This window comes from Ahaetulla prasina, chromosome 5, assembly GCF_028640845.1.
Source record: "Ahaetulla prasina isolate Xishuangbanna chromosome 5, ASM2864084v1, whole genome shotgun sequence".
NCBI classification, from domain to species: Eukaryota; Metazoa; Chordata; class Lepidosauria; order Squamata; family Colubridae; genus Ahaetulla; species Ahaetulla prasina.
In genome coordinates, this window is record NC_080543.1 from 27668143 (window position 1) to 27740231 (window position 72089).

Genomic DNA, 72089 nt, shown 5'->3' on the forward strand with positions numbered 1-72089 from the left:
GCCTTGGTATGCTGGACTCCAGTTAAGCAATCAAGACAAGGAATTTTAATTTACAACTTATTTGAAACCTTTCAATTAAAAAGGATTTCTTTAGAGCAGGGTTGTCAAACTCATGTCCCATGGACTGGATGCCCCCCCCCCCCGGGTTTAGCGAAGGGGGAAAAAGTCACAACACATCATGTGATGACAACATGATGCCGCGAGTTTGACACTCCTGCCTTAGAGGAAGAAAGACTTACCTTTACTTTTATAGTTTGCACAACACACAAACGTCAAAATGAAAGTTCATCGGATTAGGAAAAATAATCTGCCCAGTTACATCATGAAAGATGAGACATCCAATAATATGTATGCATAAGGATTGAAAAAAACATCATATTCTGAATATAAGTAAAAGAAACATTTGCAAGGGAAAAACGTTAAGATATATTCACTGCGGCTATCCCAGAGCTGGGCCGGATTGCTTGCTTTGTTTGTGGATGCTTTAATCTATATTTATTTATTTATTTATTTATTTTTCGTATTTGTATACCGCCCTATCTCCCTAAGGACTCAGGGAGGTTCACAGCCAGATAAAAATATACATATAAATACAACATAAAACATCCCTTAAAAAACTTATTACAAATGGCCGAATAATTAAAAATGACAATATAAATAATAAAATCCCCATTAAAACCAATTCGAATTTAAAATCTAGTCCAGTCCTGCGCAAATAAATAGATGTGTCTTAAGCTCGCGGCGAAAGGTTCGAAGGTCAGGAAGTTGGCGGAGTCCAATATTGTATCAAGCACTTGGTGTAATGGGGCTAGAGAGGAACACATTTAGGACCCAATGGGTGGGAAGCAGGCCCAAGGCTGGGGTGGGAGGATGGGGGGACAAAGATAAACTGTAGGAGTACCCTTACAGTGTTGGTCATAAGGGAGGGCAGATTGCCAAGTACCTGAATTTTGTTCACGTGACTGCGGGACCACTGTAATTGCCATAACTTTGAGAAGGGTTTGTAAGTCTCTTCATTCAGCATCATTGTAATTTCAAATAGTTGTTGAATGAACGGTCATAAGTTGAGAACTACTTATACTAAGAGCCATGGTGGTGCAGTGGTTAGAATGCAGTACTGCAGGCTGCTGCTGTTGACTGCCGGCTGCCTACAATTTGGCAGTTTGAATCTGAAAAGCTCAAGGTTGACTCATCCTTCCATCCTTCCAAGGTGGGTAAAATGAGGACCCAGATTGTTGGGGGCAATATGCTAACTCTATAAACCCCTTGGAGAAGGCTATAAAAGCACTGTAAAGCGGTATATAAGTCTAAGTGCTATTGCTATTGCTATTGCTATTTCTGTTACTTTGAAATGAACCATGATCTAAAATGTCCACCCTATACTTGAATGTTGCAGGTTGTATACCACCAAATAAAAAATAAAAAAATCTAACAAATCTCCTTATTCCCATTCTATCCAGAATGAAAAGAAGGAAAAGGCAACAGAAAACCTGTTCAGTCCTATAAAATTGCTTTCTTCATGATCCCAGAAGTCTTAACTGCACTAATAACGATGATGCAGAAGCCTCATGTGAAAGTGCCCAGTGCACAGATAACATGAGAATAGGACAGTTATGACATGAGGAAGACATAAAAGGATGAATCCTCAAGTTCTATTATTAGAATGGGGGGTGAAATTGCATTGAAAACATCTCTTCAAATCTGTTTATGTATTTGCATGGAGGTAGCGGTTCCTTTTTCCTCTTGGGAAGAAAAATCCTTACAAAGTGCCACAACACAGAGAAATCTTTGAGAAAGAAGTGTTTACCACATCTTCACTGTTTATCAAAGCTTTTACAGATGCATCACTTACGCAAAGCCATGAGTCACCAGCAGTACAGTGTATAAAATCGCTGGCACAGTAAATGATTTTTTTTCCTGCATGACAAGAAGGTCAGTAGTTTGCCTGTACTACATTAGATCACTGAATGCACTGCTTTACTAATATGACTATAAAAATATGACTACAATTAACTAGAGGAACAAAGAAGGGAAGGAGAGGAGAGCCAAGGAGGATGAGATCAGCAGACCGTAACCTGAATCTATTTATTACAATTTCTATCACTACAATCACTACATTTCCACCCTTCCCTTATATGGTTACACATCATCTCTCAGTTCAAAATGGGAAATACTATTTAGCTAACCGATAACCTTCAGGCCAATCTGAAGTCAGATTGCTCTGACCTGGAAGGAATGTCTGCGAAATGTGCACACTAAGCCTGAGATGTGCATAACAATAAAATAACAAAATAAATCATTATTTCCCAACACTGATGAATCTTGAAGCTTGAATTGAAGGAGACAGCAGCACAAGTGCGTTGTTATTCTCTTCCAACCCAACCCACAAATCAGGTTTACTGTTGTGGGAAAAATAGGAGGAGGAAGGAGGATTTCATACGTTTGCTGCCTTGAATTATTTATAAAGCAATAGAGGCAGGATAAAAATCTAATAAGTAATAAATAATAATCAGCTCTTCAAGGGCGGCAGCAGAAATTACTCTTAGTTTCATGTTAGAGACTAAACCTGAGCAGTTTTTAAATAATACAGCATCCACATTGGCTGTATAATGTAACACAGACTATGATATGATGCATTAATTTCAGTTTAATCTAGTTGGGCTGTTTCCATGGCCCAATGCAAAGGCACCTGAAAGGGAGTTTTTAGAATTATAGGGTTGGAAGGGAAGTTGGAAGTCCTTGTTCGAGCAGGAGATCCTATATCATTCTAGACAAAGGGCTGTCCAGTCTGTTCTTGAAAACCTACAGTGATGGGGCACCTACAACTTCTTGAGGTAAGCCATTCCATTGATTAATTGTTCTCACTGTCGGGAAATTTCTCCTTAGTTATAGGTTGGATCTTTCTTTAATTCTGTAGAGATTCTAAGTCATCCAGATCATGGTTTTTCCCAAAGGTGCTTTTTCAGGAGGCAATGGGACTTTCTTGTTTTTTCTTTGAAGACGTTTCGCTTCTCATCCAAAAAGCTTCTGCAACTCTGACAGGATAGTGGTGAATGGAAGGATTTATATTTCTTGCAGACAGCTGGTCATTTGCATCCTCTTAGAGGGTCATTGAAGTGCTTCAATGTCCAATTGCCAAGTCCAATTGAAAGTCCAGATGCCTCCAGAAAAAGCACCTTTGGGACAATCTTTCTTTAATGATCTTCCACCCATTATTTTTGTCCTGCTCTCAGGTGCTTTGGAGCAGGAGTCTCCAACCTTGGTCCCTTTAAGACTTGTGGACTTCAACTCCCAGAGCAAAGTTAACTGAGGAACTCTGGGAGTTGAAGTACACAAGTCTTAAAGGGACCAAGGTTGGAGACCCCTGCTTTGGAGAATAGGTTGACCCCTCTTCTCCATGACAGCCACTCAAACTGGAAGACTGCTATTATACTATCCCTAGTCCTTCTCTTTGTTAGACTAGACATACTTAGTTCCCTCAATTGTTCATTGTATGGTTTAACCTACAGACCCCTTATCATCTTCATTGATCTTCTCTGCACATACAGTGTGAGATATGACTAAAAATTTGGGCTATGCAAAATTCTTAAATCAGTGCTTCACAATAATGAACAAATCACCTCTTCAAAGGATTACATCATCTGCATTCTTTGCAAAAATGGCTTGAAAATTATCCATCCATGGCCACTTCTGCATACAAATACCAGCACAGGCACTTTGCTTCATCCGTGGTCCCAGTGAAAGTATCGCCTATGTAGGCATACACATACTTAAATGCCCAGCAACAGCTTTCAAAGCCAACTGACTTGGTGGAGCATTTCTTTTAGACATTTTGCATAGTTCTAATAATTAGTGTAGCATTCTGTAATACAGCAATTGAACAGAGGCATTACAGAAGAAGATTTTTCTTCTGGCCTCATGCAAGAGCTTCTGGTATTTCAGCAGGCTCACAAAATTTTAATGAAGGAGACAGATGCCCAGACAGTGAATGAGGTAACATTGCAAAATCACGTTAAGGCACAGGAAGAAGTTGCTGACTATTGCCTTAATTCATGTTTTCCTTCACTTATTTCCCAGAAAATGTCTTTCCCTTTAAAAAGGGATTTTATTGTTGTTGTTTTGCCATATACTCAGAATAGTTACAACAGGGGTCCTCAAACTACGGCCCACAGGCTGGATACGGCCCACTGAAGCCATTACTCCAGGCCGTGTGGGACCACGAGGCTGCCCCGCCCAAATCGCCCCACCTACCTGCCGCCCAATGGTGGGTTTCAAATTTTTTTACTACCGGATCTGTGGGTGTGGCTTAGTGGGCGTGGCATGGCTTGGTGGGCATGGCTTAGTGGGTGTGGCAGGGGAACAATACTGTAAAATCTCCATTCCCTCCCCACTCCAGGGGAAGGTTACTGCAAAATCCCCATTTCCTCCCGATCAGCTGGGACTCGGGAGGCAGAGAATAAACCGGGGTGGGGCCAGTCAGAAGTGGTATTTACTGGTTCTCCAAACGACTCAAAATTTCCGCTACCGGTTCTCCAGAACTGGTCAGAACCTGTTGTAACCCATCTCCGCTGCCGCCCAACTCCCCCCACCTTCTGGAGGCAGAGGAGGCCAAAAGCAGAATGCACGCCGGCCAAGGAGGCCAAAAATGGGTCGTGAGGAGGTTGAGGCCAAAAACAGGACATGCGGAGGCCGAGGAGGCCAAAAATGGGCCCACTTTTGGCCTCCCCAGCCTCCAGAGAGAGAGTGGGGAAGGGAGGGAGGGAAGGAGGGAGAGAGAGAAAGAAACGCACAAACAAACAGAAGTCCCTCACACACACCCCAAGGCAGCCGCATCCCTTCATTAACCTGCTTTCCACCCCCAGGAGCATAACAAATGAAAGTTTAATTTATGTGTATTGTTTAATGGACTGCTAAATTGGCCATGCCCACCCAGTCACATGACCACCTAGCCATGCTCACCCAATTACATGACCACCTAGCCACTCCCACCCAGCCAATCCAGCCCCCCAACAGTCTGAGGGACTGTGAATTGGCCCCCTGTTTAAAAAGTTAGAATCTCCGTTTATGACTGCAAAATGGCAGAAAGTAGCAATTTTTGTCTTGCCTCTTATCTCTTTTTCCATCTCTCTAGAGCAGTGATGGCTAACTTTTTCTGGACTGAGTGTCCAAAGCACGTGCATCCGAACCCCCAAAATGCAATGTGTGTGCGGGTCCAGTGCGTGCATGTGGCTCCCTGCATGTTCCCCCGTGCATGCCCGTGCGCCCTGCACATGCCCCCCACATGCATGCAGAGGTCCCCCCAAGCACACACACACCCATGCACACACCCTACCTCCCACGCATGCGTGTCAGAGACCCGAAGACCAGCTGGCTGGTGGGAGGCACATGCACATGCACATGCACAGGGGAGCTGAACTGGGGTGATAGCTTGTGTGCCATCAGAGAGGGCGCTGTGTACAATCTCGGGCACACGTGCCATAGGTTCGCCATCACAGTTCTAGAGCCTTCTGGATAGAACACATACACACACTCACAAACACATCAGAGATAGGTCACATGCACACACTCATCAATCACTTCAGATCACGTTTTCCTACTGCTTTAAAAATAACAAAGGAAATGGACAGGGAATGTTAAAATTTCTTCCTCTTTGGGAAAAAGAAAAAGTAAGAATTTCCCATTCAATGTGAAGCAAAATTATTTTTAAAATGCTGAAAATTGCTAATGCTTTAGCCCAGATGTGGCTGGGGAATTCTGGGAGGCGAAGTCCACAAGTTTAAAAGTTGCCAAGGTTGGACATTGCCGATTTGGGGCATAAAGCAATAATAGTACTTGTCAGACTTCTCTTTTTGCTGGCCAAAGTCAACCAGATGCTTGATAAGACTCGGTGAAGAAATGTTTACTGCATACTGGAGTAAAAGCTATTGATTTGCCTCTGAAAAAATGTAGGTGTAGCTCTCTCTCATATTCCCACAGTGCTTTTTTAAACCATCCTTTCCATGCTTTAAAGCAGGGGTCTCCAACCTTGTCAACTTTAAGACTTGTGGATTTGCTGGCTGAGGAACTCTGGGAGTTGAAGTCCACAAGTCTTAAAGTTGTCAAGGTTGGAGACCCCTGCTTTAAAGTACAAAGTATGCAGAACCCAGAATAATAGAATTGAAATGGACTTTGGAGATCTTCTAATCCAAACCCTGCTTTAGCAGGAGACCCTAAACCATTTCAGGTAAATGGTTGTCCAGTCTCTTTTTGACAGTCTCCAGTGATGGAGCACCCACAACTTCTGAAGGCAAACTGTTCCTCTGGTTAATTGTTCTCTTTAGTTCTAAGTTGCTTCTCTCCTTGGTTAGTTTCCACCCATTGTTTCTTGTCTTGCCTTTTGGTGCTTTGGAAAATAGTTTGACCTTCTTGTCTTTGTAGGAGCCCATAAAATATTTGAACACTGTATCATGTCTCTCCTAGTCCTTCTTTTCATTAGACTAGACATATTCACTTCCTGTAACCATTCTTTCTCCTCCAGCCCCTTAATCATTCTTGTTGCACTTCTCTGCACTCTTTCCAGAGTTTCAACATCTTTTTTTTTATACTGTAGTGACCAGAACTGGATGTGGTATTCCAAGTATGGTCAACATCTCGTTTGGTCTCTCTAATAGTGTGGAGAAGCTATTGGTATTAACACATTTTGCATTTCTGCCTTGAGAAACTTTAGCTCCCAACATAACTCAATCAAAATTGACCTGTTTCATGATAATGCCATAAGAATGACTGAAAAACTTCAAAAACTAAAATGGATTACAGGAATGCAATGGGTTATTTATAAAGCAGAAGGAAAAACTGATCATTCACTGTTTGTGCACAATAATTATAACATAAACATTCTCTAGCAACTTCCTTTTCTAAAGCACAATATATCACTATATATGCATGTACCCTGAGATCAACTTGAGTGCAAGAATGAAAAATCAGAGCAGAAATTTGTGAATTTATGAACAACTGTGGGAATAGAAGCCAGAAATGGATGCACAAAACCCTTTCATGACAATCCTAAACCCCAGCAAGAGTTTTTTTTTCTTGTGACAAATGATGCAATAATATTTTTTTTAAAAAAACCCTACAATATGCCCATATTTCTTAAGAAATATTCTCTTTTGCTTTTTTCACTTGCATAAATAAATAAAAATAGAGGCAATGAGAACACAAGACACATGAGAACACAAGAGCACATTTCAATTTCATGCAGAATATGAACAAGCCTACTTCTAGGAAAACTCCTGGGTTTTATAAAAAATATTTGATCTATTTGATAAATTTAAACTGTGGCCGGGGACTAAAAATAATACTTTTCATATCATGTTCATGCTTGGCATAGACTATTTATAAGGCTGTCCACAGGTATGGTTTAAAAGAAAAATCAGAATAAAGCCATGGCACTGCGATTGATGTTTTGTCTGTTTTTTGTTTATACTGCACATAACTCATGAACAGAGCTTCAATTCTACAGTCATGGCTACCATCTTGATTTTTTTAACCATATCCTGGAGATCAGTGGTGGGTTTCAAATTTTTTTACTACCGATTCTGTGGGTGTTGCTTGGTGGAATGACACAGCTTGGTGGGTGTGCTTGGTGGGTGTGGCAGGGGAAGGATACTGTAAAATCTCCATTCCCTCCCGATCAGCTGGGACTTGGGAGGCAGAGAATAGATGGGGGTGGGGTCAGTCAGAATTTTTACTACCAGTTCTCCAAACTACTCAAAATTTCCGCTAGAGGTGAAGCCCACCTCTGCTGCAGATACTTCTGGGGCCTTTTTTGTCTTTTTTTCTGGTTATGTTGCTTTCAGATTGTCCTTCTGCTTGCCTGTTTTTTTTACTGTGGAAGAAAGCAGCCACTGGTTTCAGTATCAGTATTCCTCCCATTAAAAGTAGCAGGGGCAGGATGGCTATTTATTTGTACTGTAAGGCAAAGTCTTCTCATTGCCAGCCAGCATAACCAATGACTTTACTGCCCATGGGTGATGCCAATTATATGATACCCTACCATATTCTGAAGGCACTTGTGCTAAGGAAGATTGTCACAAAAAATGATTGCAGGAATACTACTATCTAACAGTAATATCTGTACTCCATAAGGCAGAGCTGTCAAACTCCTGCCCCATGGGGCAAATGCATCACATACTAGCCACGCTCACTCCCGATTTAGCGAACGGGGGGAAAGTCCCAATATGTCACATGACGTAAGGGGTCTGAAACTTCAGTAGGCATCTAAGAAATGATGAGCGATTGCTTTTGGCCTTGAGTTTTGGCATAGGCCGCAGGCTTTTTAAAGTGGCTGTCTGTGTTCCAAAATCAAATGAAGATATATCACCTTGAACTTGGTCCCAGTCTACAGGAGTTCTAAGTCCCTGCTGTGGTTTTTCCATAGCATTTATTGTGAGGAAAAAAAGTCACTAATAGCCAAATTGAATGACTGGAACTGAAAAACAGAGGCAGATCTTTCAGAAAAGATACCTAAGTAGAGCTGGCAAGTATCTTGTATTTTGCTTGTGTCTCTTTTGGGCAATAAATCTATTTTATTTTATTTTAATAAAGGTCATATAAACAAAGAATGTGAGTCTGCACTGTCTCATTTTCCAGAAGGACTTATTCACACAGGTCAACGGAGCTTCTGAAAGCCATGCAAATAAACTGAGTTCACTTTTCTTTTATCTCAGAAGAGTGACTGAGTATATCTTTTACTGTATATATAATAATATTTCTGAGGTTTTGGCTGGGATGCCATTGCTTAATAATTAAAAAAAAACACAGACAAAAGGGAAATAGCAAACATCTTTGTGAGTTCAGTAAGAACATTGAAATGAGGAATGTGCCTAAAAATGACCACAGAAAGTGAACGGATTAATTCAAGCTAAAGTGCAAAAAGAAATTGGAAAGAATGTGACTGGAACAAATACTGAATTAAGATTTGGCTTCAATGTTATTCTCAAAGTGCTTAAGAATTTGGGTTTTATTTTTTGAGCTTCCTTAATTATCAAAGATGATGGAAGGTGCTATGGTACTGCTGTTTTCTGTTACACATTATTTTACACTCTTCCCATTTCAAAAGCCCAACGGGAGAAGATGTCTCATGGTGCCTCTCCTTGGGATTTAATTGACGTGTGTGAGAAGCTGGGGAGGCGGCAGGATTATGCAAGGAAAGACATTCACACCCACGGACACACACATTTCTCTGGACCATCTTGCAGTTAAATTAGTGTAAGAATCCTACATTTCACCCAAAAGCAGGGAATATAGAAGTCCCCCCCCCTCCAAATCATCTTCCTTGACGCAAATCCTGAAAGCAAATCTGCTTTCATTCCATAGAAACAGAACTGGTAGGAAAATGCAGATGTTCTCCTTTCTAACCTATCTAAAAGCTGAACAAGATGGGAGCAAATGTTCTTTTTGGGGCAGGGGGCATGAAAAGAATGATGTAGTTCAGAGGTCTCCAACCTTGGCAGCTTTAAGACTTGTGGACTTCAACTCCCAGAATTCCTCAGCCAGCAAAGCTCTGGAAGTTGAAGTCCACAAGTCTTAAAGTTGCCAAGGTTGGAGATCCCTGATGTAGTTGGCACCTAGGCCAAATGGGGGCTCAAGAGAAAAAAATATATCCCCAATTTCGCTCAATGGATCCCTATGTACAGACAAGTGGATAATGGCTTGGAATGTTCAAGATTCCTCCATTCTAAGCCCATCCCCATTCTTGTCATATGATCTAATGCAGACCATATGCAGATGGCTTCTTCTTCTTCTTCTTCTTCTTCTTCTTCTTCTTCTTCTTCTTCTTCTTCTTCTTCTTCTTCTTCTTCTTCTTCTTCTTCTTCTTCTTCTTCTCCTCCTCCTCCTCCTCCTCCTCCTCCTCCTCCTCCTCCTCCTCCTCCTCCTCCCAGGGCTCAGCTACCCATGAACACAGGTCCGCTGCTGTAGAAGCATCCTCTGTGGCAATTCCCACTCTTTGGAATCTCTCTCCTGGAAGTGCAACTGCCCTAATCCTCTTTGTATTTCACAAGCAAATCAGCCCTACTTCATGGTGTCTTGGGCCAGAGTTTCACTAGGAAGGTGAGTGTTCTACATGCTACCATACCATTCTCATAACATAACATAGCATAATAACAGAGTTGGAAGGGACCTTGGAGGTCTTCTAGTCCAAGCCCCTGCCCAGGCAGGAAACTCTACACCATTTCAGACAAATGGCTATCCAACATTTTCTTAAAAACTTCCAGTGTTGGTGCATTCACAATTTCTGCAGGCAAGTTGTTCCACTTATTGATTGTTCTAACTGTCAGGAAATTTCTCCTTAGTTCTAAGTTGCTTCTCTCCTTGATTAGTGTCCACCCATTGCTTCTTGTCCTGCCTTCAGGTGCTTTGGAGAATAGCTTGACTCCCTCTTCTTTGTGGCAGCCCCTGACATATTGGAACACTGCTATCATGTCTCCCCTAGTCCTTCTTTTCATTAAACTAGACATACCCAGTTCCTGCAACCATTCAGGTTCTCGGAAATTTTGTTTCTGTAGTTTTTATTTTTCGGTTGTTCATGATCCAAAGCAGGTTTTACATGCTGATAGTAAACAACTTGTGAAATAAACAAAGAAATTGGGAAGAATTCCAGAAGCCATGCAATCCTTGACCGCACTATATTAGCTTTAACTTTAAATACTGCCTGTTGTGGCATGTTATTGCGAGCTAGAATTCAAGTAGTGTTTCTCAGACTTGGCAACTTTAAAATGAACTTCAACTCCCAGAATTCCCTAGCCAGCATGCCTGGTTGGAGAGACAATGTTCAGGAACACTGTTTTAAAAGATGTTTGAAAATTGTGATTTAAAATATTTCTTTCTCTCTCTCTCTCTCTCTCTCTCTCTCTCTCTCTGTGTGTGTGTGTGTGTGTGTGTGAGAGAGAGAGAGGGGGGGGAGAGAGAGAGAGAGAGAGAAATGGGGGGAGAGGGAGAGGGAGAGGGAGAGGGAGAGGGAGAAGGAAGGAGAGAGAGATGCTTATACTAAACCTGTCAGCCTGAAAAGAGAAAATACATTTTTATAGTTATTTTCCTCTGGCCTGATAGGAATCGCTTTCATCCAAGGAATGCTTACTCACAGAGCATCATGACCAATAATTCTATGGATTTATACTGTTCTCCTCTGATTTAGTCCTTTAAAAATGCTTGTAGTGAATACTGAATAAATGCAGAAATGGGTGGCTAGAACTATTTTATATTAGCTCTGGTTCTTCCTGACTGTGTAGTATTTAATATAATACTTAATTTACAGAGCTGCATTGGCTTCCTCTGAGTTTGTAAGTACAATGCAAAGTGTTACTTTTAACTTAGAAAACCATAAGGGAAAAACACTCAGGAGTTCTACTCTGTGTTTCTCCAGTCTACTCGAGATGTTCTAGAATCTAGACTAGGGGGTAACCAATGCAATGGGCCAAATCCAATGCTTTTCCCTTGCTGTCCCACCCTCTAGCATAGCTGTTATTTCTTAGATGTGATAGAATATGTTCCTTTGAGATCTCGCTGGCTCTCCCCTGCCATCTTTGAAAAAGCAATGAAAACATTAAAAAGACTTTGGAGACTAAACTTAAGAGTTATTATAAAATTTATGGTTTTGACTGTTTTGCTTTGTACACCGAGCAGAGATGTGTCATTATAAAATTGGAAATAAATATATATGTAATAAAACAGCCTCCGAGTACTTTGCATGCTGTGTTTCAGAATGTTGGCTGACTACCACTGTGGGCCTTGTAGGGTATGAGAGATGTAAACACTTCATAGCAGCTTCTTTGAGACAAAGATTAAAGCAATTTGTTTAAGAAAAATAGTGTGTGCTATAATAAGAGAAGATGAGAATAAATTGCACGGAAATTAATTTTGCTAAATTAGCCAGCATGTTTGAAGAAGCAAAGATAATTGCCTTTACTGCAACTGGATTGAAAGCAAAAAAAAAAATACATTGTCTCCCCTCCCCCTCCCTCCCTCTCCCTCTCTCTCTCTCATGTTTGTCCAAATATTATGGTCAATTGCTAGTCTCTCAAGCTACGTATGAAATGAAAGAACCAAATTTTTGGATGTGGGAACTTCTGATCAAAGGATAAATAGGTCAACATTCAAGATGGCTTGTTTACAAAATATTGGATTGTAATGTATCAGTGGTGAAATCCAGTTTGTTTTACTACCGCTTCTGTGGGCATGGTGTGGCTTGGTGAGCGTGGCAGGGGAAGCATACTGCAAAATCCCCATTCCCACCCCACTCCAGGGGAAGGATACTAGAAAATCCCCATTCCCACCCCACTCCAGGGAAAGGATATTAGAAAATCCCCATTCCCACCCCACTCCAGGGAAAGGATATTAGAAAATCCCCATTCCCTCCCCACTCCTGGGGGAAAAATATTGCAAAATCTCCATTCCCATCCCACTCTGGGGCCAACCAGAGGTGGTATTTGCCGGTTCTCTGAACTACTCAAAATTTCCGCTGCCGGTTCTCCAAACTGCTCAAAATGTCTGCTACCGGTTCTCCAGAATCTGTCAGAACCTGCTGGATTTCACCCCTGTACTATATTCTCTAAACAATCCAGACTATTTGGTCATTTTTTATTCATTTCAAAAACTCTGTTAATTCAGTAATCTATAATGAGCCATTCTTTACTCACTGAATGACTTTGGAGTGTCTTTTTGCCTTCCTAAATAATTACTGTAATTCTATTACTTATGCACAGGAACCAAAATTTGTGCGACATGAATATATCATGAATATACAAATATACCCTTTTATATCCAGCTGCTCCAAACATTATTGTAGAAGTTAGCCACTAAATTATAAAGAACAAATATCTGATGAGCCTATTCCCATTAGCCTGCGAAGTGTGCTATCTGTTGGGATAGAGATCAGGTCTGTGGCCAAATAAAATCCACTGACAATTATTCCTTTTATGACTTAATTTAAGGTAAAGGTAAAAGTTCCCCTCGCACATATGTGCTAGTCGTTCCCGACTGTAGGGAGCAGTGCTCAACTCTGTTTCAAATCTGAAGAGCCAGTGCTATCCAAAGATGTCTCCGTGGTCATGTGGCTGGCATGACTAAATGCCAAAGGTGCAAGGAATGCTGTTACCTTTCCATCAAAGGTAATCCCTATTTTTCTACTTGGTTTCGAACTGCTAGGTTGGCAGAAGCTGGGACAAGTAACGGGAGCTCACCCCGTTACACGGCATAGGGATTCGAACCCCTGAACTGCCAACCTTTTGATTGACAAGCTCAGCATCTTGGCCACTGAGCCACCGTGTCCCTATGTATGGCTTAATTTACACAGAGGCAAATGTTACTGCTTAAAGTAACTATAACTGTATCACCATGGTGAAAGATCTAGTAGTGTTTTCATCCATTCTTCTAGTCCACAGGTATCAAACTCATGGCATCACATTGCCATCATGTGACATTTTGCGATGTTTTTTTCCCTTCATGGAGCTGGGGTGGGCATGGCCTGCACGTGACACATCCGGCCCTGTGGGCCACCAGTTTGACACCCCTGTGAATCTAGTCCATAAATTAGGGCAAAAGCCTGAAAAGATCACACTAGCACTTAAACTTATATATCACTTCATAGTGCTTTAGAGCCTTCTCTAAGCAGTTTACAGAGTCAGCATATTGCCCCCAACGATTTGGGTCCTCATTTTACTGACCTCAAAAGGATGGAAGGCTGAATCAACTCTGAGCTGGTCAGGCAGTGGAAATGTAGGGTTAACCAGCAATCCTGCATTCTAACCACTGTGCCACCATGGCTCATAGTGCAAGTGAAAGACATATTTCAGAAATTATACTGGGAAAGAGATTTGAAACCATCTGGGTGATGAACTGCTGGGATGAGTTGAGATGCACATTATAAGGACTGGTAAATATATATTTTGCAGAAGCATGATGAGCTTGATCAAGCTTTCATTTGAATACTATGGGAGTTGAAGAAGAAAACTCTGAATTAAGGACTATAATGTACTGTACACTGCAGGTCTGTGCAAATTAACTCTAATCTGATTCAAATGGCAGAATTGTGAAAAATGTTTTGGGCATTTATTAAAATAATGCCTATTTTCTTGAGACTTCAGGCAAACGAATTTTATACAAAGTTTTTGGAGCAATAGTTGCTTCTGGTCATTGAAATCTACCATTCTGTTGACCCTCTGTTCTAGGGATATTACAACAATACATGTCCTCAAATATGCTCAATGTTGATATTGTGTTTCCTATTCCTAATATCCTGCCCCTTTTTCTTTCTGCCTGTCATGTAAATACAGTGACATATGGGCCTGTGAACAGCCATTAGTGAGGCTTAATAAAATAGTACTAAATACAACTCGATTTGATTGTATAGTAATAGAACACCTTCATCATCATTGTCATCTTCATCACTGTTGTTTTATAACAGATAACAGAATAACAGAGTTGGAAGGGACCTTATAGGTCATCTGCTCAAGTAGGAGACCCTACACCATTTCTGGCAAATGGAAGTCCAACCTTTTCTTGAAAGTCTCAAGTAATGAAGAAACTCCCACAACTCCCGAAGACAAGCTGTTCCTTTGGTTGATTGTTCTCATTGTTTTAATTTTTATTTAAATCAAATACCAAGTTTTGCCAAGGTTGATCATTTTAAAATGGAGAGAAAATTGGCTGAGGGAGGGAGGGAGAGAGGAAAGAAGTTAAAAATTTAGGCCATCCTCCTGCAATTAATTCTATTCATTTTGTCAACAATTTAAAATAAAATATATAGCATAGTCCCTTTGCGCCCTCTTGTGGCTTTTAAATAATTTCATTTACCAAATTTGATCCTGAACAAATGGAATAGATTATATGATGCAAAAGTACATTAGTGATTCCATTAGCAAACCACATAAATTTGTCCTTGTAGAATCACCACTTAAGACAATTTTTTAGCCAGCACTAATTTCCAGTGCTCACAGTCTAACTTGGATTATCTTGGATCCTATGTTGTTCTTCATTTTGTGCATTATAATACTGTACAGGTAGTCACTGACTTACAACCACAATTGAGCTCAAAATTGATGTTACTAAGTGAGACATTTTGTTAAGTGAGTTTTGCCCCATTTTACAACCTTTCTTGCCACCGTTGTTCAGTGAATCATTGCAATTAGTAAGTTGGCTGTTAAGGGACTCTGGCTTCCCCATTGAGTTTGCTTGTCAGAAGTTCGCAAAAGTTGATCACAAGATTCTGGGACACCACAAATGTCATAAATATGAACATGCCATGCATGTGAATTTTGATCACATGACTATGGAGATGATGCAATGATCGTAAGTGTGAAAAAGTCACTTTTTTCAGTATAGTTGTAACTTTGAACAGTCACTAAACAAATTGTTGCAAGTGAAGGACTACCTGTGCTATACTGCTACTATCATCCTAATGTTAGGAACAGGTTTTCAAGAATGCAGAGAGTTTGCAAAGAGAAGATGGGGACCATCACTTGATAAACACAATCTCTTTCCCATTCACAAAAGTTAAGATAAATCATTATCTTTGTGGCCCTATAAGTCAGGGTAGAAGTAACACAATTAGGATCCTGCAAAAAATTCCTTCTACATATATTTTTAAGATTTCATTCAATTTGTTGTAATACAATTGAGGACAATTTTGTGTAATTCTGATGAGTAGAATGGGGTGCACTTGCAGTGAGTTGGTTATGAGAGAGTCAAGGTGAATATCCTCTTTTCATTAAATGGTTATTTTTCCAGCCGTCTGCAGCTTCCTTGTTTTATACATTTCAATTATATCCTAAGGGAGTTAATGAGGGAATTTCTTCCTGTTTTATTTTTCCAGATTGAGATTATGATGTTAGCTAGAATTGATGGTGGTAACTGAACCCACAATTGCAGAGACATAATACTATTAACCAGTAGGTGTCGCTGTTATGCAATATATAAAACATAAAATTGTTAACCGGCTATATGTTAAATCTAAAACTCACTTATTTCAAACATTGTGGAGATAATTGATTACATCGAGAGTTATTCACTTTCTGAGTAAAGCCACAGTAGTGTGATTTTTTTAAATAAATAACATTGTTTTGATGTCAATGAGCCGACTCATTCTTTTTTTGCCCACCACTGGATGTCCAAAAATTCATTTCCACTGCAGACACAATAAATGAATTTTTGTTACAATTATAGTGTTGGTACATAAATTCTCAGAAGTAACTTTCCACCATTGATTGATAATAAGGTCACCAATCGTCCTCCTTTAGGGAGTACAGTCCTTCTTTTGTAAGTTCTGTCCTCTCTCGAAAAGTGTCCTCCTACATGTCCTCCTTTTCGATATTTGAGGACTAATCTGTAAATCTCCGTATTCGATCGATGTCAAGCTGATCTGTTGCGTGTGATGTGACGTATTTGTATTTGACATGACGATTCATCAAGGCTCAGTACAGTGCGGTAAGACGCAATTATGAGACGCATGTGCTCTACACAGGAAAATTGTTTTGAGAGAGCGCGCCACGCGCAAGTGGCTTTGTTTACATCTTAACAAAACACGATAGGGCACACACGCATGCATTAGACTCACTTCTTTCTCAGTGAATATTCAATCATACACAAGTGAGCACAATAATTCATATTTTATTAATATGTATCATTTTATTTACAAGTTTATTCGCTTATGTTATTGTTTCAGTTTTAAAATTCAATATGAAGGATATTTCTTATTCAGATATTTCCAATATATTATTAGATGATACATGGACAAAAAATATTTATTCAATGGAAAAGTACTCATTTAAATAATAATTAATAGGCATGTAAGCATAATTGCAATATAAAATGTTATAGTTACAAATGTTTTTTATTATGCATTTATCATATTATAGTGTATTCTGTATTATTGTTGCAATGAATAAAATGTTTCTTTTATTTACGATTTTTTTTCTTCAATTTATTTGTGTCCTCCTTCTCATTGTAAAAAAGTTGGTCACCTTATTGATAACTCTAATTTTAACCCATTTTGCAGGGAAAAGATGTAAGACAGCCAAAATCATCATTTCACATCACAATGGTGTGTGAAAATCAATGGCAGCAAAAACTTTTTGGCAGGCAAAAAAGAGATAAGAATCAGGGATGGGCTGCTGGGGGTGCGCAGGGGTTTGGGAGAAGATTCTGTGCAGTTCAGAGAACCCCCAAATCCCACTCCTGGCTGGCCCCGCCCACTCCTCCCATCCCAGGAGTCCTCACATGGCCCATTTTGGATGCAGGTAAGTGCAGGATGCAGGTGGAGGCTTGGGGAGGGCAAAAAACGGGCCTATCGGAAGTTCTGGAAGGCTAGAAACAGGCCCATTTCTGGCCTCCAGAGGGCCTCTAGAGCCTGAGAAGGCCGTTTTCGCCCTCCCAAAGGCTCGAGGAAAGCCTATGGAGCCTAGTTGGCCATCTGCACCATGGTGGGTGGGGGGGCACTTTTGCCCTCCCCACCCACCATGGTGCAGATGGCCAACTAGGCCACGCCCACCATGGCCACTCCCACCCAGGAACCGGACAGAGAACTCCTTGCTAAATTTTTTGAAGCCTTCTCGTGATAAGAACCAATTAGTTATTCACTATGACTCTCAGCACCGACCCAAAATGTTGCATTTTTATCTCATTAATTAAATGTGGCTTAAACTTTTGTGAAGTAAATCTAGGTAAATATTTTCAAAATGGTATCAGCAATACATGGCCAAAAAGAGAGGGAGGGTTATACCCAATCTGGTTTTAAAGGGAATTGCTTTTCCTTTTAGTACTTTAATGATACCAGCCTAAAACCCAGAGTCAGTGAATATTTCACTGTACAGTTCACATATTTATATATAATATAATAATAATATAACAACAGAGTTGGAAGGGACCTTGGAGATTATCTAGTCCAACCCCTTGCCCAGGCAGGAAACCCTATACCATCTCAATCAGATGGTTATCCAACATTTTCTTAAAAATTTCCAGTGTTGGAGCATTCACAACTTCTGCAGGCAAGTCGTTCCACTTATTAATTGTTCTAACTGTCAGGAAATTTCTCCTTAGTTCTAAGTTTCCACCCATTACTTCTTGTTCTACCCTCAGGTGCTTTGGAGAACAGCCCGACTCCCTCTTCTTTGTGGCAACCCCTGAGGTATTGGAACACTGCTATCATGTCTCCCCTAGTCCTTCTTTTTATTAAACTAGACATACCGAGTTCTTTTTTCTCTAAGTCTATGTTATCGTAATTATCATCAAAATTATTTTATTTTCTATGGAAATGCATAAAATTTATGAATGCCCAAAGGTGCTGGATGGCTTTCATTGTTGCTCCATTGAGCTTCACAAAAATGTGTACACATAATAAACTAAATAATGTTTTACTTAATTAATTATAAATGCTTTACTTAATAAATAGCCTGTGAGAATTGATGATACATTGTGGTAGGATATAAGTATGATAGATAGATGACAGATGATAGAGCAATAGAGAGATAGATAGAGTTGAGAGAAAGAGAAGAGAGAGAGAGAGAGATGATAGACAATTGCTGGTTTTGAACAGCATACTGAACTACATTACATTACATTGTTATATTGCCTGGGTTTGCGCTACCTAGCCAACTTCATTTTAGTTTGTTTTAGATTAACATAACATAACAACAGAGTTGGAAGGGACCTTGGAGGCCTTCTAGTCCAACCCCCTGCCCAGGCAGGAAACCCTACACCATCTCAGTCAGATGGTTATCCAACATTTTCTTAAGAATTTCCAGTGTTGGAGCATTCACAACTTCTGCAGGCAAGTCGTTCCACTTATTAATTATTCTAACTGTCAGGAAATTTCTCCTTAGTTCTAAGTTGCTTCTTTCTTTGATCAGTTTCCACCCATTGCTTCTTGTTCTACCCTCAGGTGCTTTGGAGAACAGCCCGACTCCCTCTTCTTTGTGGCAAATGAGATTGTTTAATCTCATTTTTTCTGCAGATGATATTTAGAATAACAGAGTTGGGAAGGACCTTGGAGATCTTCTAGTCCAACCCCCTGCATAGGCAAGAAATCCTATACCATTTCAGACAAATGGTTGTTCAATCTCTTCTTAAAAACTTCCAGTGTTGGAGAATTCACAACTTCCAGAGGCAAGTTGTTCCACTGATTAATTGTTCTAACTGTCAGGAAATAATTTATACAACTATGAATCAGGGTGAAATCCAGCAGATTCTGGAGGACCAGTAGCGGAAATTTTGAGCAGTTCGGAGAACCGGTAGCAGAAATTTTGAGAATTTCGGAGAACCGGCAAATACCACCTCTGGCTGGCCCCAGAATGGGGTGGGAATGGAGTTTTTGCACTAGCCTTCCCCCAGGAGTGGGGAGTGAATGGAGATTTTGCAGTATCCTTCCCCTGCCATGCCCACCAAGCCACACCACGCCCACCAAGCCATGCCCACAGAACCCGTAGAAAAAAAAATTGGATTTCACCACTGCTATGGATACAGTTAGGAAGTTGCATCATCCCATCCAAGTTCAAATTAATCCATAGGATACTTATTGCAAGAAATTGTAGAAGTTGAAGCCAAATCCCGTGCAAGATACTAAATTGGCAAAGGACAATGGGAAAGAGGAGCATCTGCTCCAATCCCTTTCTTTGCTGTGTCCAAAAGCATTTCTATGGTCTTTGCCCTAACATTTGAGCATCCCTGCATAAAAATGACAGCATAAATTCCTACTCTTAGCTATCTCCCAAATGCAATACCAACAATAACAGTAACCACCGCGTTGGCTCAGAAGTGTCCTGTCTGATGTCTCAAGGCTGCATTTGTTCTCTGCAATTTCCGAAATGGTTAGGAAATTGTATTTTTTTGACATGGACGGAGAAAAGATTTAATACATGCCTGGAAGGGTTAAGGTTTCAAGCTAAATTGCAAGTGAGAATGTGTGAAGAACTGGACATTGATAGAATTATTAGAGTATAAATTGTATGCAACAGAAAATAAGAGAAACAGGTCTAGACTTAAGAAAGATAGCCTTAACCTAATATTCTCCCCAGGTGTTAGACATTACAATTTCCCAGATTTCTGCATCAACGCGGCAAAAGGCTGGCTTTCATATTTTGCATTAGATGTGGTTGGCCAATATTGATGTAATTCATTCACTTTCTGGTCCTCGAGTCCAAATTCAGGCCAAATTCTGAGACTTAGATAATAGAAATACAGCCTTCGTTTCCAAACCTGCTGCTTTCAGATGTGATAGACCTCAGCTCCCATCATTCTTCAGTTGGTGTAAAGTCCACCATATCTAGCTTGTAGACTGCAAGGCGGCCAAATGTGTATTTTTTTTCTACCATGTCTGTTGCACATGAGCAAGTGCAAGTCCACATTATTCGACATACATCAGAGAGGAGACAGATAAAAGCGATAGCAGATTCCTTCTTACCTCACTAGAAGTGCTACATGTCTCAGATGCTGCCTGGTCAAAATATATATACAGTATCTTGCACACATGAAATATTGCTATTTTTCCTTGAAAAGAAAAGAAACTACCCTCAAAATCAATTGAAAGCTATTAAGCTTAATTATTAATGGCTGCAGGGCTGAGTAATCATGTTTGCACAGTCTTTCTGTAAACAGGTTGAACACAAAACACCGTGTAGTCCAGGCCCTGAGTGTCTAACATTGATTCTCCGTATCGACACACCTTTTGGCTCTTATCACTCAATGCAACAAGTTTAGAGAAGATAGCCAAGATTAGTCCGAGCTCCATTTATCAAGACAAAGAACCTCAATTCAGCAAAATGTAAGGATGTCACCGTTTGAACACTATTGGCATTGAAAAATCACCATTAGTCAATTGCAAAAGGCAGCTTTGCTTGGAATGGCTTATATCCCACAACAGTACCTTTAATACCACCAAACAACAACTTCTGCTTATCCTAGGCCTTTGGGAAGGATTTGATAAATGCCAAGTCCAATTTAAACATCTGGCTGACTATGCAACAGGGGTGGGTTCTACTTACCTTTACTGCTGGTTCGCATTGTGCCCGCGCAGAAGAGTTTTGATGAAGTTTGGGTCAGTGGGTGGAGCTTCCCGTCAGTTTTACTACTGGTTCTATAGAACCCGTCCGAACCAGGGGCAACCCACCACTGCTATGCAACCAACCATAAAACCATTCTAGATTTCTGGTTGAAAATCCCTTTGATTTTTGTTGTTTCTGAAATGGCATTTTTGCGCTGTAAATGGATTTTTGCCATCCATAAATAACAACACTGGGATCACAAAGATAGGTTATATTTCCAAGCCTAAATTACAACAGAATACATTCAACAGCAATATTGCCCAAATGCTGGAAGTTAATGTCATCTAGATGAGCTCTAGCAGAAGCTTCACATCTGTAACTCTCAGAATTCCAAATCAATACAACCCAGTCTGGCTTTTGGACTAGATAAAGCGTGGTTGCCTTAAAAATATCCTTTTATTTTATTGCCATTTAATTGTTTGCCATTAATGTTTTTATTTTGTCACATTTTCAGTTAGTTTATAAGTTGTCTGCCCATTGGAGTGTAACTTATGAGATAGCAAATGAATAATGTGGAATTATACGTGGATCAGAAAATGGATATAAAGTACTTGGGAACTGTGATCTAAGAAAATATCTTTTCTTACGCCGAGATATGAGCATCCCTGTCTCATTTCTCATCTTCAAGTCGTGCTAACGTCCCATTAATTGTGTTTTCTTTTCTCCGAGCTGCAGCACTTGTAACAGTATTTGCTTGAATTAGAGACACGTTTGCTCTGCAAATGACATTCACCTTTGCCAGATGGGAACAGCTATTCCCTCCATGTTCTCACAGGGCTTCTTGTTTGCATAGACTTTTGTTAGCAAATATCCCACCTTAAACAAGGCGACTGAGCCCGCCTTGGTTTCCAGAGCTGATAGGAGAGTGGTGAGTGGTGTCAAAGGACACCTTCCACCTTGTCTTTTCCTTTCATTAACAGATGCCCCCTCCAAGACGGCGCCACCACATAGTTTACTTCCTTCATTAATCATTTGGGTAGGAGCCTGCTATAAACATAAGATAGAAAGGAACCGTTTTGACAGATTGCTTTGGGGAAACATCTCAATTTGCAAGCTGACAACTTTTTAGCCTGATTGGTTGCTGGCACTTTCTCACTTACCTGTTCTTAACACATCCACAAAATGAGGACAAGATCAAGATTCAAGGATAATTTCCAAAAAAAACCCCTGACATGCCATATTATAGCTTTCCTTAATCAGACCCATTCAGATAAAGTAGGCTTATGTTTCTGGAAATTGAAGCTCAGCACATTAGGAGACACTAAGATGATGAAAGCTGGGCACTGATTACTTGAATTTGAAGCAAGAGTAAATCTGGCCTTTAATCAAAATGCCAATTTGGTCTAATGGTTAAGGTGCTGGCCTTGAAAGCAGCAGACTATCAGTTCAAATCCTACCTTAGCCATGAAAGCTAGTTGCATGACCTTGGGCCCGTTGATTTCTTTTAGTCCAACCTACCTCACAGGGTTTTGTTGTTGTGGGAAAAATAGGAGGAAGGTGTGTTACATAAGTAAAGATAAAGGTTCCCCTCGCACATATGTGCTAGTCCCATGAGGGCCCGCAGCCCTCTCTGTGGGCATATGAGCCGTCGCCCCAGTTCAGTTCTGCTGCGCATGCATGTGTGGTTCCTGCCAGCCAGCTGGTCTTTGAGTCTCTGCTGCACATGCATGGGGGCGGGGTGTGTGTGGGGGGAGTGCATGTGCATGCACAGGGGGTGCAGCACGTGCGGGAGGTGCAGGTACATGTGTGGGGGGTGGGGAGCATGCACAGGGACTGTGCGTGCATTGCATTTTGGGGGTTCGGGCGTGCATGCGCACATTAGCATGCGCACACATGGGCCTTGGGCACTTGGTCCGGAAAAGGTTAGCCATCACTGTGCTAGTCATTCCTGACTCTAGGGTGCAGTGTTCATCTCCGTTTCAAAGCCAAAGAGCCATGGTCATGTGGCCGGCATGACTCAATGCCAAAGGCGCACGGAACGCTGTTACCTTCCCACCAAAGGGGTCCCTATTTTTCTACTTGCATTTTTTAAATGCTTTCGAACTGCTAGGTTGGCAGAAGCTGGGGCAAGTAATGGGAGCTCACCCCATTATGCAGCACTATGGATTAGAACTGCTGAACTGCCAACCTTTCGATCGACAAGCTCAGCGTCTTACCCACTGAGCCACCGCATCCCTGTGTTACATATGTTCACTGTATTAAGTTAATTGTAAAAAAAATAATGATGGGAAATAAATAAAATGCCAAAGTTATTAATTAAAATTTAGTCTGATTGTTCTTATACATTGTCCCAAGGTACATCAGAATAGAGTAGTGTAATTGTTTCAAAAACACAATAATGAGAGTAAAGCAAAGGTGGAGTATTGGGCTTGCAAAAATTAAAACTTATTATGAACTCTGAAGGGGGAAACCAGCATAAGATGGGTTGAATTAGATCACTAAAGCTATAGAAAATATAGTTGAGCATCCTTCCTTTACATATCCTGTGATTCAATTAACCAACCACTATGGTGTGGTTAAGTGTTGGGACTAATTCCAGGTAATCTGGTCTTTTATGAAATATATGGTACACTCTCAAGCCAATCTTCTTTAAACAAATGTTTTTCACTGATTGTTTATCTTTTGTGCTATTGTAGTTTCTATGCACGGCAAAGGGTGCAAGATTTCAAATCTGTGCTACTATGAAAACTGTGGCATGCACATAAGAAGAGAGAATCAAGTTGGGAATTAAACAGTGTCTGCACTGTGAAACTGAGTTATTGGAGAAGACTCTGCTAGAAAAACAACAGACTGGAGAACAGCATTAGTGCAGGAGATCTGTGAGAAGGAAAAGGATATCTGATCTCTGCTTCAGCTAATGAACTGATACAGAAGAAAGAAGGAATGATTATTTAAACTTATGCAAATTTTTGAAGAAAACTGAACCAATGAAGCAAGAATCACAGCTGAATCGATGAAATTTCTAGCAATTTCTGGTACCGCCTGATTCTTCTACAGTTATAAGAAGTGGGCTTTATGCTCATGTTTGAAATGCAAATAATATCACATTGCATAATTTATGACACACCTCTGAACAATTACTGCATTTCAACAAACTGAAATATGGGACAAGAAGTGTCTTTTGTTTGATTCTACTTTGGAGTGTTGGGCATGCAAGGGAGAAAAGGAGCTGTCCAATAAACCAGGAGTCTCCAACCTTGGCAACTTTGAGCCTGGTGGACTTCATAACATAACATAACATAACAACAGAGTTGGAAGGGACATTGGAGGCCTTCTAGTCCAACCCCCTGCCCAGGCAGGAAACCCAACACCATCTCAGTCAGATGGTTATCCAACATTTTCTTTAAAATTTCCAGTGTTGGAGCATTCCCAACTTCTGAAGGCAAGTCGTTCCACTTATTAATTGTTCTAACTGTCAGGAAATTTCTCCTTAGTTCTAAGTTGCTTCTTTCTTTGATCAGTTTCCACCCATTGCTTCTTGTTCTACCCTCAGGTGCTTTGGAGAACAGCCCGACTCCCTCTTCTTTGTGGCAGCCCCTGAGATATTGGAACACAGCTATCATGTCTCCCCTAGTCCTTCTTTTTGTTAAACTAGACATACCCAGTTCCTGCAACCGTTCTTCATATGTTTTATTCTCCAGTCCCCTAATCATCTTTGTTGCTCTTCTCTGCACTCTTTCTAGAGTCTCAACATCTTTTTTACATCGTGGCGACCAAAACTGGATGCAATATTCCAAGTGTGGCCTTACCAAGGCATTATAAAGTGGTACTAACACTTCACGTGATCTTGATTCTATCCCTCTGTTTATGCAGCCCAGAACTGTGTTGGCTTTTTTAACAGCTGCTGCACACTGCTGGCTCATATCTAAATGGTTATCCACTAGGACTCCAAGATCCCTCTCACAGGTTGAGCAAGGTACCACATATACGGTACTGGTGCATTTTGTTTTTTTGGCCTAAATGTAGAACCTTACTTTTTTCACTGTTGAATTTCATTTTGTTAGATAGCGCCCAATGTTCAAGTCTGTCAAGATCTTTCTGTAACTTGAGCCTTTGCTTTGCTGGCTGAGGAATTCTGGGAGTTGAAGTCCACCAGGCTCAAAGTTGCCAAGGTTGGAGATCCCTGCACTAAAGCAGAAAGCTGGAATAGAGACAAGCCAGGAAACAACTGTAGAATAGCAGAACTGTCCACATGGGAGCTGGACTTTACTTTAAATAGCATCACTTACTTTAAATGGTAACTTCTGTCTTGCTTTACCTTTAGTAGATGTCAATAGGAGACTGACTTTCCTGGGCCATAAAGGCTAGATGATGATGATGATGGTGATGATGATGATGATTTATTTATTTATTTATTTTAACCATTTTATTTTTATCCTGCCTTTATTATCTTTCACAAATAACTCAGTGCTGCAAACATATCCAACACACCGTCCTCACCCTATTTTTACCACCACAACAATCCTGTGAGGTGAGTTGGGCTGAGAGAGAGTGAGTGACTGGCCCAAGATCACCTAGTTGGCTTTCATGGCTAAGATGGGACTAGAACTCACAGTCTCCCAGTTTCTAGCCTGGTGCCTTAACCATTAGACCAAATTGACTCTGCATGTACAGATGCTATTAGTGTTGTGGTCCATCAGCAGCCTACGGAGCTGGCAATGGAGTCGGACAGCGATGAGGCTGAGGTGAGGCCAGGGCCATCGGGAAGTGAGGTGCAGACTCCAGAGCCTCCAGAACCTGATAGTAGTGAGGCAGAGGAACAGGAGGAGCATGTTCCTAATGCATGCATGAGAAGACTTGACAGAAGGCAAGAGCAGCTCAAGCAGAGAGTAGGGCCAAGAGATGATTGGCCCCTCCTATAAGGCTTAAAACAGACCAGCACCGGCGTTTCAGCTTTGCTGGAAAACAACGTTGTAGCTGCGTCTTCTGCTTCATATCAGTCTTTGTTTTTGTGGCTTCTGGACGTTTGCAGGAAGGGCTTTTGGCAGTTTGCCGAATTGGACTAAGGTTTCTGAGATAACTGAAGAATTTGTATTTGGGAGGCATTTGTTTTACTTTGAGTTGAATGACGCTGGGAATGAAGTAATTCCCAGCTGTTCGAATAAAGTTTGTTTTTTCCACAGACTAAGTTTATTACTACCTACTTGGGCCTGGGTCACAACAATTGGTCCCTTCCACATGTCAGATCTTGGGGAGAGCACTTGGCAATGGCACCACCCTTCCTTCATTACTGACGTTTGGAAAAGTCTAAAATAGAATCATTTAAAAACACATTTAAGGTGCGTCATCAATACACCTATTATTACTACTATTTCCAGATAAACAAATATACGAAAGCTTTTAAGGTTTTTGTTATTTATCTATTATCTATATTTTTGTGATCCTTTTTAATTGTATCCCACCATGAGTTCTATATAAAATATAGTGGGAAATCAATCAATCAATAAACTAATTCTTAGTTTGAGATGGTCCAAGAAGAGCATATCTTTTATAGCAGCTATTTTTTTTTATTTCATAACCAACTCTAGAGAGAAGTTTGGTGTAGTAGTTAAAGCATCAGGCTTCAAACCGGGAGGCTGTAAGTTCTAGTCCCACCTTAGGCAGGAAGTAGGAGGGTGACTTTGGGCTAGTCACTGTCTCTCAGTCTTAGGAAAGAGGCAATGGCAAACCACTTCTGAAAACCTTGCCAAGAAAACTGCAGGGATTTTGTCCAGGCAGTCTCTAAGAATCGGACACAATTGAATGGGGGTGGGGAGAAATGATTCTTAAAAAGAAGGGAGGAGGATTGATGGGAAGATCCTCTTTTCTTATTGGCCCAACCTTGGCCTCAACATTTGTGAATCAGCTCTTATGTACAGGTTATAATTCGTAGTATTCATCTAAAACTATATGACAATCATTCAAAAAATTAGATGTACAAAGTTACTGTGTAGAACCTACTTCTACTACCCAGTGTGGGGAAAAATAAACTACAAAAAGGAAAGCACTTCTAAAAACCTCTTCTCCCAGTGTCCCAAATGCGTCAATCAAGTCATCCAGACATTAATAAGCAGTCAACTTTGACTTCTGACTGGTGCATGTAACTATTTTAACTTGTATTCTACAAGGCAAATGTAAGCAAGAGTTCCAAGCTGTTAAAGGCTACTGTGGATGGGATAATTCGTTTGTAGCTCATATGTAAAAATCCCTTTTGAGAATTCCTTAAAGGTGCTTAATTTTGAACTGGTTATTCCTTTGCTCCACTATATACATGGTGCAGAGAGACAGGTAGCTAAGTATGTTTGCAAAAGAGCAATAAAAGAAGCCGTTGTGACCTGCATGTCATCAACAGCTTTTCTGATGTCAAAAATTGCAGAGCATAGGATGACAAGAGTTGCCTTTTGATTTCTCCCACATAAGAAATACCACAGAAAGTTTATTTTACACCAGACAGTCCACGCATACTGCAAGTTTTGTAGTTCCTTTATTTTTCATATTTCCACAGGATGAAGGACTTTTTTAAATAAAGATTGAATCCAGCCTAAATTATTTTTAAAACAGGCACAGAAATCAGCAGGACTTCAGTTAGTGAAGACCAATTTGTATTCCCCTGAATTAAATGATTCATTTATAGATATGACTCAGTCAGGATAGCAATAGCAATAGCAATAGCTGAGAAACTTCCTTAACAACAAGGGTTATGTTAAAAATTGACCTTAAAGGGTACAGGTTTGCATGAAAAAGATTCACTTAATAAAAGTATTTTTCTTAGGCCTTCTATTTTCAGAAATAATGATAAGCTTTAGCAAAATTCATTTCAATTAGTTTTTAGGAAAATGTGAAATAATAAATTATTTCTGAAATCTTGCCAGGCAGTTGCCAGGAATCAAAACCTAGCTTGGAGGCATCAAAAACAAAACAAAACTATAGAAGTAGAAGCACACCTAACCTATCCAAGTACACCAATATCTAAAATCATGGATCTTATCAACCTTTGCTTAACCACATGCTTTCAGTTTGACAGACAAATATATCAATAAACCAAAGGAACACCTATGGGATCACTGCCTTCAGGGCTAATAGCAGAGATTGTGGAATCTATAGCAGTGATGCATGCAGCCCAAAATATGGATCCAGTATATAGAAGATGCCTCTGTCATAATAAAAAAGGACCAACTGGAGAACATACACAAAACTATCAACTTTTTCAAAGGAGTAAAATTCACTAGAGAAGAAGAAAACAACAGCATGCTAACTTTCCTAGATATCCTCATCAGAGGCGGTGATCGCATATTAGAAACCCAAGTCTATTGTAAAATTACCCACACCAGTCAAGTGTTCTACTATCCAACTTCCCGCCAGAGAATCTTTGTAAGAATACTGTTTAGATGAGCAAAAACAGATTGCAGCAGCCCTAAACATCAGAAAAAGAAAACACTTTCCAACAAAATAGATATCCATGCAACTTCATCAAATAGTGCCTGACCACTGAACCCAATATAGCACAACCAACACAAGCTGTAAAAAGGATAATATTGCAATACATCAAAAACTTCTCAGACACCATCAACAGACTATTACAACCACATGGCATCAAACATAATACATAAACCAATTAAAACCCTCCAAAACATCCTAAGTAAACCAAAAGACCTAGCAGTCCCAGAAGAAAAATAGGTAGCTGTAATGTTTGTAATAGAGACAATTTACGACAAACAGAAGACTAGCAGAGCGCAACACCAACTAGCAGTCAGAAGTCATGATGAAAACTCCTTAATATCAAAATACATGGCCAGATTTAACCATATTTTCCCCTGGAAAACTCTGACATCCTAGATCAAGAGAAGTCCAAAAATGCTAGAAGCCTGGCACTCTGACAAATCAGACACATAATGATAAGCAACATCTTCATAGAATAGACAATCAAAAATACCCAGACAGGCAGGGATTAACACCTAGATTAACATTAGATCAGTGGTAGGATTCAAGTAATTTAACAACCGGTTCTCTACCCTAATGATTTCTTCCAACAACCAGTTTGCCAGACTGCTCAGAAAGTTAACAACCGGTTCTCCCAAAGTGGTGCGAACTGGCTGAATCCCACCACTGCATTAGACCAACAAACAAGAAGCAAACAATACCCCAATTAAGGAATAATTTAGACAAATAAGGTAAAAATAAACAATAGCCTAACCAAAAACCACCAAAGACCATGCCCCCAACAATGACACGGAAAACCATTACTACAGTGTTGGCGAATCTTTTCGGCACCGAGTGCCGAAATGGGAGCGCATGCACGTGGGTGCCGGAAACTGGAAGAGCAGCTCCCTGGTGCGTATGTGCAGGAGCGCCGGAAACCGGAAGAGCAGTTCCCTGATGCGCATGCCCATGCTGGGAAGCTGAGCTTCCGGTTTCTGGAGTGCGCATGTACGCCGGTCACCTGGTCTTCTGGTTTCTGGCATGCATGCATGCGCAAAGATCAGCTGGCTGGCATGCATGCGTGCACCGGAACTCGGAAGAGCAACGGGCGGCGGCTGGTGTGCCTGGAGAGATGGCTCTGTGTGCCACTTCCGACACGTGTGCCATACATTCACCATCACGGCACTAGTATATTAAATGAGATTTCCTTCTATTACTAATGAAGTTACTTGTTTGATAATGAAACATTTGTAAGAAAACAACTAAGCTGAGAGAGCACCAAGCACCCTGTAGAAGATTTTATATATTTAAGTATTATATGCATTTATCGTTTTCAATCTATCATAAAACAGTTAAATAGTACGGATGGATGTACCCTAGGACTTGAGAATGTGTTCAAAGGTTTGACCAGCAAATCAAATTTATGGCCTTTACTCGTGATTCCCAATTACTGATAATCCAATGATAGAATGCAGAATATATTATTTATTCATCTACAAGGAAGTCCTCAAATGGCTCTCTTTCTGTGCATATCTATAAATGCGAACGTGTGTATGTGTTCCATATATGCTACCCACAGACACACTTATGGAAGCTGTTGTCCCAATAATTTAGAAAACATGGAAAACATGGTTTGCTTTAAAGTTAAACCTCCTTTAAAAAACACAGCTTTTCTTTCCATTTTTGCAAGTTTGGGAGAATGGTACAGGTGATGCCAACCCTGGGAAAATTGGGCCATTATAAACCACTGTGTAATAGTAGCGTCTATCTTTGCTTCCCTTTTAACAAGATTAGTCTTGCTTTTCTCCTTTTCTTTATTGGGCTGTCTAGTGGCCACCTCTTTTCTCTTGTGCTAATGTGATTAGCTGGGCATGAGGACCATATGTGGAGATACTGTCACAAAGATCTCCTCTTACTTGAGTGCATCTCTTTCCTGAATGCAACATCTTGTGTTGGTCATCACAGGGGGCATTGTTAACCTGAGGATTCAAACAGAAAGGACCATTTACAACTCCCTCCCTCCAATAAAACCTAATTGAGGGAGACATATAGGAAAGGAACTAGACAGAAGACAGATGTGCTTCCTATCCCAAAGGCTGATGGAGTGCTTGCTTGTGCTGTATATGGAAGGGCTCTTTAAGATTCTTGCCAAATGCTGTTATTGATGTTGTTTTAAAAAGTGGCAAAATCAAACATAGATCAATCAGTGCTTATCATTAAAACCATCTTCTTTACTATGTTTTTAAGCATAGCATCATATGAACAAAGCCTACTGATTTAGATAACCTTACTTACTAGTAAAAGTGTAATAGAAAATATCTTACTTGGTTGTGGCCAATTTACCTGCGTAAACATGGAAACATTTAAGTTCATTAAAAAAAAGAAAAATGCTGGAATTATTTGGGCAAATTAATAGGAAGGACCCTCATTCCAAACTTCCTTCAAATGCTTTAAAATCCACCATTGTCTTCCAACATAACATGATTCCTTTAAAAGAAAAAAAAGAGTTCACCTTATTTTTATTCTTTAGCACTAGTGATTACCATAATTAATGCCTTTTTCGATGAACATAAAGAGTGCTCTAGACATGATAAATTATTAGATGAACTTAGGGGAAACCTGCAAGTAAAATCAAGGCACACATAAAAGTCAAAATAAAAGATTGTCTACTGTGTGTATTGTACTGAGTCATGGTATGACTCCATAATCAGCTGTACAAATCTGATGATGTTTCTAAAACATAGGTAAAGATAAAGGTTTCCCTTACACATATGTGCTAGTCGTTCCCGACTCTAGGGGGTGGTGCTCAACTCCATTTCAAAGCCGAAGAGCCAGCGCTGTCCGAAGACGTCTCCATGGTCCTGTGGCTGGCATGATTAAATGCCAAAGGCGCACAGGACGCTGTTACCTTCCCATCAAAGGTGGTCCCTATTTTTCTACTTGCATTTTTACATGCTTTTGAACTGCTAAGTTGGCAGAAGCTGGGACAAGTAACGGGAGTTCACCCCGTTACGCAGCACTAGGGATTTGAACTGCTTAACTGCCCACCTTTCGATCAACAAGCTCAGCATCCTAGCCACTGAGCCACTGCATCACTTACTTCTAAAACATGCTTCGTCACAAATAGATGTTCATGATTTTAATATAGAGCTCACGATTATAGCATTATGAAAACTTCTATTGGATTCAATTCAGGAATTTTTTAAAAGAAAAGTGGGTAGGAAAATGAATATGTATTTTTGTTTCTATTTTCTTCAAACACAGATACAATTCTGTGTTCAAGTGTTTGCCATATATGCATATACATATATTATAGAACATATATAATGATACATTATATCAATGAATAAGTTCTTTTGGTAATATGTGTATCTTAATTATTATTTTAATGTGATACACATTTCTGTCAGGAATTTTTTCAGCTGAGAATCCAAACTACAAAATTTCATGCTGTAGCTATAAAACTAGTTCTTCCTTTAATATATTAATAGGCGATATAAAAATAAACCTGTTTTCTTTTTTTAAAAAAAGGTGAAGTTTTTTCTTTCTCTTGATATACCGTATATACTCGAATATAAGCCGATCCGAGTATAAGCCGAGGTCCCCAATTTTACCCCAAAAAACTGGGGTAAACTGGGGACTCGAGTATAAGCCGAGGGAGGGAAATGAGGCAGCTACCGGTCAGGGAAACCCTCCCTCCCTCAGCCGAGAAGGCTGGCGGCTCCCCCGCCCCGCCCTCTCACTGCACCGGCAGGGCTTCCCCGCGCTAATGCAAAAGCCCGCCAAGTTTGCACCATCCGGTATAATGTGAAAAAAAGAAGAAGAAAAAAAAACTCGAGGATAAGCCGTATATACTCGAGTATAAGCCGAGGGGATGTTTTTCAGCACAAAAAACGTGCTGAAAAACTCGGCTTATACTCGAGTATATACGGTAAGTCCTTTTGGCTTTCTTTTCTTAATCTTGAAAAGTTTCATTACAGTTCTATGTCTATATGATTTAGAGCAAAAAATACCCAATAAAATGAAATCTCACTTGCAGTTACTACTGGATTTCAGAAGAAAAAATATTTTATGTTAGTTTGTTTTCTTATTTTGTCATACACAATCAGTTATGACTAGGTAAGGACTACAGATAATGTGAATTCTATTACATAATGAACTTCAGGAACAGATTTAAGAGAGTTGGCTCAGAATTGATGACTGACTTCGGTGTTTTCTCTGGCTTTACTAAGTATTTTGTATTTAATTTAAAAAGGGCTGTTGACAGTTTATTAGACACTCAACAATCATTATTGCTTTGATCACGGGAATTAAACATTTCCCAGTGTATCATTCTAATAGCTAGAATGATGTGTCATTGTTGTTTTTTACAGTGTACTGTGATAGGTATGGGAAAGTTGCCTTGATAAGCCTATTGGTACTAAACAGATATTAAAAACTAAGCGTACACCCTACTAAACTGCCTTTAGCGTTTTAAACTGTAGTACTAGTCAGCTTCCTCATAGTGCTGACATAGAATCATTTGATCAGGAATTTTATAGTTCTGTCTGCTCAGATAGGCTTTTCTAGTTCCCATGAGATGTTGCCAGCCTCGCTCTTAGGTAAAGAATGCGTCATTCGTTTTATGTGCAAAGCAGACAAAGCACCTGCTTATTTCATATATTGATTATTTCCTTGGGGAAAAAAAACATCAAGATTGAAGGATGGTGTTTTCTCTTTAGACAGGAAGAGATAGAACTAAAGAACAGGCAGTCCCTTGTGACATGGGAACAAAGCAGTAGCTTTTGCTTCTTCCACTATGTTAAGACAATGCAGAAAACCTGCAGTTTGCATTATATTTCTATTAAATCTTTCAGAAAGCACTAGCTAACTATATTTTAAGGCCCTGAAAACCTCATCATGCAGCCTGGTATGGCTGAGCCTGTATCATGATTGTGCTAATTAGCTGATTTTTCTCGACTGCTACCTGGTTTCCCTGAAAATAAGACCTATCCAAAAAATAAGCAACAGCATGGTTTTACATGTGCGCCTAATAGAAGCCCTACTCCCAAAATAAGCCCTACTTAAGAGCCTGAGCAGTTGACCGACCACCCATTCAATCTGGCTGTTTGCTGAAGCAGGGTGGTGGTGGAGCTGCCACATGCGCCCCGCACCGGCTTACCTCAGGTCCCCGCAGCCAGGCCATCCACGCCCCAAAAGCTACCTCGTAGTGGCAGCACCAGCACCCATGTGCAGCAGGAGCCCACATGACCACTGGTTCACTTCTTGAGCCCTCAATGGAACAGGAGGCTGAGTGGTGTGTTGGTCCTGTGGCCGCGAGGCAAGGCAGATGTCAGGGAATGGACGGCTTGGCTGCAGGGCCCTGAGGTAAGCCGATAAGGGGCAGCTCCAACCCACCCCTGCCTTGCCTCATGCTGCAACACTGGCACGTTGCTCTGCTTCCTGTTCCATTATGGCTGTGAGCAAGCAGAAATGGGCCAGTGGCCATGCAGAGTCCTGCTGGAAGGGGCTGGTGGAGTCACTGCTGTGAAGAGAGGCACATGTTGGAGCATGGGTGGCCTGGTTGCGAGGCCGAGGTAAGCTGGTGTGGTGTGCATGGGGCAGCTCCACTCCCCTGCATCGTGGACGTGGCACTGGAGTGCCACATGGCCTCCTGCCCCACTGCGAGCAAGGAGAAGAAGAGGGCTTCTCTTACATGGAAAAAAAAAGACACCCCAAAAGAAAATAAGACCCGGTCTTATTTTCAGGGAAACATGGTATGTTATTTGTAATGCTGCTGTGTAGTATTTTTAAATATTGTTAGCCATCCTGAGTAAAGAATTTGCAGCCATACATATTGAACAAATAAAAACACATAAGCATGATGGTTCAAATGAAATCCCTGTCTAATTAGAGATGGGTTACCAATGTTTCCAGCAAAGCATCTGAGATGCTGCCTTCTGTTTTCCAGAATAACTGGTACAATGCTATATCAGTGGCATTCTGAGAAATATAAATGACATTCACATATAACTGCTTGTGCAAAACAACTTTGAGTTCAGTGGCCACTATGTATTGGTTACTAAGAGCATGGTTATTAAGTGTGGCATAATCAGAAATTTAAGACACAATTTTTGTTCTTTATTTTTCCCAAAATAAAATAACCCACTTCCCATCACTGTCTGTTCAGTTTTATTAGCGTGACAGAAATTTTGATAGCCTCTCTGAATACCCTACAAGCAATCCAACTATCCACTCTGGGGTGAAAATAGCTTTCTGTTATCAGATAGATATACATAATGTTTTCTAAATATTTTGAGAACAAATACAGGTTCTCACTGCTACTACTCCAAAATAGAGATCTTAAACTGAAGTTATCTCATAGCTCTCTTCAGTTCCTTAATTTAAACAACTTTAAAGCTGTGTGGACTTCAACTCCCATAACTGGGCAAAGCAGTTCAAAATGGTGCTTCTTCTATTTTCTGAAAAATCTGGCTCTACAATGCCTATATAGAAATATTTAAAATGTAGACAGGTTCCCAATCTGATGTTAACATTGGAATCTGTCCTTCAGTTAATAAACAAATTTCAAGGGAAAATTTTGCATGGAATGATAGAATTTTAATCTTCAGGAAATCAAACTTTATTATAATTGTTAAGAGGTGGAGTTTCCTAACGTATCAGAATTTTGCTGGAGTCCAAAAATGCAATTAATAAGCCACATACAAGCTTAATAAATAAATAATAAAATTTTATGTTGTCCTTGAAGGCCAAGTTGGGCAAGCTTTCATCCAAGAGCCACTAACTCATATCTTGCTGCACATTATTTCAATCTGTTTAGGACTATTGCAGGAAAAATTTGCCCTCTTTGTTCCTGCTGGTGGACTTGAAACAGAATGGAAGAAATATCCACATTATATTAAAGTATCTCTTTAAAACCGTGAATATTTTGTATTCAGGATAACTCTTTCGAAGCATTTTAAACGCAATCCAAGCAGTTTAGAAACCGAACTCCAATTAAATATTTGAATGCAAGAAGATTCGTAAGGCTGGTGGTAATTATTTTACAAGGGAAACGAATTCCTCAATTGACCGTTAAATTAGAGCAGAGGTCTCCAATCTGGGCAAGTTTAAGACTTGTGGACTTCAACTCCCAGAATTCCTCAGCCAGCAAAGTTCACAAATCTTAAAGTTGCCCAGATTGGAGACCCCTGAATTAAGAGTTTTAAAAATCTACAAGGGGGAGAAAAAAAAGAAGCGAAAGCGAACGTTCCACGAAACGGCCCAAAACTTAAGGCAAGGCCCCCTTAGAAAAAATTAAAATCGCAGCAGCGCGCATGCGCCACAACTATTTTTCCCTCTCCTCGCGCAGCCTCTGTAAACATTCTGCGCCGGGGATGTGGGGGGGGGTCCTTTTCTGAGGGCGGAGGTTCGTAACTGTTAAGCTTCAGAAAGCCGGGACCACGAATAAAGGAGAGGCGGAGTTACGACACAATCACATGATTTATGGTCCAAACATGGCTGGAGAGGACTTCGCCGTCGGGGAGGCGGCCGCCGCCGATGCCACGACCACCACCACGATTCAGTCTCCGAAGCACAAAAATTCTCAACCTGGGGAGAGCCGTTACCGTTCTCCGGCTCAGGACCAGATATTCATCTGCTCCTTCCCATTTTGCGATGCCACCTTCAACCGGGGCTGGAAACTGGACGCGCACCTGTGTCGGCATACGGGAGAGGTATGGGACGATGAAGTGGCGGGTCTATAGAGGGTACCTGGCGGACAAGGAGCTAGAGCGGTGATTGGGTTAGTGGTCGGAAAACATTTTCCGGGACGACCAACCGTTGGTCTCCAGGGCGGAAATAGAGCTTTGAGGAAGGGAGTGCGGCACTTTCCATTGGAACGTTGGCAGTGGGCGGATGACCAATCAGTAAGAGGTAGGTTGTGATAGGGCGGCGTTGAGGAAGGAGCGCATGCGCCGAGGTTACTATGGCAATTGAGGCGCTTGTTCCTTCCTTTGGCGTCTGTTTCTCTGGGTTACGGGCACTGCACATAGGAATCAGTGGATTGGAGCTCTGGAAGATGACTATCGCCTGACCTCGGTTAGGCTGAAAAATCTGGACGCTAGTCAAAAAGACTATCACACCATTGCACTCATTTCACATGCTAGTATAGTGATGCTTAAAATCCTACAAGCTAGGCGCAAGCAGTATGTGGATCAAGAACTACCAGAAGTACAGGCAGGATTTCATAGAGGCAGAAGAACTAGAGATCAAATTGCCAACATATGCTGGATCATGGAGAAAGCTAGGGAGTTCCAGAAAAACATCTACTTCTGCTTCATTGACTATGCTAAAGCCTTTGATTGTGTGGATCGCAACAAATTGTCGCAAGTTCTTAAAAAGATGGGAGTACCAGACCATCTTAATTTGTCTCTTGAGAAACCTGTATGCGGGTCAAGAAGCAACAGTGAGAACTGGACACAGAACCACTGATTGGTTCAAAATTGGGAAAGAAATCCAGCAATGCTGTATACTATCACCCTGCCTATTTAACTTATATGCAGAGCATATCATGAGAAAGGCGGGGCTGGATGAATCAAAAGTTGGAATTATGATTGCCGGAAGAAATATCAACAACCTCAGATATGTAAATAATACCACTCTAATGGCAGAAAGCAAAGAAGAACTAAAAAGCCTCTTGATGCGGGTGAAGGACGAGAGTGCAAAAGTTGGCTTGAAACTCAACATTAAGAAAACTAAGATCATGGCATCTGGCCCTCTCAATTCCTGGTAGATAGATGAGGAGGAAATGGAGGTAATGACAGATTTTATTTTCCTGGGCTCCAAGATCACCGCAGATGGGGACTACAGCCAAGAAATTAAAAGACGCTTGCTCCTGGGGAGGAAAGCTATGGCAAATCTAGACAGCGTACTAAAAAGCAGAGACATCACCCTGCCAACAAAAGTGCGTATAGTCAAAGCTATGGTTTTCCCAGTTGCAATGTATGGCTGTGAAGGTTGGACCATAAGAAAGGCTGAGCGCCAAAGAATTGAGGCCTTTGAGCTCTGGTGCTGGAGAAGACTCCTGCGAGTCCCTTGGACTGCAAGGCGAACAAACAAGTCAGTCCTAGAGGAGATCAACCCTGACTGCTCTTTAGAAGGCCAGATCCTGAAGATGAAACTGAAATACTTTGGCCACCTAATGAGAAGGAAGGACTCACTGGAGAAGAGCCTAATGCTGGGAAAGATTGAGGGCAAAAGAAGCAGGGGACGACAGAGAATGAGGTGGCTTGATGGAGTCATTGAAGCAGTAGGTGTGAGCTTAAATGGACTCCAGAGGATGGTAGAGGATAGGAAGGCCTGGAGGAATGTTGTCCATGTGGTCGTGATGAGTCGGACACGACTTCGCAACTAACAAGAAGTCAAAAAGAGAGATTGTCGGGCATGAGGCCAAAGGAATGAAACTGGGATTTAAACTTATATTGTTGTTGTTATTGGTTGCGAAGTCGTGTCTGACCTATCGCGACCCCATGGACAACGCTCCTTAGCCTTCCTGTCCTCTACCATCCTCAGGAGTCCATTTAAGCTCACGCCTTAAGTGACTCCATCCAGCCACCTTGTTTAAACATATATACTATGAATTAAATTGCTCCTGTTTCTTTTATTAAATTCTTTACAGAAGTGGGGAGCTCCAAATTTCCAAGTACTTAACCTGATGTATTAGTTTTAATGTCACATATTAGTATTAATTATGATCTTAGCTAATAGATAATAAATGTGGGATAAAAATCTAATGAAAACTTGTATACAAATTTTACTGTAGAATGGTGATGGAGTACATGCAACTCATTTAATTATTTACACTGAGTTGACAGTTCTAACTGCTGCTTCTTGGTCCCCAGAATCATTTGAAGAAGCATATTATCCTACTGTTTATTCCTCAGGTAAACAAAGGTTAGCAGAGAAGATAAAACACTAGTACTAGTTCTCTATTGGAGCATTTTGGGTTTAAGCTGGACACCAAGAAAAAGTGGTCCTCTCATCAGCATCCAGTAGGAAACAAAATAGCCCAATTCAGGATTTTAATCACTGTCAAGTATCCTTAATATGTGTTACCCTGTTATGCTACTGTTTTAAAAACAGATCATTTTTTCCACCTAAATTATGGATCATTTTTGATGAGTGAAAATGAATGATGGGGGGATTTGAGTAACTTGAAGGTTTTGCTGCTTGTTTATTGTGGATCAGGTCTGTTAATTGTCAGCGTTTAACTAGGTGGCTATAGACAGTAATAGATTGTTAAGAAGGTAGAAGAATGGATCGTCAAAATGAGAAATATCTAATGTAACGCTGGGGAAATAATAATAGCTCATCACCAACAAAAAGGAAGTAGAGAAAAATGGGACATGAATGGGAGCTGAGAAATCAAGAAGCAGACATTTAAAAAGAGGATTAAAACAACATTTTAAAAAATCTTTTTTTTTTAAATTTACCAGCGACCCTTTGTTTGCATTTTTGAAGGCTGTGGAAAAGGCTTCACTAGAGGTTTCCACCTTAAGCGTCATTTTCTTACACACACTGGAGAAAAACAATTTGTGTAAGTATATTATCATTTGGGTGACAAAACCCTAACTAATTCTGACACCAGTTTGTATAGTTTACAACATAAATAGATTGCAATGTTTCATTGCTGGGTTATATTATGAGTTTCTATTGACTGAAAGTATATTAGTATGTTCAGCAGAAAGGAAACAAATCTAGTACTGCTGACAACATAAATTATTTTTTATTTAGGTAGATGTTAATAAATGTAGTTTATGTATTTAGAGAGATGTGTACCCTGTATTGGCTGAAACCACTGCATTTGTATTGTATTGATATTTAAAATCAGGCATTTGTTCTAATTATATCTACTACAATGTATTCATTTTTATAATATTTTAATATTTCTATAGATGCACAGTAGATAATTGCAATAAAACATTTACAACAAAATCAAACTTGAACAAGCATGTTCTACGGAGACATCATCTGAGGAAATATGTAGTAAGTGCATCTATTTCTTTGCTATTTCATTTCAAACATTAGGAAATAGTACTTGAAATTTGTCTAATTTGGTGAAGTCTTTTCAATTCTGGCATCCTTAACGTGAACATGTTAGACTTTTTGTCATAATTCTCAATCAGATTGGTTAAGGGCCAGGTTGATTTTGTATTGAAGTCTCCAACATTTGTTAGAAGTCTCCAGTATCTGGAAAGCGTAATGCTTTAATACTGTAGGCTATTTCATGCATACTAACCATGGTTGAAGTTACACATCATAAGCCTTAATCAGTTGGTTTAGAACTTGACAAACTCGATCACGTCACAGGCCGGGTCTTGATATATTGCAGTGTATTTTGCCTTTGAGTAGCCGGGGTGGGCATGGCCTGTGTGTGACATATCTGGCCCATGAGCCGCCAGTTTGACAGGCTTGGTTTAGAATATTTTATGAATTTAGTTTATCTTGCATACTTAGGTTGTAGATCAACAAACCTATCCATGGCTTCCTCTTTTCCTTTACAGTAACAGAAGATGGTGTACATCCCTGTAGGTCACAATTTGTTAGGTATGATAAGAGGCAAGGGATATTTTTCTTGCCATAGTGGACAGGTTACATTCTGAAAAAGGTTGGTTTGTACAGATTAATTGCATTGATGCATTCTCTAAACTACTACTGATAATTTGGGGTCCTTTTTGCTAATTTGTACAATTACATACCCATAGTAAGCCTATCGCTAAAAGATAAAAGTATATCATAGATTATGAGTTTATTGTGGATTTTCTCTGACTGTAACCAAATTAATTTTCCAAATAGTGTGACTTTGAAAATTGTGGGCAATCTTTTAAAAAGCACCAGCAATTAAAAATACATCAGTCTCAACACACTGGTGAACCATTTTTCAAGTAAGTGAAACATTTTGATACTTTGCCTATTTAGTTAAAGCCTGAGAATGAATTTTATTAATAACTTTAAGAACACTTGCAAGTAGGAATTAGAAATTGTTACCACAAGGAAGATGTTATTAGAGGTCCCCAAATAGGGCTGGCATAGCTTAAATTCACATGTGACAGGAGATATTAAAAAGTTCACTGCTCATTCCTCCCTCTGATCTGGTGAATATTCTTCTAACATTTTAGTGTGAAAATTGGTACCTCATGTAAAAACAATACACATTCATGTTCTGAAGTACTAAAATACTTGTTCAGTTATAAGGTGCAAATTTTCACACTTGTTATTTTCTATACCCTCTTCTTCAATAGTTTAAATTGACCTGAGTTTTATACTTTCCAACAAGCATAGTATCTGACTACCGGTATGCACCTCAGAAATTTCCAGTTTTAATGTTGGCTTGTGTCTATTATTTAATAGAAAATGACTGCTAAATTTATTTAATGTAGTTATACATCAGAATATATAAAACTAAACCTAATCTGTGAATGTAAAGGGATATGTATGTAGCATTCTCTCACTGTCACATTTTTGCTTTCCTGATCTGAATGCAGAGATTTTTCTCTCAATGTTTTCATTGAAAGGTGATTTTACAGAATGAAGAGCTGAAGGGAAAAAGTTTATTTTCAGTTGCAAGAGAGTTTATACCTCACATTTCATAAGCAGTGATCTTTATTTTTATTTTGAGTGACTGCGTTTGTTGTCCCACAGATGTGGTCATGAAGAATGTGGAAAGCGCTTTTCTTCACCCAGCCATTTAAAACGACATGAGAAAATTCACCAAGGTAATTTATTCCTTTTGTTTCAATAATGCTAAAAGAGTAAGAATTGGGGTCATGTAGTTATTTTAACCATGATTACTTGAATAAGCTACACTAAAGGAATTCACACGGGTCAAAAACAAATGGAACATATTATATACGTTATTAAGTTATTAAGACAGTTGTGGTGCAATGCAAATAGCAAGTATAGCCATAAAAACCAGCTGCGTCACTTTGGGCCACTCATCCTCTCAGCCCAACCTTCTCAGCCGAGAAGGGGAAAGTAGGCAGACTTGTTTGATATGTTCACCACCTTGAATTATGTGTAAAAATAATAAAGGTGGGGTATAAATAAAAATATGCATTTATTTTTGAAGCCAGTTAACATCAGTTTTTCTTATAGGTTATGCATGCAAAAAAGAGAACTGTTTGTTTGTTGGAAAAACCTGGTCAGAGTACCTGAAACACATGAGACTCAGTCACGTGGGTAAGTATTAAAGTTGCTTTAATTGCTGTAGAGTTGCTAAAATTGCTGTAGAGTTACTTTGATAATTGAGGCAGCATACATTAATTGATAAACACATCCTAAAAGTTATGCAGTTACTCTGTTACTTAAAAAGAAGCTAATTCATGTTAGAGCTCTATTGACTAATTCTTCAGGTGCAGGTAAAGCTGGACTTATGGCCAAAATTTATGTTGCTAAGCAAGATAGTTAAGTGAGTTTTGCCTCATTTTGCAACCTTTCTTGCCAAAGTTGTGAAATGAATCACTGAAAATGTTTTTAAAAAAACCCTGAAGATGTTAAATTAGTAATATGGTTTTTAAGTGAATCTGGCTTCCTCATTGACTTTGCTTGTCAGAAGGTTGCAAAAGGTGATCACATGACCCGGGACACTGCAACCATGATAAATACACGCCAGTTGCCAAGTATCCAAATTTTGATCACATGGCCATGTAGGTGCTGCATGGGTTGTAAGTGTGAAAAATGGTCTTGTCACTTTTTTCAGTGCTGTTGTAATTTCAAATGGTCACTAAATGAATGACTAAGTCAATAACTGTACTCTATTTTCACCTTCATGAATAAAAAAAACGTTTTCATAAACTGAATACACCAACCTTTGATTCACAGATAGATTCTCCTCATGCGTATTAAGTGGGATGAATATGTAGATATAATATAGTACATGCGCAAGTATTAAGAAATATTCATAGGATCACACAGAAAGTTTACTGAGTCCACTGTCGTTTTCCAGCTGTGACTGACTAGATATGTTTGAAAAGTCCACAAGAAGCATGTGATGTAATCAGAGTCATCTGTTTCTATGAATTGGTATTCAGAAGTGTTCCTGATCCTCAAGTAATATATAAACATTGTAGCTATAGTCTGATTCAGATGCTCTATAAATGTTTTGATTTGCTCTTAAATTTGAAGTATTGTCATTTGCATATGTAATATTTGTTCTTTAGAATTAGGCAACTAATAAATGCAAATAAAATAACCACTTAAACCAGGTATGTCCAACCTTTTGGCTTGCCACTTAGACCGCACATAAATATATATAATATAGTTAATGTACATGAGTACACATGATATTAAAAGTTTACCATCTTGTGGGGCTTCATTACCAGCTGTCCAGGGCCAATGTAGCTTGTTTGGCTGCTGGTTGGACATGCCTGACTTAAATAGAACTTTCTTCTCCTGAAATTGCACTGCAGCTATGCAATCCAGGTAAAAAAAAAAAGTTGCTTAAAGAGTATCTTCATACTTCAAAATATCTTTCCTATCTGAACCTGAAATGCTGCACAACAATTTTTTTAATATGGTGGTCAAGGTAATATAATGATAGTAATATTGTTCTTTGAGAAGATATTTGAAGAATTATGCTTAGGAATTGTTAATAGAAGCTCTGCTTCTGCCTGTTGTTTTTCCTTTTCCACTAGAACCAATTACCTGTGAAGTGTGTTCCAAAACATTGACTCGCAAAGATTATCTGAAATGCCATATGAAAACTCATGCTGTTGACAGAGAAGTTTTTAAATGTCCAAAGGAGGGCTGCAAAAGAACATACACAACAGTGTTCAACCTTCAAAGTCATATTCACTCATTTCATGAGGCAAAAAAACCTTTTGTGTGTGACCACCCTGGCTGCGGGAAATTTTTTGCAATGAAAGTAGGCATTTTAAATACTATTATTTGATAAATATTGTTCATTTTCTATTTCAGGTCATAAAAATATTTTTTGTTCTTTACAGCAAAGCCTCATAAGGCACATGGTACTACATGATCCTGATAAGAAAAAGTCAGACACAAAAGTAAGTCACATTCTTGAATTTTCCCCTAGTAGTTTAAAAAAATGGAACAAATATATAATTTTGAACATGAAACGCACTGCATTCCAGAAGTTCTTCTGAATTTCTCTGAATAAGTAATGGTTTTGGTCAACAGAAAAATCCAGAACATTTTTGTGCTTCTGGGTTCGGCTAAAACAAAATACAGATTTTCTGGTTCTCAGCCAGAACAAAGCTTAGAGAGATCCTGAAGTAATTTTATGTGGTAAGTATGGCAAGGCTTCAGACATTGCGCCCTCTCTCCCTTTTTCCTCAGTATGTCCTAATAGCACAAATACTTCCATGACCTTCCTAGCTCCTCCTCTCTTCCTTCACCAATGTCTTTGGCTTCTTCCCATCATTATTTCCCCAAAATATTTCTGCATGGAACAGCTGTTTCAATACATATCTGGAATAATTCAACATCCAGACCCAATGTATTAGTTTTGATTGGACCAATCTATCTGAAATTATCTGCTCTGATGCAAATTTTTTGCAATTGTATAATAGCTAATGAGATTCTCTAGGGCTGTGATGGCAAACCTGTGGCATGTGTGCCACAGGTGGCACGCAGTGCCATATCTGTGGACATGCAAGTGTTGCCCTAGCTCAGCTCCATCACGCATGCGTGTGCTGGCCAGCTGATTTTCAGGCCTTCCGGGCCCACTGGAAGTTGGGAAACAGGCTGCTTCTGGCCTCTGGGGGCCTGGGGAACGCTGTTTTCACCCTCCCCAGGTTCATAGAAAGCCTCTGGCGAAAAAAAGGCCTACCGGGCCCACCAGGCCATTGCGTACCAAAAGTGGGGGGAGCGGGGGGGAGCACACGGGGCAGGGCTCATTGAATTATGGGTGTGAGCACGCACGCGCATGACCTCCGCGCTCCCCATGCTTTTGGCACACAATGGCAAAAAAGTTAGCCATCACTACTCTAGGGAATGGATATACAGACAATCATTATTCATGGTAGCCATGTTCTCTAAAATTGCCTGTGTATAAAACTTCAGCAGAGTTCATGCAAAGTGGTTTGGTTTAATCATGATTCAAATCATCCACCCCAAAAAAAGACTGGTCTCATTTAAGCTTTCGTGAAGATTTTCTTAAAACTTATGCAGTCTTGCCCTTTCAATTGTTGGCAAGTAAAAGATTATTGTCTGCTATTGACAAGGAGGTTTGTGTAGTGGGGGAGGTTAAGGGCAAAATGGGAATTTTAAGCATTGCAGAGGCTTAAGTATTTGACCTGTTTTCCAGTGGGGAAAATAGGGCTGTGTTTGCAAGGTTTTCAGTGTTTTTAGGAATACGTTAAATACCTAAATCCTCTAAGATTTAAGGGTCCCATCTTGTTTTCACCCACACCAAGAAAAACACTGAAACCCTCCCCAGGTAGTCAGGAAGCAGTAAATAGTGTCCTGGATGAATGAGATTGGAAGGGGGGGGAGGGGCTAACTTGATATAGCAATAGCATTTAGACTTATATACTACTCCACAGTGCTTTATAGCATTCTCTGAGCCATTTATAGAATCAGCATATTGCCTCCAACAATCTGGGTCCTCATTTTACTGACTTCGGAAGGATGGAAGGCCAGGTTTGTCGTTAAATACTTAGCCATCAGCCTTCCCAGACTTAGAGAACAGTGCCACTCTGCTATAAAATATAGCCCCATTGGGAGTTTTCACCATTGTTATTCCAGGATAACCTAAGGGCATTAAATGTAGGGTCTTTTGTACCCCACCCTCTCAATCTCTACCTGAGATTAAGTAGAGAAAGATAGAATCTTGTATGCTGTTCACCTTTGGTGCTTTTCCTGGGTTGCTGCTTCTTGCTTTAGCTAGCCTTTCCTTCTCCCTCCTTCCAAATTGATCTAAGGTTCCTTTAACTCTGTTGTGATATTCCAAAACCCAGTTGACCAGACTGCTAATAACAGATAGTTTTATTGTTTACTGTTCTGAGTTTTTAATGACAAAAAAGGGATATTCCATTACAGTTCTTTCTTTTGGATCTTGCTTCCTAAGAAACCACAGCAAAAGCGGAGCTTGGCCTCTCACCTCAGTGGATATATCCCTCCAAAAGAACAGCGAAGAAAATTATCTTCAGTGGAAGAATCTCTGCCTGCATCTGCAGCAAGCAGCAAAGAGCAGGTTGCTGATGGCTGAAATGCCATTCCTTGAACAACAGTTTTAGATGTGCCTAACAGTCATGAGACATGCTCACAAGAAGTGGCTTTGAGAGTGTCATTGCCAAGTTTATAAAATTGGTACAGAAGGCTGAAGGCCAGTGCACCAAAATCACTTGTATTCTTTTTCCATTCCATTTTTAGGAGGAAAAACAATCACTGCTTGGTTACATCCGAGTTTGTAATGTTGCTTCCATTCTCCTTCTGAATATCTTTATTTTTCTCCACAAGATTTAATTTCTGGATCTCTTTCTTTGATAAATGTCTCAATATACAGGTACTCCTTCCTTCTGCAGCAATAGAGGGCATGGAGTGATACGTGGCTTTCTCACGCATTGTATCCAAAATCTTATCAAAAAATGTTAACTGAAAATAAGATGAATTGGCTTAATTAACAGTTTGAATATTTTTTGCATCAGTTAAGGAATGTTGTTAAATACAACCAGTCATTTTATTTTATAAAAATAAAATAACCTAACAGATCCTGAAACTGGCAAACTAAAATTCAAACAGTTTAAACACTGGCTTGCAAATCTTCATGAGCATGAATCAAAGTTATATTCCTATCTTTCTGAAAATTTACAGCTGTTACTACACTCTGTGAAGCTCACTGCATCTTCCAATTCCTAAGTCAAGAAACCAGGAGTATTGATTTCAAGCTAATATATACTCTCTCTGGTTTTAATGATGCTTCCTTCAAGTAATGTTGTAATTCCAATTGCGTAGCAATAAGTGGGACAGGATATTATTTCACTGACAAGTGTAACAGTAGGCAGTACAAACACAACAAGTCAGCTTTTACTGTCTTGACCCAGATGAAACCATTTCCTGGCAATCTTTCCCTTCAGATTGAGAATCTAAAGCCCCCTTTGGTGATGCTGAATTACAAGAAGCCCAGCCTCCATTGCAATAGTGAAATATACTGGGAGGTGGAACACTAAATTGGCCTTCTCCATTAGATATGAAACAGTAATTTTAGAAACTAACTTATCTCTGCCAAAAGATCATACCTCAAAACATTTCAATGAGCTTACCATCTTTTCTGGTCCATCCGAAATAGTTTTTTGATGCAGCATAATTTTCACATGGTATTTCTTGTCAATCCATTCCTGAATTTGTTTTACTTTTGTACTGAAATCGTGTTGCTCTGTAACTGTGGACATTTTAATAATCTTTTGTTGAACCGGCCCTGTTAAAATAAGATCATCAGTCAAACCAATTCCTTTCAGTTTGTTAAGAGGATATAGTTCCCATTAGTTAAAAAGTAAAAACAAACACCCACACACCCACACACCCCAATCTTGTCCCGTTTGATGAGGACATGCCCATGTCCTATGTGGAAATCAAATAAAATGAAATATGGCCCTATTGACAAAACTCTGCCCATCCCTGGCTTAATGTATTATGTGACCCAGGCTATCATGGCTTAATTAGCCATAGCATATAACAAACTGGGACTTAGCATAACATCTGAATTGCCAGTATCTTTCACAGAAGCCATGCATACCTGCTTTGGGGCTGGCTTTCTCATCTCTAATTTTGAGACGCTCTTCATAAATTTGTTTTCCTGTCATTAGTCCATACTTGGGTGGATCTGTTTTTTCAGACAGCAGGACAAGAGTCATCCCTCTTTCATCCATAATACGAAGCACATTTGCCCTATGCATTTCTCCCATGTCTTCACCATTTTCATCAATTAGTTGTACCTTGTTGTATGGGATTCTCCTCCCAACACTTTCAAATGTTTCTGTGGCATTTTTCTTTTTTCTTTTCTCTTCAATGACTTTTGTGCAGAATGCTCGATTGCTAGAGCCTTTCTTATCATGTACTATTTTCAGACAAATTTGAGCTGTTGCTGTGTTTTTCTCTGGCTGCATCCTAAAGCTGGTAATATACCGAGTTATGGAATTCATTTCTTTCCTTCTAGCCAGATCCAGTAATTTCTTCAGGTATAATGATGTCATTCTAGGATGGGGCAGAAAAATAAACATATAACCATGCAATCAAAATTTATTATTTTTAGGTTCATTGTTAAGTTACCTTTTTAATTTAAAAATATCATCATGCAAAGTTATATTGTTTGAAATTAATTTAAGAAGTTTCAAACTTTAAAAAAAATGTTTTTAAGACACCTTGATAAAGAAAATATTAAACTGTTAAATGCTGAAAAACAAATTGTGATTAGTTCATTTTTATTGAATAGACAAAACTGCAGATATTTTTTAAAAGTTGTGTGAATGTGCTATTTGTTCAATAAAGTGAATCCATACCCAAAACATTATCAATGCAACACAGAGATATAAGAAATAATGTGTATAAAATACTAACAACTCATATGACCATAAGGCTATCTACATATACTGAAATTTTAAATTTAAACAGCATGTTAAGCTATGATTGCTTAATAGTGAATTATTGAATAAACTTAATCTAAATCGTAAGTTTAGAAGCCATGGCTTAATAAATGAGATCAAGAAATGAGGAAATGAAATTTAAGGTTAGTGTGATCTAACTCAGGGTCTCCAATCCCTGGGCTGTAAACCATTCAGAAACGGGCCAATACAGCCTTGTAAGAAATGTACATTATGCAAGTTTTTTTGCATGTATCATTTGTGAGGTCAAAGCAGTCTTTTTTTAACCAGATGTGCTCCAATATGTCAAATTACAACTCCTATATTTTCTTTTAAGATAAGTTTAAAGGAATACTACTGTAGGACATTTCTGTTCAACACTTCAGGAACACCTCAGTGAGGTATTTTCAAAATCTGTTTTCAGTAACGATTAGAGCAGGCCATAGAATATGTTAAAAACAATTGACAGACCTCTGAGGAAGAGGCAAAACTCTAGTGATAGAAAGTTGCCTGGATTAGAATAGATGTTTAAGAAGCTTTATTGGTTTTAGTCTGTCATAGAACTCCTTGCAGAATACTTGGGATGCTGGATGCATGACCTAGACTAGAGTCATTTTTATTCTTAAATTTAAACTACAAGAGAGCAGCAATATCTGTATTTTATCATCTCATTAGTATTGGAGCAGTGGCTTCCAAATTTACGTTCTCCACAAGTGAAGCAGTGACAAGAATCCCTGAGGATAACGGTATTCACAATACCGCCTTTATGCAAAAATAAAAAAATAAAAAAATAAAAAAAAATAAGTGCACTAAGGGGTTGGAAAGGTTTCAGGTTTCGAAACACGCTGCCAAACAAAAAGGGACAGGCAGGTAGTTCGTGCAGGAGAAAATGTGGATTTAGCAGACACAAGCTGTCGGGCTGCAAGTGGCTAGTTGTTTTTGAGGTACCTGGGATGAGATTCCTCCTCCAACCCCAAACTACGGTTTTTAGGTGCGGTCATAGCTCCTGCACCTTGCGCTTCGATCATGAACGATCACGGTGGCAAAATCCATTCTCTCTCTGCAGAAGATCCCCGGGTTCAAGCCTTAGCTTGCCTGGGAAAGGCTAAAGCAAGCCATTTGTCAAGTCAGAGGACTGTGAGCTGCTCACGGAGAGATTTACCGCAGTGTTTCCTCAACCATGCCAACTTCATAGGTGGACTTCAGCTCTTAGACATCCGCCCTCTTTAAAAGATTGAGAAAGTGGGTTAGGGTGCAGGGGGCAAAGGCAGGCACGAAGGTCAGCTGCTGAACCGTTAAGCGAAGACGGCCAGGGTGTGTATCCCAAAGCCAGGGCGAGCCAGGACGGCCGTTTCCTAACCGCTTTCATAGAAATAACTTCATTTGGGGCTTCTTTGAAAAGGAGGGGGGGAAAACACACTGCAAATGCAGCTGCCAATCACAGGAAAGTGCTTTCAGGGGTCCCTGCCTCGCCCGGGGAACCAGCGCAACGTACAGACACTCTCTCTCTCTCACCTGATTCCGGAAGCCCCAGCGCAGGAACGTGGGTGTGGGGGGGGATGGGAGGAAGGGGCGGAGATGCCAGAGAGGAAGAGGAGGAGCCCGCGAGCTAAGGGGGCGGGGTTAAAACCTCCCTAGGCACTGTCTGAGGAGAGTCTTCCTTATCCAAGGTCTCGGTTGTCCCTAAGGTGTTTTTTTTTTTTTTTAATCAAAACGCAGCTGGACCTTCTTTTATTTTTATTTTTGTTTGAAAACGTTTCGCTTCTCACCCGAGAAGTTTTCCTCAGTTCTGGATGAGAAGCGAAACGCTTTCAAGCAAAAAAAAACAAAAGAAAAGAAGGTCCAGCTGCCCTTTGAAAAAAGCACCTGAGGGACTCCGGAGATCCCGCGTCAATCCAAGGACGTTTGCTTCCTTGCGCATGCGCGCGGCTCTTCCGTCGATGCCCTAGAGCTGAGCTGGTTGTTTCCTCAGCAAACTGCTATAACCGACCGCTGCGAGTTTGCGCGTAGCTCCGACCCCTTATCATTGGGGTGCGTGGGGAGGTTTCGGGTGTCCGTGTTTCTTAATCCCGCAGCCAGTAGAGTAGCGGTGGAAGGTTGTGTTCCACATCTGGGGAGGAAAGGCGGAGTCTTGTGGGGGTAAACAGCCGCCCCGCTCTCTCGCCAGCCCTCTTGCTTTGGCGTGGCCGACGAGTGGGACCCGCACTGAGGAAATCAATACCTTTGTTTTGGCGGGGGCTCCGTTCTCCGAGCTTGCTGCTTAGAACGGACTCTTGCCCAAAAACTACAATCCGAGCTACGAATAGTCTCAACGCCCTCTTAATACCTTTGTTTTCTCCTGCTGGCGGTTTCACCGGAGCAAGGAAATAAGAGAAGTAGCTGAGCTAAGCGAGCAGTTAGGGCTGCCGGTTGTTCCTCGCAACCATCGCTTGCCTTGCCCCACAAACGAGCCAGTGATCGCTGCCTAGATTTCCTGTGGCTTCGTTGCCTACCTGCCTTCTTTGGGAGAAGTTCGCCCTTAGTGTATCAGTTTTTGAGGGGCTGCCACAAAGAAGAGGGGGACAAAGCACCGGAGGGCAGGACAAGAAACAAGGGGTGGAAACTATTCAAGAAGAGAAGCAACCTGGGATTAAGGAGAAACTTCCTAACAGTGAGGACAATTAAACAGTGAGGACAATTAAACAGTGAGGACAATTAACCTTGCCTTCAGAAGTTGTGGGTGCTCCATCACTGGAGGTTTTTAAGAAGAGTCTGATGTCAGTTGTCTGAAATGGTACAGGTTCTCCTGCATGAGCAGGGGGCTGAACTAGAAGACCTTCAAGGTCCTTTCCAGATTATTCCTACTCTATATTCCTGTTCTATATTCCTATTCTACCCTATCCTACCCTACTCTACTCCAGGAAGCAGGCAATGGCAAAAACCACTCTTGAAATCTTGCCAAGCAAACCAAAGGGACTTTTCCAGGCAATCACCAAGAATCGGGACTGACTTGAATCTCCTCCCTCCTGCCCAAAATAATAAAACCATGGCTTAAAGGCCACCGGCTCATGAAACCCACTAAAGTAAATCATATAAGCTAAAATGGTATGCAAGAAATGCGGCTTGCTTGTTTGAGGCTTAGCACATTCTATGTTTCCAGCCTTTCTCCTTTTAAGACTTGTGGACTTCAACTTGGCTAAGAATGACATGCTAAAAAAAACACCCAAAAAGTGGACAAATTAAATTTAACAACTAAAAATACTGTTAATGTGTTACATGTATTTAACATTTTGCTTGTCTATCACTTCAAAAATTATATGTTGGCAGTTTCATTTACAAGAAGAATTGAGCCTGCCTGCTGGAGATAAATCTTTTCCAAGTCAGATGTGCTAGAATGTAACTTCTGTCATCCCCAGCCAACATACAAATATGAAGCTTCATATGGCATTTCTCACAGTCTTGAAGACCATCCTACACAACTAGTACAAAAGTAGTACAAAACACCTCTTTGTTTTGTGTAATGCTGCAGAGGGCACTGCTACCTTTGTCTTGAGAGGAAACTGCTGTTGGAAGCTTCAGCTAGGACTTTCAGACCTAGCTGTTTATGGGAATATGCCATGTGAAGGAGATATTGTGAGAGCTGTACTATTTCATAGGATTCTCTTATGGTGCATTTTATCCTCTTGATTATTTGCTATCTTAGATATTGTGCAGAAAGCAGGATGTAGATTGCAAAATCCAGCCCTTTGAATTGGACTGGTAAAGAAGGAGCAATGCTCCTGATAGTGCATCAGAACTGTGTGCTTCAAAGAACCGGCTCTATGTTAGCTGTACCATATCTGGCTGCAGAAAAATGAACCACCAGTACATGCAATCTTTGCTGGCATCTACTGGTCATTAGGAATTTTGTAACTTAGTTGTTGTTTGCCTATCTTTTAAAATGTTAATGATAGAATCATATATTTGATTCTTAGAGGTCATCTAGTCCAACTTCCTATACACCCCAGGATCTGCTAAGGCACTTTAGACAAATGGCTGTCCAGCTTCTGAAGACTTCCAGTGAAAAGGATTGCATTATTTCAAGAAGCAATCTTTGCCACTGGTTAACAGGTTTTACTGTTAGAAAATTCATCCTAATACTGCAGCCAAATTTATTTCCCTGAAGTTTCATTCTATTGGTTTTGACTTCTAGTACAACAGAGAACAAGTTCCCTCTCCCTCTTATTTGACAAACTTTTAAATATCTGAAGACTGCTCTGCCTTCTAAATCTTGTCTTTTTCAGGCTAAACATATTCAGTTTCTTTAGCTATTCCTCATAGCACTTCTAGAACTATTTGCATTACTATATTCTGGATCAGTTGTAGCTTCTGAATGTCTTTCAAGGGCAATACTATGTAGAATTCATTGCCATTGTCCAAACAAAAGGTGACTAAGGCATAGGTGACTGTGAGATTGGTCTTGCCATCCAGGGAAAGGCACAGTGGGCACACAAATCTGTCTAAAAAACCTGCCAGCTTACAACTCCTATTGTTTTTATTTTTTGTTTATTTAAAGTTGCAAGTCTAGGATGATACCCAACCTGTGTATAAGTCCTGTTTATGGCAGTTCAGGTTCACCTAGAACTACCAGTAATACTGGAAAGTCACCAAAAGGGGATCCTTGAATAATAGCTGATAGGAGCCAGTGATGCTGGAAAAATTACAGGCCCCAGATATATATTGAAGGTACCAGGTTTGTATGTGCCTGCTATATTTGGTCAAAATTGTCAAAACAAAAGATGACTGAGGCATAAGTTAAAACTCAGGCACCGCATAATGTAAAAAGTTGCAGTCAGGAAACTTTAAAAAGAAAAACCTAGAAAATTGATAAGAGTCTTTCTGCAGTTCTGGCTCAATATGGTTTTTATATCTTCCATAATCACAAAATTAACCACAGTAGTTCTAAAGAAGTCTTTTTCAGATTAGATGAGGTACTGAAAAAGTGAGCCAGTTTTGGAATGTGGCAGAAAATCTACAGTTTAATACTTTCAGTAATATAGGAAATGTATTTTCAGCATCAAAGTTGAAAGGTTTATTTAATGATTCATAATCATAAGAGTTTATAGGGAATGGATTGTGACAAGCGTGTTGGGAAGTTTGTATTGCAGCTCCAAACTGTCCTCTGATTTGCATATTGGTGATAAAGAAAAATAGAGGAAAGTTCTTGATCTATGTCTGTATCTGTACATACTTTCCCTGGCCTTTTCCCAGGTAAATATATCCATCCAGAGAAGTGAAAGGATATTTTCATTTTTATGTGAAAACATAAATAGTTTATACTTGGCATCATCGTGATCAATCAGAATAGAGCTGGAAGGGATCTTGGAGGTCTTCTAGTACAACCCCCTGCTCAAGCAATTTGAGACAAGTGGCTGTCCAGTCTCTTAAAAACCTCCAGTCATGAAGCACCCACAACTTCTGAAGGCAGACTGTTCCATTGGTTAATTGTTCTCCCTGTTAGGAAGTTTCTCCTTAATTCCAGATTGCTTTTCTCCTTGATTAGTTTCCATCCATTGGTTTTTGTTTTGCCTTCTGGTGCTTTGGAGAATAAGTGGACCTTCTCTTCTTTGTGGCAGCCCCTCAAATACTGGAATACTACTATTATGTCACCCTTAGTTCTTCTTTTCTCTAGTTTAGATGTACCCAGTTCCTGCAACCGTTCTTTATGTTTTAGTCTCCAGATCATTAATCATCTTAGTTGCACTTCTCTGCACTTTTTCCAAAGGCGAAGAAGATCATCTGCTTTTAAAAGATGATAAGAAATAAGACCAGAGCCATTATTTATTTCCAGTTGAACCGGAGGCTTATGGCAACATTCAAATGCTGCAAAATGAAGTTTACAAAAATCCCAGCCAACTTTTATAGCCTGGGTTTGGGGCGGTGGTGGTGGTGGTGGACGGGGAATTTAAACCACAGTACCATTGTAGAAAAACATGCGGTTCTAACACTGCCCAGATTTTAAAAAGAAGCTAAAACAAGCCCATGGGTTTCTTTGGCTGGCAAAGCTATAAAGTGACACAAATTACAGATCTTGTAACAAGTGTCCTAAATGTCTATTTAAACATGGCAGCTCGGTGCAGGCTGTTCTGTTGTCCTTTGGATGCATTGTTCAGTAGCTTTTCCAAGTTGGCTGAGTTCAGCTGCAAAAGATTTTTGAAAGCTGCTTTGTTGGCAGGCTAGGGGGACACATCCACAACCTTATTAAAGTAGAAGTGAATGCGCTTCGTATTTTTTTTCTCTCCCTCCCCCTTATTCTTTTGGGGGTTTCCCCCTTGTTTTTCTTCTCTTTCTTTTTTTGCAACAGTAAATCTACTAATTTTACAGTCAGTTGAACAGCAATAGATTAATTTGTTTAAAGTCTGCATTCACAAAGCCAATGTGAAATTCACTGCCTTGAATGCCCTAAGCTACAGTGTGGGTTTTTCTTCTTCTTTTTCTTCTTGGAAGAGTAGATACCATTGCAGATTGCCCAAGAATGATCCAGGCAGTTTGCTGTCACCTGCTTCTCAGCACCCAGGTGCTGACCTCTCTGTTTATTCTCTACCTTCTGACAGTCTAGCAACTCTGTGGAGCTTTTGTGTGCCACAGAGACTTTTTTCCGAGTGACAGGATCAGTTTTCTTGAGCAATCACAGGAAGCTGAATAAAGAGAAGGTTAAGGGCCACTGTGAGGGTCAGAATGGGTTAAATTTAGTTAACATCAGAGGTTATAGCTTTTAACAAGGAGCCTGAGTTTGAAGATGCAATTTGTTTCTTCTTTGTCAATCATTTTTTTTATCTCTATTGATAGTGACAGCTTAACAAAGTTTTTATACTCTGGCTTTTTTTCTCCTCTCCTTTATCCCAGAGAAAAGCGCTGCGATGGTCCAAAAGAGATGCAGGTGGAAAACAACTTTATAAAGCTTCCATGATTTTCAAATTGAGGGCTGAAAATAGGTTCCCTGCTTGGCCAAGTCAAAATTAATTTGTAGATGTTAAAAAGACAGACGTGTTATTGGCAGAAGCAGGAATTGGTGGTGGCTCTCTGTTTTCTTGGCTACATTATAATAGCAAAGTCTTTGTATGTGGAGGTTCTTTCCTAAACTCTTTTTATTTTTTGCCCCTCTGCCTACCACCAGGAGGGATCTAAGTGAAATCTTCTAAAAAAGATTTCTGATAGGATCTTTTCTTTAAAACACACAGAATGGTGCATTCTGTTTGCTGCTGGCTAGTATATAAATTAAACACTGTACTAATTACATTAGGACAGACCTTCTGTAGAGGTTTCTGCAAGTTTTATTTCTCAAAGTTAAAATATAAAATTCTGAATCAAGTGAGCTTGAAAATACCTTGCAGCATCAGTTATTTTAAATTATATAAAAAGTTAAGATAAAATGGTTTTATAAAGCATATATCTACATATACATATATACATACATACACATATATGTACATATATACACACACACAGTATATATACAGAGCACACACATATAAATACATATGTATATATAATATACACATATGCATATATGTCTTGATTTTATTAATATGTAATTTTATCTTGCCATTTCCCAAATTTGACTCATCATAATGGTACAATATTCTTTATATCTTCAAAGGCTATAAAGGCTGACTACAATTTGTAGTCATGATCAAAATGTAAATCAGAACTATTTTGAAAGCAATAATCAATTTTGCAGTGTCAAACAATTGACCATGTTGTATTATTTGCTGCCTGACATTCAAAATTTCCAGCTGGTGTGAACATAATAGCCAATCCATAAATCGGGAAATTTCTGAAGCTTTCCCTCTGCCATAAAGTCAGCTAGCAACCTTTGGCTCAAAGAAGATGATCTGCCTCATCAACAGTAACTTTTTTTAACAGTAACAGAGTTGGATGGGGCCTTGGAGGTCATCTAGTCCAGTGGTCACCAACTGTGAGAAAATTTTGGTGGTCCGCAGAAAAATTATTTCCAAGTTCTTTTATATTGCACTAGTGCAATATAAAATTGCACTAGTGCAAAATTGCATAGTCCTCAGACTATGGCCCCTGGGCCGGATACATGCAATGAACATTTGTGTTGCTACAGAGAGTCTCCCCCTTCGGGGTCTTTTTGTGTGGGTAGGAGGGGTGCAGAAATTCTGACTTGGGGTCTGCTTCAGCCTCCTGGTGCGGGGCTTTGGGCGAAGCCTGGAGGGAAGTGCCGCTGGTGGCAAGGAGCCGGAGGGCCTTGTTCCAGTGGGACTGCATCATGGCCTGGAACTGGCTGACTACCTCAGCCCACTGAGCCTCCAGGCGCTGGTACCTGGCCTTGCACTCCTGCAGGTCTTCCCGCTGCTTGGAAAGCCTAAGCTCGTAGTCTTGAGTGAGGTAATTCTGCTGACCCTCCTCCTTGGTCAGATCCAATTTGAACTGAGCCAGCTGTTTTGCCAACTCTTTCTCATGGTGGCTGCTTAGTTCCAACAACTGCTTCCTGTTGGGGCCCTAAGGAGCCAAGGCGGGGAGGCAAGGAGTGACTGGCAGGGGAGGGGTGAGTAGAGGCTGGCAAGGCACTCCTCGATGTGAGTGACATTGAGTTGGCCATGCCCACCCAGTAACATGACTACCTAGCCACGCCCACCTAGCCAGTCATAAGGTAGATCATATTGGTGGTCCGTGGGATTTAAAAGTATGAATTTAGTGGTCCCTGAGGTCCAAAAGGTTAGAAACCCCTGATCTAGTCCAAACCCCTGCTCACGCAGGAGACCTGTACTAGGGATTCAAACCACCAAACTGGTGACCTTTCTGATTGACAAGCTCAGTGTCTTAGCCACTGAGCCACTTAACATGTAGGCTTGTGGTATGAGATTTACAGCCTGTGAAATGAAGGTTGAACGACCTATACAAATTAATATAATCATCAACAGCAATAATAACTGCCACAGGATTAAATAGAGAAGGTAGCAGGTTGAGAGTTAAAGGGCCCCTGCCTTTTTTAAAGACATTTTAAACTGCTTTTGAAATTATACAGTTATACAATAATCGTAATTAATACCCTGGAGGTAGTGATGGTTAGAAATACTAGGAAGCAAAACTTTCCATGAAAGGTGAATATATCTAGAAAAATAGTTCTGGGGAACAAGAACCAAGAAAAGAAGAGCAACTTAAAAGAGGCTCTGGTGGAGTAGTGGTGAAAATGCAGTGTTGCAGGCTAACTCTGCCCACAGCCTGGACTTTGATCCTGACAGACTCAAGGTTGACTCAGTCTTCCAACCTTCCGAGGTTGGTAAAATGAGGACCCAGATTGTTGGGGACAATACGCTGACACTGTAAAAACCCCCGAGAGCACTATAAAGCACTATGGAGCAGCATATAAATCTAAGTGCTATTGTTAAAAAAAAAATGTAAAACTGTGTTAATCCATGGTTAACCTAAACATGGTTTCTCCATTTTTTAAAGTATGTATGACACTGAAACCATAAAGGATATGAACTGCACAAAAAGCTAAAGTTAGGGTTATCAGATATCTAAACAAAAATTGTAGACATGAACAATTGCAAAAGAAGACAAAGGGGGTGGAAAGGAGGACACAATATTGAACACTGGCACCTGTCAAAGAGTACAGTAAAAAAAACTGCAAATAATTTTTTAAGTCTACATGTATATGAACTTACTTTTTTCAATACTAAAAAGACTAATTTTTCAATTGCAATATTTTTCTAACATATTTTTATTTTCAAGAGCACATGCCAGTGATAATATAGAATAAACAACAATGTGCTTTTCAAATTTCACCATAGATACATGAGTCATGTGATCTGCCAATTTTGAGGGGGATGGATTTGAAGGAGCTGCTCTGAAATCGCTTGCTGGAATCAGGAAATAATAACACAAATCCAGGCTGTTGAGACTGTTGACAGATGAGGGAAAGAAAGAAGCAGACAATTTACAAGGGCATAATAGAAAACTTGAGTGTGCTCCAAAATAAGAAAAAAACCAAGACGTTCCAAAAGCCAGACAATGTGAAGTCCTTGGGTGCTCTTTGAGCTTGGTAGACAAATCAGCCATCAACAGGCACATAGAGATAAATAACATCTACATACCACTCAAAAGGGAACAAGAAAGCACAAAAGGAAACAAAAAAACAAAACAAAACACCCCCTCACCAACAATCAACATCAGGGGTGAAATCCAGCAGGTTCTGACAGGTTCCGAAGAACCGGTAGCGGAAATTTTGAATAGTTCGGAGAACCAGTAGTGGAAATTTTGAGTAGTTTGGAGAACTGGCAAATACCACCTCTGGCTGGCCCCAGAATGGGGTGGGAATGGAGATTTTGTAATATCCTTGCCCTGCCACACCCACCAAGCCACGCCCACAGAACTGGTAGTAAAAAAAATTGAATTTCACCCAAGATTAACGTCCATATAAGAGATTAACACCAAGATTAACATTAGACCAGCAAGGAAATAAATAATACTCCAATCAAAGAACTTCCAGTGCAGACAAACAAGCTAACAGTAAACAGCCTAATCAAGGAACCACCAAGAACACTCTCGCCAACATTGACAGGGCAAGCCACTAGTATATAAAAATAATTGTAAATCCTACTCCTTTCTAGCACTGATGATGTTATCTAGTTTGGTAATGAAATGTGTCCAAGAAAACGACCAATTCAAAGAAGCACCAAGGACTCCACAGTTCAACACTGACCTACAAACATTCTCTTTTATCAGAGCCAGACAATATTTTGATGCTATGCTTGCCAAATGGAAGACAAGAGAAGCAGAAGGATGATACATCCTCCTTTTGCTGGGCATCTGGTAACCAGATAAAAATGTACAGTAGTTGGTTTGTGCCTCAATGTATCATGCAAACTCAGCCTACGGTAGGTGTTGTGCCTTTTTAGCTGAAACAGCTTTGCTTCGGTTTTCTGCAGAAATCATTTACAAAGTTTGTAGTGCCTTTTATTTAAAGGTTAGGGGCAGAAAGCTGATCTTTCACATAAGATGTTGTGCGAAAGACCTGTTTCTCCAGCACAAATTTCAGAGAGATGAGACATAGGGGCTTGTGCTGAGGATATGCTGAACTCTACTATGGTTACATTAGACAGCTTTTCATTTGCGTGGCTGCTCTCAGACTTACAATTACTTGATGCCTTCTGAGCAGAATGGCTGTACCACTAGATGAAGGACAGAAATTAGGCATTTTGCTTTTTCTTTCTGGCAAACTCTGCTGAATATTATAGCTGGTGTGACAAAGGTCTGTTATTGGGGGGCAGCATGTCAGATGTGCACTCCAGAGAAGGCTATGGCCAGGATCATATTATGCAAATTTTTCTACAGCGTTTATCCCAGTCTTCATTAACATAATATCATACACTGTTTCAGGCAGCTATTAACTGATCCTGGACATTTTTCAGAGCAAGAATAAGTCTAAAGGTGAGATGGAGACTAGAAATGTAGCTGTCATGTCCCCTTTCTTTCTAAATACACATAAAAGTTAGGAGTCTGATACATTCCAGATGAAAACTCACCAAGGCTGTCATCAGACATAGTGATAAAGATGGCAGCCACATGGTGCAATTTTTCCCATCTATATTGAATTACTAGAATGCTTCCAATAGTTATTTGAATTCACTGGCAATTGGACATTATAGTGACCATACCAGAGGTGGAAACTGGTTACCTGGAATTTCTTTGATCCAATTGAGTTCAAGGACAAGGATGGGATGCCTTACAGTCTGTGGTTGCTTCTGGCACACTTAGTCCCAGCTGGAATGTTTCTTTTTTACTACTGCTTAATCCTCTGGAACTAGTTCTACCTTGCAAGTTCTGACTGGTTTTCCTCCATTGTAGTCATCTTCCAAAAAGCTTTAACAAATGGCTATTATGACAATACCCTGGATCTTAATATCTGTCCTTTGCTGCCCAATTGAAGGGCAGTGTATTATTTTAATTCTGTACTGTCTTTTCAATGAATGTTCTAAGAAGGTTTTATTATTTTTATTGTCATTTTTTAACCTCAGCTGGTGAATCTCCTAAAGAGATGTAATTGTTTGTTTACATTTATACCCCGCCCTTCTCCGAAGACTCAGGGCGGCTTACAGTGTATAAGGCAATAGTCTCATTCTATTTGTACATTTTTACAAAGTCAACTTATTGCCCCCCCAACAATCTGGGTCCTCATTTTACCTACCTTATAGTGATTATATTGTGATGGTATAAAAACAATGGAAATATGAAACAAGTATCTGCATCACACAATTCATCTGAAAGAATAAGTATCATTTTTAATGCATAACCAAAATTGCTTTACATAATAAATTTAATTAAAATGTTATATACCGCTTTCATAGAAATACCTTAAATGTTCCTGATACTTCATGCTATTCTAATTATTCCACAATCTTATAACAGGATATGTCTAAATTGTTAGATCAATATTCCCTGTTGTGGATCTGTGATTGATATTTATTGCAATTAGATAGTGAGAGAGAGAGAGTTTCTGGAATCTCAAACATCCCGGCACAAGGAAATTAGATATTAACTGAATATTAGAAAATTCCTAAAAAATAATATCAAAACAATTTAACAGTGGAACATTACTCAGTATGTCCAGGCAGAGGTTTGATTGTCAGCTGTTGGGTATACTTTAATTATATGATTGATTTAAAGCTTCCTCTTTTTTTAGGATTTTATGAAATTAACATTTGTACTCATTTTGATATAATTTCTAAATGCTCAGAGATCACTACCTAAGGTGGAATGCATCACTTTAGCTACTTTAATGACTGCAACCAACTCTCTCTTGCCTTCTTTTTTAATTGACATCCAACCTTTATTATTGTGTCAGGTATAAATCTACAAAAAAAGAGAGGATACACTGAAGATATTATATTATTGGACTACTAGATTGAGATGGCAAAATTTGGGGCAACCAATAAAAAAGCAATAAGACTTTAGAATTTTCTGTGTGTATTTGCTAATGAAAACAGGTGGTTATTGCAGAAGTTTGAACTACTGTACTAGTCTATATGGTCACATTATTTAAAAAACTGTACACTGTCATTCTTCCCATTTTGATTTCAGATCATCTATATCAGGGGTGTCAAAATGGCAGTTGATGGGCCATATGCATCATGCTCAGACCACACCCACCCCAGCTACACAAAGGCAAAAAAATGTTGCGTTACGTCTCAATACATCACATGACATGATGGAGTTTGACACCCGTGATCTATATACTATTCAAACTGTCATGTATGTCTGTAACTGGATGAAACAGTAAATCATAAGACAACAATTTTTGAGCCAAGTTACCTCAAATGGGCTAATTTACAAAATGTATCCAAAATCCAGACCTCATGACTCCTGTAGAATTGAAATGTGGCAAATTTGATAAAACTTTTTATATCATAAAATTATCATAAAACATTTTATGTCATAATACAAAATATCATTAAACATTTCTTGTGGTCAGCTCCTGATGTTTGACTGTGCTATACAGTTCAACATAGTTTATTTTCAAAACAGCCACATCTCTGAATATTTCTCTGAATTTTTAAGGCTTTTTCCAATGAAGGCAGTACGTTAGAGGCTCTGCCATTGTTGAAGGCATTGAAGAATCTGATAAGGAAATCTCTCTGAAACAAAGACCCAACAAATCATGGGATGTCTGCTCGGCACAAAAATGTTCAGCAGGTGAAAATATCTACATAACTAAAACTACTTTAACTGAACATCAAAAAATTCGCAGTGTTGGTAATATGTGTTGGAAATGATTTGTAGGTGGCAAGTCATCTTGTTTTAATAAAATTGTGATAGGAGAAACAGAATTGGCAATAAAGGTAGGCCTCAGATGACAATGTGCCACTTAAGATCTATTCAAAATTACAATGCGTCAGAATGAGTCTCGATCAGGCATCGGTCAGGCTGTTCCATTGTTAGCTCTTCACTGCTATTTTCCTAAAACTGCTTAAACATTATTTCCCAATGAGATGTTACTTCTTTAGTGACTGCTATTTTTCCCTTCATTGCCGTTTTCCAATGACCTGTTCCAATCAAACTCCTCTCTTTGCTGTGTGCGTGAAGGCTATTTTTAAGTTCATATTTGCATTTTGAAATATGTTTAGTTAAAAAGATCTTGCTTGCAGATGAGTGCAACATAGGCTTGGCCAATATTTAAAATTATGGCAAAGCTTAGCATAATTTTCCACATTTCACATGACACACTACATAGTAAATTAGTAATAGAGACTGAATTTGCAGAACTCCTAGTTAAGTCAAACACGACTGGTAATTATGGTGTTAGGTATTGAGTGAATGCAGCCTAAACCTAAGCCATAACTATTCGGATGTTGCACTTTTAAGTAATTTGAACTGCAAACTTTTCAAAAATGAGTTTCATATAGATTTTATCAAGATAAAATAGAGATGTTGGATTTGAATGTTTATAGAGCCAAGGTGGCACAGTGGTTAGAGTGCAGTATTGCAGGCTACTTCAGCTACTGCTAGCTGCAGTTCAGCAGTTCAAATCTCACCGGCTCAAGATTGATTCAGCCTTCCATCCTTCTGAGGTGGGTAAAATGAGGAGCCAGATTGTTGGGGATGATATGCCAACTCTGTAAACCGCTTAGAGACGGCTGTAAAAGCACCATGAAGCGATATATAAGTCTACAGTAAATGCTAGTGCTATTCAGTTTTGTCATGATACTTGGATTTTTGCTATTCTTGTGTTGAAGATGGGGAAGAAAAATAAAGACTCCATCTCCTTCTTCTCCTCCTTCTCCTCTTGCTCATCCCTTACTCCAGTCTTTTCCATTTCCACACCCTTTTGCTTCTGCTGGTAGTAATTAGATCAATGTGCTAATGAGAACCCTTGGAGGAAAGACTGACAAGACTAATTAATGGGTGAATTTCACTTTAATAAATGTGTAGGCAATTTTCTAAATGCAGATGGCCCAGTCCAGCCTGGTGGGAGTTCTGCCTACAGCCACTTCATATGGTAAGTGTCTGAGAGAAGTGGTTAATTGGTAAAATGCTCCATGATACTGATTAGAAGAGAGCTAATGGCTGCCTTTGCTTCCAATGTATTATTCATTGTCAAACAATGTGAGAAACCTCACTGCCTTTTAGAGGTCCACCACAGCAAGATATTTTCAGAAAATTAGATGGGTTCAAAGAAGCATTACCGATCTGCAAAATAAGCTGCCTACATTATAGATTTCCTACACTGAAAAGTTATTTTGTTTTTCATGGTAGCATGGAAATGAATGTATTTATATCGTTACATCTATGTGGAATGTACATACAGTCTATGGACTTGTGCTGGGAAAAAAGGCCATAATTTAATTTTGATCTCCGAAAGCTGCAGGTGTGGTGATGACATTGTCAGAAGGGGTTGAAATAAAAGATGTAACCATCCTTGAGAAATTACCGAAGTCTGTTATGTCAATAGGGTCATTATGCCTAGCAAAGATTTCACCAACTTATTTGTTGTCTAATGTTTCATATATAGACATGTGCACATCATTCACATCAAAATGTGCCATTAAAATCGCTATTTTGCTGTGAAGTATTAGTGACATAATATTGATGGACACTGAGGCCACAAAAATGGGGAGAAGATTGCATGTATCTTATTGGTTTACCTCAATGGTGGAATTCAATTTTTTTTACTACCAGTTTTGTGGGCGTGGCTTGGTGGGAGTGATGTTGCTTGGTGGGCGTGGCTGGTGGCTGTGGCAGGGGAAGGATATACAAAATCTCCATTCCCACCCCACTCTGGGGGAAAGATATTGCAAAATCTCCATTCCCATCCCACTCTGGGGCCAGCCAGAGGTGGCATTTGCCGGTTCTCCGAACTGCTCAAAATTTCCGCTACCAGTTCTCCAGAACCTGTCAGAACCTGCTGGATTTTACCCCTGGTTTACCTCCGAACAATAACATCTTTGAGACTTGCAAGATTTATATAAGCTTTATAAGGAAGGCTAAGTAGGAGACATGAGCAGGAAAGCCAATTCTACTTTGCTGTAAAGTTAACGGGACATTTCAGACATCTTGCAAGTCTGAAAGTACTTCTCTCCTTTAGTCTCTGTCAGCCCTGCCGCACCGGGGCTGCTATTCCGACAGGGATGGCGAATGACGGAGAGATGCACCAGCTGCCCCATATACCAGCTGTCCAGAAAGCCTCGCCCAGCCTCCTGATGGCTATGACTATTTCTCTCTTTCGGGACCGCCGCCGCCACCACCATCTCCTTGGCTGCCACCGGGGCCGCCTCTGCCTCTTAGCTGAGATATTTCACACATACCATTTACTTTCATATGTGTTCTGTCCAGTGAAGTCCTGGAACAGTTTCTAAGTTCATGTCAAATTCCCTTGGAAATGAATGCTATCATCAGAATGTGGCCTAAGGATCCAGAACATGTCCAGATGGGAGGTTATAACATAGACCAGGGGTGTCAAACTCCCATTGTCATGTGGTTGTCACATGATGTATTGTGACTTTCCCCCCCTTCACTAAACCAGTGGTAGGTGTGGCTAGTGTGTGACACAAACTCGGGCCACGAGTTTGACACCCCTTAGACCAATAGCCATCTTGAGTTGCCAATGGAGAAAAACAATAATTGATTTAATAAACCATGACTTAATAGAGTATGTGAACTGAGTTAATTAAAAGTCCAGGCTATGCCCGAGTCAGTGAAAAATGTTCAATATTTTTTTCAAATTAAGAAAAAAATTAAAAGCAAAGTCAATGTATGTTTCAGGGCTGGTGCAAAGAGGTCTGGTTTTATATTCTCTGACACAGAATTTGCTTTGGCCTCCAAGTGGGTCACAAATTCACAATCTCTTTATTTTATAATAAATTAACAAATGGATGTCAAATTTAATATTCTCATCTGAAGGTATAATTAATTTTAAAAAATGAAATCTCCTCTCAAATAGAACCTCTGGCTAATAGCATGAATAAAATGTCCTTAAATATTTGATAGCACTTTATTATACAAATTGCCTTTCATTAACTTTAATACAATACTAACTGAACTCTACCAACTAGACTCTGTGATTCCAGCAGTTGATGATTGTTAATGCAAAGAGATGCACTGATCCACCAGAAAGAAATACAATTGTATTGGGAGAGAATAGGATGTTTTGAGACATGATAGCAATATTCCAATATTTGAGGGGCTGCCACAGAGAGGAAGGGGTCAAGCTATTTTCCAAGGCACCTGAAGGCCAGATAAGGAATAATGGATGGAAACTGATCAAGGAGAGATTCAACCTAGAAATAAGGAGAAATTTTCTGACTGTGAGAACCATCAAGCAATGGAACAGTTTGCCTTCAGAAGTTGTGGGAGTTTCATCACTACAGGCCTTCAAGAAGAGATTGGACTGCCATTGGTCAGAAATGGTGTAGGGTCTCCTGCTTGGGTGTGGGGATCGATTAGATGATTTACAAGGTCCCTTCCAAATCTGTTAATCTGTAAACCATGATCTATGGATGCTTTGCCTCTGCTTATAATGACTAGATGTAGTACATTTCTTGAATGTGCCTCTGGGAATGTGATTCTGTGTTACTTATACGGTGCCCATGTGGGTTGAGAATGATGGGAATCTGCCATAACTGGGGAATGCTCAGTTAAGAAGACTGACCTAAAGCCAAAGGTGCGGTTGGAACATTATTAACTCAAAAGCATTGGCAGACGAAAAGGGGTATTGTTACTAATTCAATGGATCAAGTTTTGATTAGGCTTTTAATGTAATGCTTTGGAATGAGAGTTTCTGTTTCATGTCAGGCCTGATCTGGGGTTAGAGTCGAACCCCTTCGATTCCTAGTGTGAAGACCCAAATGGTATGTGTGCATTTGTGCACTTCTTTCACATTAGGATTACATTTGCAGCAGTGGTGGGTTTCAAATTTTTTTACTACCGGTTCTGTGGGTGTGGCTTGGTGGGTGTGGCTTGGTGGGTGTGGCAGAGGAAGGATACTGTAAAATCTCAATTCCCTTCCCAATCCAGGGGAAGGTTACTGCAAAATCCCCATTTCCTCATGATCAGCTGGGACTTGGGAGGCAGAGAATAGATGGGGTGGGGCCAGTCAGAAGTGGTATTTACCGGTTCTCTGAACCATTCAAAATTTCCACTACCGGTTCTCCAGAACTGGTCAGAACCTGCTGAAACCCACCTCTGATCTGCAGGAACATCAAATACACTTAATGGGTCAAGGCAGCAAAGGCTTAGGAGTGTTTCCTTCCTCCCTATTGATAAATTCTATTACTTTAGAATTTAGAAAGGAGGATTAGAAGGATCTGATACCATTCCTAAAGACTGTGCCACTGATTTCTTGTTGAAGCCATCAAAAATGAACACATGAACTGTGATAAACATGGACATTTTTTGTTTTTAGCATATTCTCTTTTTGGTATGGATTTCAAAGCACTAAGGCTAAAAAGCTTCAGTGTTTCCATTCATGAAGTTAGGAAGGCAGTATTAGAATAAAAAAGACTGTTGCAGGGTGGAGAAAAGGGCACCAGGTCCATTAACTGTATCATCTCCATCTCCTGCGATAGATGATGGTGCAATTAATAGAAAGCTATGTACGGGCTGCTACCTCTGAGGACTGCATAGACAGCCTGAGTTGGTAAATAGTTTCCTATGATTCAAAGATAGACCTGTCAGTCCAGGAATTTTAGAGCTGGGAAAACCATTTAAGCTGAGTCCTTGCTCTGTGCAAGAATCCAATTTAATTTATCCATGGCTGATGGTTGCTAGCTACAATGAAACACATCCAGTAAAATGCATCATCTCTATGGAAAATTGGTTCCAGGGCCAAATTGCTGCTCTTTTTAGTTTTCTCTAAATGGAGTTTAAATCTGTCTTCTTAGAACTGAAATTCATTATTCTGGGTGTACATACACTCTGCATTCTTCTTCTGTGTGATATCCTTTGAGAGCTGTATGGCACAGTGGTTAGAATGCAGTACTGCAGATCTAACTCACTGCTCACTCCAGGAGTTCGATTCTCACCAGATCAAGGTTGACTCAGCCTTCTATCCTTACGAGATCAGTAAATTGAGGACCCAGATTGTTGGGGGCAATATGCTGACTCTGTAAACCAGGGGTCTCCAACCTTGGTCCCTTTAAGACTTGTGGACTTCAACTCCCAGAGTTCCTCAGCCAGCTTTGTTCTGGGAGTTGAAGTCCACAAGTCTTAAAGGGACCAAGGTTGGAGACCCCTGCTGTAAACTACTTAGAGAGGGCTGTAGAGCACTGTGAAGCAGTATATAAGCCTAAGTGCTATTACTATTGCTATTTGGAGAGTGCTCTCCATGTTTTATTAGTTATTAAATTGATCCACTTTCTTTGGGTGAACAATGTAGTACTACATTAAGTGTGAACAATATAAATTAAGCAAAGAGGCTGGGTAATTAAAAGACAAATCTTATACGGTTATTAAGTTTTAAATTCAACTGCTGAAGTATATTGTATGCATTTGGCTTATTAGTGATCAGACCTGTGTGTTGCAATGGCTGAACAATGAGCACAACGTGCAAGAGTTTTGAAGAATCCCTCCTAAAGCCAAGGATATCTTTCTTAGGATCTGATATTAGAATGCTACATCATTTCCTAATAGATTACCTTCACCTATGCCCGTGATGGCGAACGTATGGCATGGTGCCCGAGGTGGCATGCAGAGCCATCTTCCCAGACACACGAGCTGTTGGCCAAGTCACCTGCAGCTGCACATGCACCCCAGCTGGTGTTCAGGCCTCTGGTGTGCATGTGCGCAATTCAGGGGACCTAGCTGGTCTTTGGAGCACTCCTGCGCATGCACACGCATTTGTGCATGCGTGCATGAGAACTTGCATGCAGCGCATGCATGCATTGATGGTGTTTGCACGTGTGCATTGCATGTATGTAAACTGCACGTATGCGCACATGGGGGGGATCCACTCAAAAGCCTCATGCATGTGAAGGTGGTGTTGCACGTGCAGCGCATGGGGAGGAGCCGCACGTTAGCACGGATAGCACACGCACATGCAAAGCGCACACAGCACATACCTGTTCGGCACTTGGTGAGTAAAAGGTTCACCACCACTGACTTATACAACTATTCCAGATAGAAGTCATCAGTATTCTTTTATTTCTCTTTAATGTATATCTATCTGCCTACATATACACAAGGATCCATGCATATTTATATTGTCTTTGTTTTATTTTAGATTCCTTGGTTTTTCTATCTTTTTCTTAAAAACTGTGTGGCTAAGATCTTGTCTTCATATTGGGTAATCCATTCTTTCTGTAACCAAATATTGTTCCTCTAGACCAAAATGGTAAGCTTTTTCATTGTGATCCATTGAGAAATGTTGCCTTGTACAGCAAGTTGGTTGGTATATAAATTTAATAAATAAATAAAATCTACTTACATGCATTCCTAATGATTTGAGGCCAAAGACTAGATAGGTTAATCTGATGGGCCAGATATTTCCTGGCATATGAGTCATGTGATATTCCAATCTTCATTTTAAGACACCTTAAAATTTTTGGATGTATCTAACAAAACCTTCCAAGTTGTCCCATCTTTTTGCTACTGTGTGGAGACTACTATGGGGTGTAATTATTAGATCATTGCATTCACCCTCTCTGTTGTTTGAACCTTAGGGGGAAATATTTGATTTGCATTTTCTTTCTTGTCTTACTTAGTGTTCCCTTAAGCTTGGACAAACATTATTGTCATCGTGTGTAGCATTGGAGCTTGGAGAAGAATGTTTACTCCTAGGTCTCTTTAGGACTTAAAAGGATGAGAACTGCCTCCTAATTGCCCAATTAGTCCTAATGTCTCCTAGTGTTGACTGTTTAGTTACCATGTATTGTGTACAGAACTAATTGTGGTGAAAGCAAATGAATGGGAAGGAAACAAACAAGCTACTAGAAAATAATTACATGGAGTGTTTCTCTTTAGTACCTGTAGAGCAGATTTCATTATAGTCAACAGCTTCTAAAGCTGCTCGAGATAGCAGTATTTGTCATTTTCATAGAAACTTGATAATGACATTAATTTATCTTAATGGTCTGTTCTATTGTTATAAATAGTAAAATTAGCTCAAATTGTCTTGCTTTTGCTGGTTTTGGATGGCTCCAAAGGGCCCCACAACAGCAGATGAGTAGGTAATTTGGTGTGCTTGACAGACTTCCAATAATTTGTTACGTGGAACATGAGTAATGTTAGGGCCATTAATGCTCATTTTCCTCTAAATTCATTACTGCCCTTTTCCCTTTTATCTTTTTTCATGCCTGGGCCATTTTTCTACATTTCAAGTGGCTCCACCAAGCCTATTCATATTCCGCTGTAGTAGCTATTAACATTCTGAACATAGCGAAGGCAGGTAGGAAAACAACTCTTTATGAAATGATGAGACAGCTGGCCATTTGTGACCCAAGAGCAGGTAAAGCAAGGCAGGATGATTATTAGCAAAGGCCATAATTAAGTTCAATCTAATTGTAAAGAAATTTAGATGTTTGCAAAGATTAAGGTGGGAAACGCTTGAGGAAAGGTCTAGGAAGAACCAAATGCTTTCATAAATCACAGCAGTAATAGCAACAATGGTGCTGATGACAATAATTTAGGGCTACTTGTTACTTTTCTTTAGCTTCACAAGACTTTTTTTTAAAAAAAAAACAAAAAACCCCATTGACTTTATCAGCAGCATATTGCATATTTAATTTTTATTTACTGGAGAAATTGTCCTGTTCAAATTAGGTTTGTCAAGATGATTAACCATCAAAACAAACTAGGGAGCTACTATCAGCTTGCATCAGTGTGTTTGGAATTTTGTCAGTTCTTAAATTCTGGTTCTTTCCCCCGCTATCTTATTGTTGGAAGAAATATCCATCTGGTTCAGTTCCCAGCCAGGGGAAAGACACTGGGAATATGGAGACCGATTGGAAAGAGGGTTTAATGAGGAAGCAGAACCACATGGATGATCCTGGGCAGCTGACCACATGGAGTTGAGAGAGAGGGGTTTTTATACTTTCTACAGGATATCTAGGGATATCTACGGGACCGTCTACTGCCAACGTCTATCTCCCAACGACTGGTGTGCTCTCACAGAGAGGGGCTCCTCAGGGTGCCGTCAGCCAAGCAATGTCGACTGGCGGCCCCCAGGGGGAGGGCCTTCTCTGTGGGGGCTCCTACCCTATGGAACGAGCTTCCCCCTGGACTTCGACAACTACCTGACCTTAGGACCTTCCGCCGCGAACTTAAAACCTACTTATTTCGTCTTGCTGGACTCGCTTAAATTTTAAAATTATCAAATTGATTTTATGGGTTTTAAATTTTTTGTAAATTTTATAGGGAAATATTTTATCTAAAGTAGCCATATTGAATAGGTTTTTTAAGGGTTGTTTTTAGCTTTGTATGTGTTGTTTTTTCCTGTATTTTATCCTGGCTGTACACCGCCCTGAGTCCTTCGGGAGAAGGGCGGTCTATAAATTAAAATATTCTATTCTATTCTATTCTATTCTTGGGCTTTTCACTTGAGCTTCCTGTTCCTGTGCAAGAACATGTATTCTATTGTCTGTTGTCAGATTCCTATGGGGTCATATTTGTCTGAGCGTCCAGGTTTGGTTGAAGTTTGTTGGGTGATGCAGTGTCCTTAGGAGCAATGTAGTGAGCTCTGCTGCTAGTGGGTTAATCCTATTATGTCACATCTTAATCCCATCACCCTGGAGCTGAAGGTCTTTTGTCTTGTAGATAGACTGGCCCCAGTCCTGCTGGGGCTATTAACAAAGGTGGAGGCTGCTTTCCAAGAGCATGTTTCTCCTTTAGGGAAATAAAATATTCTGCCTTTTTCAATATTCCTCAAAATATTTCACTCTTCTAGGAGAGTGGGTCTTCCCACATAATTGAACCAAGTTTTCTATTTTAGTTGAGAGGCACAGTAAGGGTTTTATTTTTTGTTTTGTTTTGTTTAATGCTGAGGGTATCTTTTCCTGATACGGGAAGCAGCATATCAATGAAAGAAATAATGAAATAGGGAAACTTTAATGCAATCTTGCCAATACATGAAAGATCCAAATATATGGGGAACAAGACTTTTGATGTCACAAGCCTTGTAATCATTAGTACATTCCTGATCCCGAGATGTACTAATGCAATATACGTTTGTTGCATTTGTGTTCTACATATTTGGGCTTACTGTTAAATCATGTAAATATATATATAAATTTTTGAAAAACTAATATGAGAAACGGTGCTTGGACTCAACAGAGAGGGAGGGCCAGGAAGATCAAGTGAAAACTTATTCTAAGAATTGTTATTTGCATTCAGGGACTGTAGTGCCTCAGGAAATCGTTTTTATGTTTCATTAATTTACTACGTGTGCAAGTTGCAATGACAGAGCACAAACTAAAGGACAAAGTATTTGTGAAGCTTATACTGCTTTGTGTATATCTGGATACTTACAGAGATACCTACTGTTGGAAGAAATGTCCATCTGGGTTCAGTTCCAAGTGGGGAAAAAGACACTGGAAACATGGAGACTGCTTGGAAAGATGGTTTAATGGTGGACAGGAATCACATGGCTTGAGTTCCTGAACAGAAAAGGTGATCACATGTTTCAAGGTGTTGGGTGAAGAACCAGAGAGGAAAGGAGAAGAAGAGAAGAAGAAGAGAAGAGGAGAAGGGCAGAAGGACAGAACAACATGCTGAATGCCTGAGTTTATACTCTCTGTGGGGCCCCACCTTGGTGTTTCCTGTATAAGAAATTGATTGCCAAATTCCCAGGTGGTCTAGGGATCTTAGCTAACTTTGTAGGTTGTCTCTCAAGCTTGCTTGAGCCTTGCCATGTGGTAAGTTTCTGTTGCTAGATGGGTCCTATTGTGTTGCAGATGATGGTCCATTGACAAAGGTGGGGGGAATGAGTGAGCTTGGCTGAAGCCTTAATGGCCCATTGACAAAGGTGTGAGGAGGCAGGAAGCTGCTTTGTCCTTAAAACATGTTTCTCCATTTCTCATCCAGGGAAACAAAATAATACTCTGCCCTATTCAATATCCTCCAAAATATT

The 72089-nt window shown here is 39.9% G+C and overlaps 2 protein-coding genes and 1 long non-coding RNA gene across 6 annotated transcripts; 2 read left to right on the forward strand and 1 right to left on the reverse strand.

The window, feature by feature from the left end:
• Positions 1-10071: 10071 nt before the first annotated feature.
• On the forward strand, positions 10072-14738 carry LOC131199501 (uncharacterized). The gene is made up of 3 exons (XR_009155349.1): positions 10072-10089; positions 12969-13145; positions 14441-14738. It is a non-coding gene; the product is annotated as an uncharacterized LOC131199501 (long non-coding RNA).
• Positions 14739-35886: 21148 nt separating this feature from the next.
• On the forward strand, positions 35887-45691 carry GTF3A (general transcription factor IIIA). The gene is made up of 9 exons (XM_058185779.1): positions 35887-36181; positions 38942-39042; positions 39401-39491; positions 40302-40390; positions 41148-41221; positions 41601-41684; positions 43139-43368; positions 43451-43510; positions 45535-45691. The coding sequence occupies exons 1-9, from the start codon at positions 35945-35947 to the stop codon at positions 45673-45675; spliced, it is 1107 nt and encodes a 368-aa protein (XP_058041762.1). The 5' UTR covers positions 35887-35944; the 3' UTR covers positions 45676-45691.
• On the reverse strand, positions 41680-49643 carry MTIF3 (mitochondrial translational initiation factor 3). 4 transcript variants are annotated; one of them, XM_058185781.1, is made up of 5 exons: positions 49562-49590; positions 48995-49270; positions 47203-47660; positions 46730-46884; positions 45698-46061 (listed from the first exon to the last, which is right to left on the reverse strand). In XM_058185781.1, the coding sequence occupies exons 2-5, from the start codon at positions 49072-49074 to the stop codon at positions 45852-45854; spliced, it is 903 nt and encodes a 300-aa protein (XP_058041764.1). In that variant the 5' UTR covers positions 49075-49270; positions 49562-49590; the 3' UTR covers positions 45698-45851. The 4 variants fall into 4 exon arrangements, with proteins under 4 accessions (XP_058041766.1, XP_058041764.1, XP_058041763.1 ...); XM_058185783.1 differs by lacking the exons at positions 45698-46061; positions 49562-49590 and adding an exon at positions 41680-43250 and having other exon boundaries at positions 48995-49521; XM_058185780.1 differs by lacking the exon at positions 49562-49590 and having other exon boundaries at positions 48995-49527.
• Between the last annotated feature and the right edge of the window lie 22446 nt (positions 49644-72089).

Excerpts from the sequence above, each read along its gene's own strand:
- GTF3A (XM_058185779.1), top strand. The coding sequence starts at position 35,945 with ATGATTTATGGTCCAAACATGGCTGGAGAGGACTTCGCCGTCGGGGAG. Across the intron at positions 41,222-41,600 it reads ACATGAGAAAATTCACCAAG|GTTATGCATGCAAAAAAGAG; the intron begins GTAATTTATTCC and ends TTTTTCTTATAG. Across the intron at positions 43,369-43,450 it reads GGAAATTTTTTGCAATGAAA|CAAAGCCTCATAAGGCACAT; the intron begins GTAGGCATTTTA and ends TGTTCTTTACAG.
- MTIF3 (XM_058185781.1), bottom strand. The coding sequence starts at position 49,074 with ATGATCGAAGCGCAAGGTGCAGGAGCTATGACCGCACCTAAAAACCGT. Across the intron at positions 47,661-48,994 it reads GAGGAGGAATCTCATCCCAG|AATGACATCATTATACCTGA; the intron begins GTACCTCAAAAA and ends GCCCCATCCTAG. Across the intron at positions 46,885-47,202 it reads GAAAGCCAGCCCCAAAGCAG|GGCCGGTTCAACAAAAGATT; the intron begins GTATGCATGGCT and ends TTATTTTAACAG.